The sequence below is a fragment of the Bidens hawaiensis genome, unplaced genomic scaffold (assembly GCF_021521415.1).
Source record: "Bidens hawaiensis isolate Kalapana, Puna unplaced genomic scaffold, B.hawaiensis_p1.1 tig00039064_1, whole genome shotgun sequence".
In the NCBI taxonomy this organism is placed as follows: Eukaryota; Viridiplantae; Streptophyta; class Magnoliopsida; order Asterales; family Asteraceae; genus Bidens; species Bidens hawaiensis.
In genome coordinates, this window is record NW_027496869.1 from 6,906 (window position 1) to 78,994 (window position 72,089).

At 33.1% G+C, this 72,089-nt stretch overlaps 1 protein-coding gene across 1 annotated transcript; it reads right to left on the reverse strand.

Moving 5' to 3' along the window:
- Positions 1–16,537: 16,537 nt before the first annotated feature.
- LOC143590928 (protein VERNALIZATION 1-like) lies at positions 16,538–55,464 on the reverse strand. The gene is made up of 5 exons (XM_077071269.1): positions 55,251–55,464; positions 32,016–32,088; positions 16,853–16,914; positions 16,662–16,761; positions 16,538–16,582 (listed from the first exon to the last, which is right to left on the reverse strand). The coding sequence occupies exons 1-5, from the start codon at positions 55,433–55,435 to the stop codon at positions 16,538–16,540; spliced, it is 465 nt and encodes a 154-aa protein (XP_076927384.1). The 5' UTR covers positions 55,436–55,464.
- Between the last annotated feature and the right edge of the window lie 16,625 nt (positions 55,465–72,089).

The following is a 72,089-nucleotide window of genomic DNA, read 5'->3' on the forward strand; positions in this document are numbered from 1 at the left end:
TTAATGGTTGTTTTATGGTTTAAAATTGGCTTTGTTGGTGATTTTGACTTATGCTTGGACATATTTGCCCTTGGAACAGATTTGAATTATTTTGTGCATATTGCCCTTGGAACTGATTTTACTTATTTAGGACATATTTGCCCTTGATGGATGTGAAGATGTGCAAATGTGCATACTGTTTGTGCAGATTGTGCATAATGTGTCAACACATTGAACACACTTATTCAACACACTTGGATATACTTTGGATCATACTTTGTCAACACATTATTCAACACACTTGAACACATTATTCAACACCCTATTTAGCATTAACATATTAAATCCATTACATCATAATACTGATGATACATTGCTTAAAAGGATCCAAAATTACATCCAAAATAAAGTCAAAATACATAATAGTCAACAATACATAATAGTCGAAATACATAATAGTCAAAATACATAAAGTCCAAAATAAACTAATAAAGTCAAAATACAAATAGTCAGCAACTTCAAATATAGTCAAATAGCTACATTTGCAATGAAAATGAAACAACTAATAACCAATCTCTTTTTCATCCTCCTTGCTTGTTCTTTATAATTATCTAAACTTTGTTCAACTTTGCTTTTCGACTTCAACAAGCCTGAGATAATCTCCATTGCCCGTTCACACATTGGTGGGTCACGTCATCCAAGAAAGGGGCAATCCGGTGTCTGGAAAAGAGGAGAAAGATGAAGGATAAACGATTCACTGGAACTCAAATCGAATTACAAACTTACCATGTCCGGACAAGAGAAAAGGCGACGACCAGGATATCTATCAGTCCATGAAGTTCGAACAACAACTACCTTGCCACAAACACAGTAAGTCATCCTCAATTGAGCCCTAGTATTTGAATTTCTCATCCGGCCCTAATTGATTGAAGCCTAATCGGGGTGGGTTAAAAAGAGAGGGAAACCACTGATAAAGGGTTTTGTTTGCTGGTATAGACGAAACGGAAAATATGCCCTCTCATGCGCCTCACGTGAGATTATTTAACTGAGTTTTTCTAACCCAGTTAGCGTAATGGACACAACGTGTAGAAAATAAATGTTTAAGGTACACCGCCTACAAAGAAACTAAATAAAGGATAAAATTTGTAATTTTGTCTAACAAATATTAATATAAAATTATGCTCTAAGCAATAAGTGTGCTCGAGAAACAAAGTTTGCTCAAAAACACTTGAAATTCGCAAGTATACTTGAAGGACACTTGAGATATTAATTTTAATATACAAGTGTGCTTGAAGCATGAAGTTTGCTCGATAAACAAAGTTTACTCGAAAACACTTGCAATTTCAGACACAAAGTATTCTAGAGAGAAAATTGAAGCATTATCTGAAAGTAATCATGACCTTAAAGCTGAATTGTCTGTCAAAATGACAATCAATGATCAAAAATTTCAAGAAATATTGAAACATCGTTCTAAGATAACTGAACTTGAAAATGAGGTTCTTGAGTTGAAAAATAAATTTGGCAAATTCAGAAATTCCTCATTTTTTCTAAATGAAATTATTGAAGTATCAAGTAAGCAAAAAGATTCAAAAAAGGGTGTGGGATTTGTTGAAGTACCTCCACCATTTCAAAATGATTACACAGCAAATCCTTTTGCTGTAAATGTTGAAAATGTTGTTAATGAACCAGTTGTTGACACAAATATTAAAAACTTTAAAAATGACAATGTGAATGCTCAAGTTTCATCGCAAAAACCTCATATTCAAAGCAAAAAGGTCTTTGTTGAAGTTAATGTTGAAAAAGTACTTGTTGAGGATGTATTTGAACCAGAAGTGATACACAAAAACAAGAACATTCCAAGTTCAAATCACATTTTATGTAAACCTCATGAATTTGAAGAGGTTGTGTATGGTTCACATACATCTCATGTGAAAAGAGAGGAGCAAGTTAAGGTTAAACTGGTGAAGGCCAAGAAATCAGAAAAACCTAAAATTTCTTATGAGGATTTGACGTGTTTTATCAATCCTACTGTTTCTAAGCCATCAACTGGTCGTGTGTTTAAGCTCAAAGGTATGAGCACAATGTTCACTGAGAAAGACATTCCACTCGATATTATCAAACCTGAATTGATAGAAAGTGACTTTCACAATAAAACTTCTAAGGTACAAGACCTTGAAGACAAGTTTGTGAAATCTAAGACATCAAAAGTGGTAGATCCATTGATAAAAGCGAAAAGTTTGTTGAAATCTGCTAAAAATGTTCAGTTTGTAAAGTCAAATGGAACCGATTCTTTACAAAGCTTTTCAAATTGTTCGAGTTTAAATTTTTATTTGAAACGAAAATCTGTGACTTTTGATGACTTGGATAAGGGCCCAATTGCTGGAGTTTATCATCAACCTTCAATTGCACATGTTTCTGCTAAACACTCACATGAACGTGTTGACATGAGAACATGTTTTCTGTGTGGTGAACATGGTCACTTTGTGAGGAACTGTGGATTGAAGAAATCCCAAAATCTTCATTCATTCATCAAGGAACAATCAAAACCCGTTCCTTTGATTAAGGAGATTTTGAGACGACCAACGTCGTTTGATGATGAAACTCACATTATGTTTTCTGATGTGAATCCGCGAAAGTTGATTCATGTTAATGAGAATGTAAGTTATGCTAAGCCCAAGTTTTTTCCAACAGAACCAATTTGTAAGAACGTGAACTCAAATGTCGTTCAAGCTGTCTATTTAAGATGAAAGTCTAAAAGGCCTGTAACTTATTCTCAAGTTGCTGAACAACAATTAAATTCTATTAAATTTGATTCATCTCATGAAAGTTAAAAAGTGCCTAAGACTGAGGCCTGGGCTACCTTTTTGAACTAATCACTTTCAATTTGTGTGTAGGGTACATCCAAGAACATGTCTGGTGAAAACTGGATAATGGACAGTGGATGTTCTCGTTATATTACAGGAACTCTTGATCTCTTAACAAATGTTAGAAATATTCAAGGAGGGTATGTTGCCTTTGCTTGGAATTCTGGGGGTATGATAACACAAGAAGGGGAAATTTCGAATGGGCATATCACGTTTGAAAAAGTCAAGTATTGTGATAAGGTTGATCATAATTTATTAAGTGTGTCACAAGTTTGTGATAAGAAGTACACTACTGTATTTAATGATAAAGAATGTCTGATTCTAAAACCGGGATACGACATTCCCGAGGACATGGTTTTCATGCGATCCCCTTGATCGAATGATATTTATGTGTTAAACATGTCTTCTAAAGCATCAACTTCTGTGGAAACGTGTTTTGTTTTGAAGGCAACTGAAAAGGACACGATTCTCTGGCACAGAATGATGGGTCATATTCATGTTAGGAAGATGAATAATTTAATGGCTAATGACTTGGTCGAAGGTGTTTCCATAAAACATTTTAAATTATCTGACCACTGTGTTGCTTGCAAGAAGGGAAAACAAAAAAAGAAGTCACACCCATCTAAGTTAATCAATACCATTAACACTCCATTGGAACGACTTCATATGGATCTGTTCGGTCCTGTGAATCGTACGAGTATCGCTGGTGATTGGTATTGTTTGGTCGTCACTGATGACTATTCAAGATATTCATGGGTTTTATTTATGAGTTCAAAAGATCAAACACCCGTTCTGGTTCAAAACTTAATCACTAAGATCGAATCACTATATAAACCGAAAGTGGGACGTATTAAAAGTGATAATGGTACGGAGTTTAGAAACAATGTGTTGGATTTCTTTTGTGTTCAAAAGGGAATTCATCGAGAATATAGTGCTCCTTATGTACCACAATAGAATGGGGTGGCTGAAAGGAAAAACAGAACATTGATTGAAGCAGCAAGAACTATGCTTGTAGATTTTAAGCTTCCTGTTCAATTCTGGAATGAGGCTGTGAATACTGCTTGCTATACGCTCAATCGTGTTTTGACTTTGAAGAAGCTTCAAAAGACGAGTTATGAACTTCTAAACAAGAGAAAACCTAATTTAAAGTACTTGGAACCATTTGGTTGTCCTTGTACTATGCTGAAGAAAGATGCAGGAAAATTTGAAGAAAAAGCTATTGAAGGTTATTTCTTGGGTTACGCATCACCTAAGAAGAGAGTATTTAACTTTACCTCGAGTTGTGTAAAGGAATGGTACCATGTTGATTGTCAAAGGTACACCACACCTTCCCAAGGAAAAGGTCCTGATTGGATGTTTGATTATGAGAGTTTATTTAATTCTTTTACTCAAATGGAAGATCATCCTGATGAAGATTTGGTTCGTGCATATTTAGAATATCAATTCTTACTTCCAATATCTTCTAGGTCTGTTTATGTTGATGCTTCACAAGATGATCTTCCTGATACATCTGATGTAATTTCAATTTCATTTGATTATGGTCATTTTGTTGATTCTTCCTTTGCTCCATTCCCTGAAACACATGAGATCGGTGAATCGTCTCATGATGCTGAGGAGAATCTCACTAATTTAACACACAATGTTGTTGTTCCTAAGAATCCCACTCTAAGGATTCATAATTATCATCCAAAGAAAAACATCATTGCAGAACTTGATGTAGGTGTGCAAACACATCATCAAGTTGCTTCCTCAGGTGAAAATAATGTATTGTGTGCTTATGCGGATCTACATTCCTCTGGAATTGTAAATCTTGCCAAATACACTTGATTCCTATCCCAAGTAGAGCCAACGAAGACTCGTATAGCACTTGAAGATCCTTCTTGGGTGGAGGCAATGCAAGAAGAATTGCAACAGTTTAACCGACTGGGTGTATGGGATATCATCGATAAACCAGCTAGAGTCAAAAAGCATATTCCGACTAAGTGGGAATTTAAATGTAAAAAGGACGATCATGGAATGATCGTGAGAAACAAAGCACGGCTAGTGGTGCAAGGTTTCCATCAGCAAGAGGGTATAGACTACACTGAGATATATGCTCCGGTTGCAAGATTGGAAGCTATACGAAACTTTCTGGCTTATGCGGCTTACAAGAATATTAAAGTCTATCAAATGGATGTGAAAAGTGCTTTTCTCAATGGTAAATTACACGAGGAAGTGTTTGTTTTACAGCCTCCTTGCTTTGAAGACCCTGATTATCTGGATGGAGTTTACTGATTAAACAAGGCCATGTATAGTCTACATCAAGCCCCGAGAGCTTGGTATGGCACGCTTGCCGACCATCTGACTGATAACGGCTTCAAGCGAGGGACTGTTGACTTCACATTATGTTATAATAATTATGGTGTGATCTTCTCCTCGTTCAGATATATGTCGACGACATTATCTTTAGGTCAACAAACGACAAGTTATGTAAGGAATTCGAGAAATCAATGCAAACAAAGTTCGAAATGAGCTCGATGGGAGAGATGAACTTCTTTTTAAGGTTGCAGGTTCATCAGTCTACGAAAGCAATCTTTATTCACCAGACTAAGTATTTGAACGATGTCTTGAGCCGATTCAAGATATCTTTATGAGCTAGGTACCAAGCTAGTCCCCGAGTGACTCACCTAGCAGTAGTCAAGCGTGTTCTACAATATCTGAGGGGAAATCCTGACATCGGGTTATGGTACCCGAAGGACGATAATTTTGAACTCACCGTATTTTCTGACTCAGACTATGGAGGGTGATCTATTGAGAAAGTACATACCGATTTTCAAAAAGCTGATCTATTTACCAAAGCATTTGACAAAACTCGATTTAATTTTTTGCTTGGTTTAAATGGATTAGAAACCCTTGCTGATGTCCTGAAACAAGGATAATTATCTTTATTTTCGGTTTATTTTTCTTTTATTTTACTTTGAATTTGGATTTTGGGGGTGAAATAGAAAGTACAAGAAAAAAATATTGTGATTTTAGTTTGTATAGATAAAATCGAAAAACACTAAAAAAGTTGAAAAAGTCAAAAAAATATTGTGTTTTCTTGTTTAAATCTTTTGAAAATCCAAAAAAATTAAAAATTTTGAAAAACCAAAAATATTGTGTTTTTATATGTATAGAAAAATCCGAAAAACCAAAAAGATTGTGAATTTTTGTTTTATTTTGAAAAAGACAAAAAGATTGTGTTTTTTGTATGTAAATAAAAAATCCAAAAAGATTTTTGCATACATTCGCTAAAAAATATGTCAATTACTTACATTTGAAGAACATATACGTGTATATATTTGGTCCTGATGTTTACTTGTAAACGTTTGGGATAGCCATTTACCTGAAAACGGAAAGTCGTTGGGGCGATTGTTATGCGTTTTACTTTATTCTCTCGCTGAAGATGTATTTCTTCGTAAATATTTTACATCAAAAATTTCAAAATACCAAAAATATTTTACTTTTTCTTTTACATATTATTTAATATTTTTAAGTTATGTGTTTTTGAGTGTAAAACACGTTAAGGAATTACAATTTACCACATTGGGTAAAGGTCGTTAAGGTATTTGATCATCGAGATACGAGATTTCGTTGATTTATTTATTAGTTTAAATATTGCTTTATTTAATTAATTTAAATTTTCTTTTATTTAATTAATTTAGTTATTCAAATTAAAATTAAATAAATCTAATTCGTTATTTATGAATAACAAATTGAGGTCATTTCTAACGAATTACCATTCAATTCGTTAACCTAATTCGCTTCGCCACTCTATAACGAATGACTTATAATTCGTTAAACATAATGTAATGAATCAAGCACGAATCAGGCACGAATTGATTCTAATTCGTTATTTTGTTTTATTGATTCGTGTGACATGCGTATTTAATTATAATAACGAATCACTTGATTCGTTATTTCAAATTTTAAACGAATCAGATGATTCGTTGCATTGGAGAATGTGCCACGTCATTGTATATAGGGAAATGTGAAAACCCATTTGTCTTCACTATTCATTTTCTTCCCTCTTAAGTAAATTTACTCTGGCCGATTTTTCCAGAAAGTTCAACCTTCACGAAAATCAAGTTTGATTATCAATTCTGATTTGTAAGGTAAAGGGGATTCTATCGTAATGGTTTTCGTCAATTTTGACGGAGATCTTAAGGGTTAATTAATCGATTATGTTATCGGTTTTAAGTTATATCTAAAACCTTTAATTTACATAATGTATACAACGATTTGATGCAAACGGACACTGCAACTCATGTCGCGATGTGTTTCCGAGATCCTTGTGGTCATTTGTTTGGCTTTACATCGTTAATTATGTATGAATAGCATTCAGATTGCAATTTTAACTTTTGGTGTTCTTGCCAATTTTGACTTGGACTTTAATTAGTCAAAGGTTAAGCCTAAGGGCCATTCGTTATGTTGTGACGAATTGGAACTAATTCGTGTCCAATTCGTTACACAGATTAAACGAATCGGGATATTGATAATTATTTATAACGAATCAAACTTTTATTTGTTATCCTTTCACTCCTGATTCGTTAGATCTAATTCGCTTTATTTACTTGATAACGAAGTAGCCAATTCGTCATAACGAATCACCAGTTCATTACAACGAATCAGCTTATTTAACGAATGACATTTGAAATTATTATAAAATTAATAGTTTATAAATTAGTATAATTTTTATCTTTTAATTATATTTAATTTTATTTACTATTCTTTTTACTAAATCTCGGGGTTATTTATAGTTATGGCTGAAAATATGGATTAAGATCCTCCTGCTACTGAGCCACAACAACAACAACAACAACAACAACAACAGGATCTTCCATTACTCCCGTACGACAAAAAGCATAACATTTGTGCTTTTATTGATACAGGCTTTGCTGATGAGGATATTTTAGGGGAATACTGGCTTTCATAAGTCGCTCACGTATCAACTATGCTGTCACAGTTGATCCTGAGGTTCGGTTCAGCATTATCCGTCAATTTTGGAATACTGCTCATTTTTTGGAGACGGAAATTCACATTGCTGCTGAGGTGAATGAAAGACCAGTTATGATATCAACTGGGACTTTTCAATGGGTGTTGAGGTTCAATGACACTATGGATGATCCGAGTGAGTATCATAAAGAGCTGATTAAAGGGCTATTTAATCGTTTGTTCTACGCTGGTAATCTGGATAGTTCCATGTATAACAAGGCATACTTGTGTCCCACATACAAGTACTTACTTCATGTTCTTATACATTTCCTTGGTGGACGGAAAGGTGGTTTCGATTAATGACGTATCATGCTTCAATCGGCATTTGTCGCGTTAATTCTGAACAAACCTTTCAACTTTTCTGAGATGATCTTCTATCATCTCAAAAAGAAATATCTTGTAGAGAAATGACGCAATAAATACTTAATGTATCCACGATTTATCCAAATGTTTGTTCAAGATGCGATTCGTGATTTGGTGATCGATCCAACACTGCTCGAGGATATATTAAAATTGGAGCACATGAAAGCGGATACAATGAGAAGGATGAAGCGGTATCGTCAAGATTCTCCACCAAGATTCAAGCGTTTGATTGGTCATGTATCCAATCCTAATTATGAATGTCCTCCTAATGATCGCTGGATCCACGATGACTCGGATTCTGGGCGTGAAGAAAGACCCGGTGGGAACAATGATAATGATGGTGACGATGGTGATGAAGGTGGAGATGATCACCAACGTCGTGTTGAGGTTGAGGCAGCTGCTGTTGAAGCTGCTCAACGTAAAAGAAAAGGGAAAGCGTAGGCTGGTGAAGGGTCATCGAAGCGTCGAGTGACTACTAGAGCTGGTATTTCTTTTGGAGTTCTGCCTCCAAGGTCGTATGTTATTCCACGACCGGTGGTGCCGCTTACTACTAGCACCCCGGAACTCACGTTGACAACCACACTCACATCTGACCCTAGGCTTGGCATGATTCCACAATCAGTTTTATCTACATTGCCAAGGCCTACGACTGCTACATCGGTGGTTTCACCAACACTGACGATGATGCCACCACCTCCTATGGATATTTCTTTGAGGCTTAATCGTCCTTAAGGTCCTGTTCAGCCAATCCTTCCCTCGTTTCATGCCATGACACAAGATCAACAGATGAATATGCTTTTAAGCTTACTTCATCTTTATGAAAATCAAATGTCTGCTGATCGTCTTAATCAAGAGCGTATGATGGATAATCAGAAAAAGCTGTTGAGCTATGTCTCTTTCTGCCAAAAAGAGACCAAAGCCCTTCGTGAGATTGTTACGTCTCAGGGGGTGAAAATTAAAGAACAAGAGGACATGATTCTGCAGCTTACTTGCAAAGATTATGAACTAAAGAAGCTCAGAAATGATGATGAAGATCCTGATGAGTCAGGTGCTTGGGGAAGTGAGACGAAATAAACTCACGGCTCATCCTCCGGTGCAGGTACGAGCGGAATAGCTGGTACCGTTGACAGTCAGTTGGTCGTTTATCAGGACTCGACGAATGTTAAGCCAATTGAGTCGATAAAGGTTAACACTGTTATATTTATTGATGGTGAGGGGGTGATCAGAAGCATTGTAAATGCTGATGAGATTGAAGTAGGATAGTTTGTGGAATGGTCCTTAACACGAGAGCAGATTTCTATACTGTTGGGTTTGAATGAAGATGAGCTGAACGTGTTAGAGACAAAGGAGGATGTGGAAGTTGAGAATGACGAGGAGATCTTAAATGATCCAATGATTCAGATTAACACGTCATTTATTTATGAAGACGAGGAGGTCGAGATTGAGGACGTGACGGCTGAGGAATACCTTGATCTATTTCAACGATCATACGTTGATCAGGGTGCTCCAGTATTCACTGAAGAAAATGTCAAAGCAGCCGAAAATCAATTTAAGAAAATCTCAAAGGGCAAGAGTGTTGATACAAGGTTTGATTCGAAGCCCGGTCCATTTTTTGATGATATTCAAGGATGGTTTGCTTATAAATACAAGAGAGCACGTAAGATTATTAATGCATACAGGTATGTTGACAAAGAACTGAAAGTAGAAGCTGTTGCTCGTGCTCAAGCCAATCAGATGACTTCCTTTAAAGCTGTGTCTAAAGTAAGAGGTGACATTATTTCATGGCTTTATGATTCTGATTTAAAGGTCTGTATTGTTAAATGGGAGAATGGGGTCCATTACTATGAAAAGATTGCTGACGTTCTCACATTATCGCGTTGGGATGTTAGTACCCTCGCATGTCGACCTTTCATAAACCATGGTGGCAATCACCAAGCAAATTGGTTCCACCAACATTTGTTGTTCGAGGTGAACCACGAGTTTAAAATCTTTAAGCCGCAGATACCAACCCGTAAACGTATTGACGAGATTGATCCAAGGACGGGTTGGAGGAAGCTCGTGCTTAAAGTAAAGCCGCCAAATACGATGAAGCGTGTTCCAGTCAAGACGCTGAATCAACATATGTATTTATCTTTCAACCGCTGGTATTACGACAATCGTACTGGCGAGGCCATTATTATTTTGGGAAAGGGCTTAAAGACCGAGCTGATTAAGATTATTGATCCGATGTGGCTCGTGAACTTGACTGAGACCGACAATGATGTGCTGTTCAAGAATAAAATATATATCGAATGCCGTGAAGACTATGACTGAGCAATGTAGTTTTAACGTGTTGTTCATGTGTGTCATGTACATGGAATTCACAGCTTCAGAGACTGATAGTCGAAGCGTTTCAAATAATTTAAAGACAAAGAGCTCAAGACGAGGGGTGTCTGTTAATGCACGGTTTTGCGTATAGATTCTTTGTATTTATTGTTTTCTATTTTTTAATGAAAAGAAATATTATTATATTAAGTTAGTTCGTTAAGTCAGTCTAGTTCGTTAAGGATGTTTAACGAACTAGATTGTTAAGTTAATGTTTCGCCCAATTCTTTAAGGATGTTTAACGAATGGGAAATTTAGTTCGTTATGTTTAATTATCTGTAATATAATGTAACGAAGTGGAGACTAGTTCATTACAGAATGTGTAACGAACTAGAATCCATCTTCTATATATAGAGGTGAACACCTCTGTTAATTTAAGTTTTGAGAATTAAAAGTATTGAACCTCTGTCCAGTTCTCTCTCGATTCAGAACTTCGTTAAAGTTATTACCTAATGCAACTAATACTAATAATATAACCTATATAAACATATAATCTATAACTAATACCTGTTAAGAGTATTCAATATGAACTAGATCCGTTCATCGTATTTAGATCTTAGATCTCATATCTGAGGCGTTGTCAAACCCTAAACCAAAACCTTACCACTTTATCCCTCTCACCGGTAAAATACAACACTGGTCTTTTTCCGGCAGACCCTAAAGAACTGGAAATTCATTCTTTCGATTTCAATTTCCTTTGCTGCATAGATTTCGCAAAACCTAGGTTGCCTCCAGAACTTAGGGAGAGAATTTTTCTCTTTAGCAATGAGGTGAGAAAAAAGTGGCGCCAAAACGAACAAAGCCCACCATTTTGTGGAGTTTCCAAAAGCGCAATTAAAAGAAGAGCAAAAAGATATGAACGATGCTTATGATGCGGAAACTGGTCCCACGAAGGAAGATGTAGGAAAGTCAAACTCAGTCTCAACATAAATATACTAAACTAATGAGAGTGGGGGGGCTATTAGGCTCAAAGCCGAACGATCCATTAGAGTTGGGAGTTATGTTCAGAGTAAGATTGAGGAAGAACAGATTCACATCCTCGACAAAACTGGTCTTGACGATCTGACCTTAAAAGAGTCACTAAGTTTGTTTTAAAAAGAATCACACAAATGGGAGAATAGAAGTTAACCATAGAAGACATCTTAAGATTCCCAACAATCAGCAAAAGTTGTATTTACCATCCTCATTAACCTAAAACCCTGAACCGACAAATACCAACCCCTATTTAGACAAAACCAACCCATACTACCTTCTGATCTATGCAACCCTTCACAAAGGTGGAGATTTGAACTTGCTACAAGCTTATTTTTCACAAGTCACATTCTGGCTAAGAGTGTTCACATACATACATCACAGGTATGATCAGATATATAAACCAAGTGTGAGTGAACATTATGAGAACGTGACGTTTTGCATAAACAGAAGCTCATAAAAACAAATCACCTTTTTATATATCACTACATATATTCCTATGATTTATGATTGGTTATTTTGTTCTCATTTTCATAGAATTCTTTTGGGGATATTTAAAGCTATGGTCCTAACTTGCTATTTTTAGAGAGAATTTATAAATAGCTTGCTTGAGGACAAACAAGGTTCAAGTGTGGGGATGTTTGATGTACATAAAATTATACATCTTTTTAGCATTCCCTAAAAACTGCAACTTCTATCGAATAATACAGCTCAGAAAGCTACTTATCAAATTAAAATACGATTTCAGGTAAACCCAAGCTTTAAACAAAGAAACAAGTGAAAAGACGAAGAAAAACGAAAGAAAAAACAAGAAAAACCTCAACCATGCCCCCATGCTTCAAGAACAACGCCCCCATGCTTCTGAACACAAGAAAAGACAAAAATCTACAAGAAAAGACAAACACTGGACAAAGAAGCGCGGGGCCGTGCTTAATCCACCATGGGGCCGTGATCACATTTCAGATAAGACAAAAAGAATTAGCACATGTCACTAAAAAGCACGGAGCCGTGCCTCAAAAAACACGTCCCCATGGTGAGTCATCATGTACGATCTGACAGCATTTAATGCAACTGGACACCTGGACACGGGATCGTGCCTCCAGAGACACGGGGATGTGCCTACTTCCTCAAACTGCCTAAAAATAGAGGAGAATGTTGCATTAATCGAGTGTGCTTGAAGAAAATCTCTATACGGGTTTCTTTTATAAAAACACTCACATTACACTCATATTGAAGATCTTGTGAAGAGTTTGAAGGCTTGGAGGTTACCATTATCATCCACTATCATCAACATCATCATTATCCATCATCATCATTAAGAAGGGAGGTTCATCTATATTTGGTTAGATTCTTATAGTTTAATCATGTGTTTGTTATGGTTATCACTTTTAATGTTCATAACAATGCTCATTATGAGCTAAACTCCATTTACCATTTAAAATCTATGAAGAAACTTTGTTTTACTTGATGATTATGTGAAACATGTGGTTTAGTTTGGTAAAGTACATGGTTATTTTGAAATTTTTCATTGATGAATAAATGTTTTATCACTTTAACTCAATACATCAAGGTTGATGACTAAAAATCATTCATGATCATTCAGGTTCTTGGAAACTAGAAATGGTAATAAAAGAATACTTTGATAACTTATTTAAGATAAACACGGATCCTTATGTTGTACTTAGAAATATTGAGATATAGGTAATGATCTATTTCTATAGTTTTGATAATTCTAAAATAACATTGTTAACACGATTGCTTAGGTTATCATGCTAGTTAAAGAAATCATATGTTAAGGGAATGTGTAACTATAGCCTAATCTAATCAACCAAGGGGAGGTTGTGTGAGTAACTACAACCACTCGAAGTTGTTAGGGTTGGTATTTGAGAAATCGAAGTCAATCCTAATTGTTCTATTTTACCAAACTACTTGTCTATTTAAATTGACATTCTCGTGGTAACATGATATTAAGCATAGGATGGACTTGAAAATACGCATGCTACTTTCTTTTATTTTATAGAATGTGTTCACTTAGAAATGAGGGACTATTCCATCATATATTATTAGGACAAGTTTATCACATGTTTATTTAATAATCATCAAGTAAGAACGGAGTGGATTCTTGATTCTAGATGGTAACCTTCATATAATTGAAATACTCGTTTAGAATTTATCTTCTTGCACCAATATATTATATATAAGTATTTATATTTTATAAGAAGTTCAAAAATCAACCCAAAATGATTAAAGCTCTCCGATTACATTAAAACAAAAATTCGCTATTGGAAACATTTGTGTCCACGGATCGATACTTGGTTCTTACCAATACTATTCTACATATACGATAGGTATACTTGCCTATTTTGTGTGTGTTTAGTTTTAGTAGAAATCACTTTTATAAATTTAAAACACGATCTTGTGTAAAGCTAAATCTCCAATACATAATATATTTTAGCGCAACGCACACAAACATCACGCATATTGATAGAAGAAGAAACTAAGAAATGACATATAAGAAGGAAAGCTCACAATGATGTATTCTTGTATGACAAGACACATTCAGTGTGACAAGATACATTCAGTGGCTTGTCATATGTTCAGTGGCATGAGAAAGGGTACGAAGCACCCGACGTGTACGCTAGAGATCAAGAGAACAGACTCGGGGATGGGCGCTTTGATGGCGCACTTTGCACTGCGCACGCTCGCATCTCCGTGAACCACTTAAGTTTATCCTTAGTATTTTTGTGTGGTTGGACCGGGTACTATGACAAGTATCATCACTCTGAATGATGAGTTACAAGTGTCGACGTGGGTAATGGGCTTATGACAAGTCCCGATAGATCTGCTGAGTCACCACGCCACGTGCCAGTGCAATATCTCAACAGTCTTGCATGTATGAAAACTCGTTGCCATGTGTCATCACCTCACTAGCACATGCGACAAGTGTTAGTTGGGTGATGCATGTGCGACACGTGTCCTATGAGTCGTCAATTGATCGAAACTCTATAAATAGAAAGTGTGTGGAGAGAGCTGAGACACACCGACACCGACATAACTCACAACACACGTAAAATACCACACCACACACCACAAAAATAGTTCAGGTCGTTCATTTCCAAATTGCACGCTCTAGCTCCATGTAAAGTTTGGTTGCTAGGTTAATCCTAACAGTACACACTACTCCAGCTATTGTACCCTGGGAGACAGACAGGTTCACTTGAATGACCCGATATATGTTTTAAGGGACGTCTGTTTAACAGAAATCCTCATCCAACACCCGTTTTATATTGCCTTCGTTTATTTATGTATTACAATTTTCTTAATTCAATTATGTAACTTTATTTTTATGTAACGTTGTTTTCGTTTCCTCCGCATTTGTATTGCAATTAATTTTAATGAAAATTTAAAGTTCATTGTTATGCTTTAATTTTGTGAACGTTGGTACTACAGGCCATTAAGATCAATGAAATTTGTGGCAGATAACGTAAGAGATCATCTCACAACACAAATAGGGCCATGAGTTGGGAGCAGGTAGATGAAAGTGACTACAAGATCCCCCGTCCTATGATATGTTAGAGCAAACCCTAGTTTCAAAGACAATGTTTTCACTAAATCCACACATGCATAAGCGGTCCCAAATTTCGAAGCATAATTGCGACCATCATAAAAATATGAACTTTAAAGCAAAAATAAGTCATGATACTCATTCCCCCTAAGGATGATATCACTAAGAAAGGAATGAAATATACTCTATATTAATGAAGTAAGAAAGAAATACTAATACGAGTAAATTAATCAGAACTAAAATGAATAGATACAACCTATTTTTAAAGAGCAAAGAACGTGAAACCATATGATTATATGAAGCTCAAATCTTTATCTTTGAAATTTCTTCGAATGGAAAAATGGAATAGATATGCTGCAAAGTGATTCTTGATATTCCAGTTTGTATTTATAGCGTGCCAGAACAACTACAGTTCATGTGTTTCTACTTGCTTCGTTTAAAATTATTTTGGATTTGTAGGTGATTTAGAGATTGGTAATTATTTCTAGGCAATTTTTGAAAGTTGTTTTTACAAGTAGGCAGTTCATTAAAAATATGAGCTAAGTCAAAGTTTATAACTTAGTTGGAGCAGCAAGTAAACATAGATTCAGTTTTTTATCAAGCGAGGGAAATTCATTCTGACTTCTTTTCTATGATGATATTCCCATATAAAGTTATGATAGTTATTGTTGACTCGAGTTTATTGGTTAAAAAAGTGAACTCCATGGTTTGTCTTTAACCAAGTTCGCTTGCCATACGAGTGAAATAAATAAAACATTATTGGATTTTTCTTATAATTCGCTCATAGGTGTAGTGAGTCTATTTGTACAACTTTCAAAAAAGACCTAAAAGTACTTTTGCATCTCTTAAACAAGTACAATTCCTAAAAATTCACTTCGGTTAGAGGAAATTGTAATATGAGTGTAACAAAAAGGGCAAATAATCCATTAGAAAAGACATTACATGACATAAGATCAAGCATATCTTGGAGATTTACAACATTATTATACATAGAACAACATAGTTGAAAATCAACATTCTTGCCTTACTGGTACGATGAAAAAAAAAGATGCTAGAAAACAGAGAAATATTACAAAATAGAGGATGCTTTAACCATCAACATTGCCTTTTATTCAAACTTCTTGTTGTCATAGTATGCGACCATATCACGAGAGCTCTAGAAATGCATCATATAAAGATATATAGCAACACTCTTAAAACCAGCGTCTAGTTTTTATGTTCTAAAATCAGCAACTCATTTGCTGCCTCTCCTACCATCAACTGCTTCTCGTCTCAGTAGCCTTTGCTATTCAAACATACAATTTACGAAGTCATTAGGTGCGCTAGTATTTTCAAACAAAAATCTTAAACTTGCGGAAACCGACAGTACATTAAACATCCGTATTAGGATGACATGGAAATTAAAATGTGTGTATAACTACCTCCTCTTGCAGGTTTTGACCACTCCTAACATCAACTGTGACTGCCAAAATATAGAAGTTATTACTAAATAAACTTATAATACCTTCATTGACCAACTTCTTAAAATGGCATAAGATCACCTTTATGGTTCTGACTTGTTGGAGAATGCTTTCAGTCTGTTTCTCTAATTGGCAGAGCTCCGTTACATCTGACTGTTGAACCTTTTGATCATTGAGATACCTACAAGATATACATGCAAAACCAAGATCATTAAGAAACCAGTTTATCAATCAAACTGTTTAAACTAAATATGTTGATCAAGTGTGATTACCGTTGGATGATTTGTGTTAACTCATCAACTGTCCGTACATCCCTACACTGTAGTATGAGTTCCTGTCACAATTTCCCATTAGAGTTTTTGTTCATAAGAAGTTATTTAAGTATATACCATAGTGACAAGGGTAAATCCCCTATAATGTACAGATAGTGTTCATTATTCCTTTCGTGAGAAGAGAGATGCGGTAGTCGACCCGGCAATATAACATAAGAAAAAAAGTTCCAGCGGTCGGTCTGTAAAGCAAGATGGCAGGGCCGGTAGCGTTCTCTACTTAACTAAAAAGAAGTGGAGTATACGAAGCGAAAGGGGAAGGTGGGAGGGGGTAAGGTAAAGTTGAGATAGGATCATAAGAAAGGTATAGGCTCACCCTTTTTGGTTAGGGATAGCTCGCGCGTAAGGAAGACTACCCTTTGGAGCTAAATATTCCTTAATTCTTATAGAAGTCTTCTCAATTGACCATGGGGGCTCCACTTTTCCTTACTGAATTCATTCTATGCGAAAGAGTCTCGCGGCAAGAGCGCTGCTGTAACCAGTTCTGATCTCAAACACCTAACCTTTGTTGCGAGGACTTATTCGCCATCAGCCGGTAATACCCAATTCGTGAGATGGCGGTGACCTTTAACTGGTCATGACCATAATGTGTTGTTTTCCCCGGAAAAAGTAGAACCTTCTTTGGAAGAAGAACAAGGCTTTGATCCTATGCTTTTTATCTATTCAGTGACAGGGCAGCTGCTTTGTCCAATCTAGTTTTTTAGTCTATCTCTACCTAATGTTAAGTAGATCCAATCTATCCGCCAACATTTGTTACAAATAAAGCATATATACTAAGTTATGTTGTTGATTTTTACAAGTCGGCAGCGATCACGTTGGCTGTGATTACGTGCATATGCATATATATATATATGTATATATATATATATGTATATATATATATATAGGGTAAGGATCCTAAGAGAACCCTTTGCAAATTGAGAACCATTTTGGACCACTAAAAACACATTTGAAAAAAATATTTAAATAAATCATAAAACAAAAAATAACAAAAATTTTAAAAAAGTAAAAAAAACCAAAATTCTTATATTTAATTCCGGTTTCATTTAAAAAATAAAAAATAAAATAAAAAAATAAAAAAACGTCGTATTATACACATATGTATAATTTTATTTAATTTTTATTTACGTAATATACACATATGTACGGTGTCATTTATCTTAAATTATACGCATGTGTATAAAAAAATCATGTAAATGTACATATATGTATATATTATACATATGTGTATATAATTTGGCAAAACCGAGTTTTTTTTTTATGAAACCGGGATGTTAAAATAAAAATTTTGGTTTTTTTACTTTTTTCATTTTTGTGTTTTTTTCTATTTTATGATTTTTTTTTATTTTTGGGTTTTTTGTGCTCTAAAATGGTTCTCATAGTTCTCAATTTCATAAAAGTTCTCTCATGATCCTGTATATATATAAACGAAGATCCAAAAATCCTAGGTGTCGCGATGTGGTCGCCCCCCCCCCCCTTTTTGGAGTCACCAGATTTGCTTGATTTTTAAATGAAAGCTTCTCATGCATTTGACCCGAATTCATGGGTATGGATCTTACCAAACCCAGATATTCCATAAACGGGTTATAACATCTAATTAAATAAAAAATTATTCTCACCAAATTAATTATGTAAAAATCCTATAAAATAGGATATACTAAAAATTAATATCTTATTTATTTTAAAAAAGATATTTTTTTGAACGATTTAAAAAAAAGATATATATTATTTAAATTAAAAAACCAATTTTATAGTAAAAAAAATAAACGGGTCTTGGGTCTCATCAAACCATAGGTATATTATTAACTTTCATAAATATTATTTATAATTAAAAAAACCAATTTTATAGTAAAAAAATAACCGCGTCTTGGGTCTCATCAAAAGCATATAGATTTTAAACCGGGTTATAACATCTCATGTGAAACAATTTATCATCAAACCATAAGTATATTATTAACTTTGATACAATAAAAATATATAAATTCAAAAAATAAATAAATATTAAAACAAACAATATAAAACAACCCCCGTAATACAGGGGATAAAAACTAGTATATCTATAATATATATAAACGAAAACATAAAAATCATACGTGTCATGATGTGGTCGCTCCCTCTTTTTTTGGAGTCATCTGATTTGCTTGATTTTTAAATGGAGACTTCTCATGCATTTTACTCAAATTCATGGGTATGGGTCTTACCAAACCCAAATATTCCTTAAACGGGTTATAACATCTCATTAAATTAAAAATTATTCTCGCCAAATTATTGATGTGAAAATCCTATAAAATAGGATATACTAAAAATTATTAGATGATTTTTTTAAATATTATTTATAATTAAGAAACAATTTTTTAGTAAAATAAATAAACGGGTCTTGAGTCTTACCAAACCTAGATAACTTTTAAAACGTGTTATCGCATCTTAGTTATTTGTGAAATCTTTTTATCATCATACTCTAAGTATTTATAAATTTCAATACAATAAATAAAATTAAACCCAAAAAAGTATATAAATATTAAAAACGAGTAATATAAAATAGTCCTCGTAATACGGGGGATATAAACGAAAGCTCCCTAAATTCTATAAAACCACCAGATTGTTTTATTTATAAATGAATGTTTCTCATTCATTTGACCCGAATTCACAAGTAAAGTTCTCATCAAATCCAGATAACCCTTAAACGAGTTATAATATCTCATTAAATTAAAAATTAATCCCGTCAAATATTTGATATGAAAATCCTATAAAATAAGGATATACTAAAAATTAGTATCCTATTTTTTTTAAAAAAAAAATATTATTTTTAATTAAGAAACAATTTTATATCAATTTTTTAGTAAAAAAAATAAACATGTCTTGGGTCTTACCAAACCTAGATAACTTTTAAACCGTGTTATCGCATCTTAGTTATTTGTGAAATCTTTTTATCATCATACTCTAAGTATATTATAAATTCATTACAATAAATAAAATTAAACCCAAAAAAGTATATAAATATTAAAAACGAGTAATATAAAATAGTCCCCGTAATACGGGGGATATAAACGAAAGCTCCCTAAATTCTATAAAGCCACCAGATTGTTTTATTTATAAATGAATATTTCTCATTCATTTGACCCGAATTCACAAGTAAAGTTCTCACCAAATCCAGATAACCCTTAAACGAGTTATAATATCTCATTAAATTAAAAATTAATCTCGTCAAATATTTGATATGAAAATCCTATAAAATAAGGATATACTAAAAATTAGTATCCTATTTTTTTAAAAAAATATTATTTTTAATTAAGAAACAATTTTATATTTAAAAAATATACGGGCCATGGGTCTCAGCAAACCCAAAAAGATTTTAAACCGAGTTACAACATCTCATTTATCTGTGAAACTCTTTCATCATCAAATATTATTAACGTTCTTATAATAAATAAAATTAATATTAAAAAAATATATAAATATTTCATGGATAATAACTTACTTGAACTAATAATCTTAAATCGTTCATATTTTTCTGCTGGTACCTCTGAAATTAGTATCAGAGCCACGCAAATTTCTTTCGCGGGGGCTCTAGCCGATGAATTTAATATACATGAATACGATTTTAATAACTTAATATACTTAGATTTTAATTTTATAAATAATAATTTTATAATGCAAACAGAAGAAATTAGTCAAACTTTTAATTCAGATTATGATACATGAATACGATTTTAATAACTTAATATAATTAGATTTTAATTTTATAAATAATACTTTTATAATGCAAACAGAAAAAATTAGTCAAACTTTTAATTCAGATTATGATTTTGATGAAGATTATATTTCAGATGAAGACTTTAATTTTAGTGGATATGAATTCACTAATTCCGAATACTATTATGATGATACTGATTGGCAATACCCTTCACCGTAATGGAAAATAATAGTTTTAATAAACTAAAAGAAACAGAAAACTCTTTAAAAATAGATAGAGATATGATAGAATTACAAAAAACAATTATATTTTATGGAGATAAAATAATTTTTAAATTAGATACGATTATAGATTTATTAGAAGCAGCGTTCCCAAATAGAAAAAACAAAATAACCCCAAATAGATTTCAGGAACCTTTAGTTCAACTTTTACAAAATATGAAAATTCCTAAAGAATATAAAAGAAATTAGAAATGAGCTCAGACGACTCTGAAAGCGAAGTTTACGTATCTCCTGAAATAGAAAATTTAATAACAAAGATAGGGGATATGGAATTAAATGATAATTTTATAAATATAAAGGCTAATGAGGAAAACTTTAATATTAATGATACTGAACAAACAAGCTCAAGTACAAATCATAAAATTCCAATAAGAGATGAAACCCGTAGGTCAGCACAAGGATATGCTGCTGTAAAATCAACAATAAAAAATGAAGATAATTATAAACCATACCAGAATATGAAAAATGAACCGATTAATCCCTTTGGAATATATTTAGACGTAGATTGTATAAAAAATACGGAAGAAGCAATAGATAAATGGGAAACAGCTTTAAGAATAGCAGTTTCTGTTAATAGAATGGATATTGAAACACTTCAAGGATTCTTAGAAAGAACTTTAATAAATAGTGCTTTAAGATATTGGCAAAATTTACCTTTAGATATAAAGAGAACAATATTTGAACAAGATGAAATAATAGCAAACATAATAACATGAGCAGTGGAAGCCTTTAGGTTAGAATTTTGTGGAGAAGGAAATATTATAAAAGACCCAGCAACTATCGAAAAATACTCAACAGCCTTAATAAGATTACAATTATGTGACATATGTGAAATAGATAGATATATTTGTGTATTTCAAGATTATTATTACCATATATATAATCAAGTACCGGATATGAATAGTTATTTAGCATTATTTTTTGCAAAAATACCAGACCCTTGGGGACAAAGATTAATAAAAACTTATAATACAGGAACAGCTGATACGTTAGGAAAAAGAATAACTCATGTTAGAGATAAATTAAGTGAATGGTGCGGAGATGCTATATTAGCTAAATTAAGCAAGGGATTAAAAAGAAAAATATCTTTATGTTGTAGTAGTCCAAAAATGCCTTTAATGATTGGATGTGATAGTTCATATTATTATGGAAAGATAAAAAGAAAATATAAGAAAAGAACTTATTTTAGAAAAAGATATTTTAAAAAGCGTAAAACAAAATACTATAAGAGAAAGGGATATAAGAAGACGTTTAAGCCTACTTATAAAAGAAAACGAGTAACTAAGGAATGTAAATGTTATTTCTGTCATGAAAAAGGTCATTATGCAAATGAATGTCCAAAAAAGTTTAAAAGAATCTTAAAATATTTGAAATAGACGAGGATATAGGAAAAATGATCGAAGAAGGAGATTTTATACCAATAAATGATTTTCAAGAAATAGACTCTGATGAAAGTATATTTATTTTAACTGAAACAGAATATACGTCATCTGAAGATGAATAGATTGGATACAGCCTCTAGTAGTAAAATAAATAATAACATAATCGATTGTCAAAATGAACAATTAGGAGAATATAAACAAGAAATTTTAATAGATAAGAAAAAGCTTAAGCAAATACAACATGAAAATTTTTCGTTATCAAACTATTCAGGATTTAAATTGAATACTTTACAAAGATTAGGAATAAGACCTAGAGATCATCATTTATATTATGGATTAAACATTCAAGAAAGGGCTCTAGATATTAATATAACATCCAATAAAGTTATGATACCTTTATTATCTAAAAAGGATATTCAAGAAAAAATACAAAAGGTAAGACCAGAAATAAGAAATACTTTAGGATGGGTTCACGTTGGAGCCATCCAAATAATAATAAAATCCACATTTAAAGAAGGTATAGATACTCCTATAGAATTAGCAATCATGGACAATAGGATCCAAAATAGAGAAGAAGCGTGTCTTGGAATATTAAGAGGAAATTTACAATATGGAAAACTTAAATTTAATATTTATCCAAGAATTTCCTATCATATTCAAGACAAGGATTTTGATAAAACGTTAAGTTTATTACAAGATTTTAAAAGAAAAGATTTATTTAAACAACAAAACAGGCCATATTCTATTACATATGCTATCTCTTATGCAATATCGAATACTCATCATTCCGATTGTTTTAGTATAAAAGACACAATAGATTTTCCTTTTTTATTTAATGATGTGTGTCAGATACAAACGCCTACCTTACCTAAAATAGAAGAAATAGATTCAAGACCATTAAGTCTTGATTTACAAGATAAACCGTTATTATTATCTAATAATGTTTCTTCTAGATTATCATTTTCTAATAAAAGTGTAATTAGTCACCCTTTAATAAGAGATACAAATTCTAATAGATTCTCTGACATAATTAAAGCAAAAGAAGATACTATAAAAAATTACAAAATACAAGGAGAATACTTTAATGGAAATAAATATTCTTATGTAAACATTTTAATAGATACAGGTGCAAATGGAAACTATATAAATTTCAAACTTTGTAAGAATTTACAAAAATATCCATTAGACGAACCTCACCAGTATACTAATTTTAATGGTGAACTACATGAGATTAATGAAGCTGTGGAAACTATGATAAAATTTGGAGATGAAAAAATTTCATTAAGATTACTAATAAGTAATGAGGATGAAAACGACACACTAGAAATTATGTTAGGATTGACATTTTTAGAAAATGTTAAACCATATCAGATAACCTCCTACGGGTTAAAAATAACACGATATGATAAACTAATATATATACCAAAATGACAAGCCCTAGAAGTATTTATATTCCAATAGGAATCACTTATAAAGATTATAAAGCCGAGTATTTTGCAGCTTACATAGATAGTGGTTCAGGATTAAGTATTTGTAAACCAGAATGCTTTCCAGAAGAATACCATGAGGATTTAACACCTTGTAATGGTATTAGTTTTTCTAAGGATATAGTCTCTTTAAGAAGAGGAATAAGAAATCCAATAATATTGTTAGGATCATATCTAGTTAAATGTCCTTCATTCTACTTTTATGATTCAGGATCAGACGTATTATTAGGAAGTGATTTTTTAGAAAGATTTAATAAGATAACTTTTGATATAATAGCATATCAAATAATATTAAAAACACCATGCCACCACTTAATAGTTGTTAAAAGAATAAAAAATGCATACGGAAGAAAATTTCCAATTAATTTTACAAAACGCGTCAGCAAGCGTGGTGATATAGGCTACAAATCAAACCCAAAACTTGAAAAAGGAATCCCGATTTTACAATGTTACCCAGAAAAACCATTAGACTATCAAGTAAATCTAAAAAATTTAGATATCCATATTAAAAATATAAAGCATAAGCTTAAACAATGTTATACAGATAATCCATTACAATTTTGGAATAAAAATCATATAACAGCAAAATTAGAAATGAAAGATAAAGATAAGGAAATAAGAATAAAGCCCATGAGATATAATCCAGAAGACCAAAAAGAATTTAGCACCCAATTAAAAGAACTTTTAGATTTGAGATTAATTAGAGCTAGCCACAGCCCACATAGTTCTCCTGCATTCCTGGTAAGAAAACATGCAGAAATAATAAGGGGAAAACCTAGAATGGTAATAAACTATAAAAAATTAAATGATAATACTGTTTTTGATGGATATTTCTTACCTCATAAAGAAAGTTTAATAAACTGGACTAGAAATAAAAAGATATTTTCTAAGTTTGATTGTAAAAGTGGATTTTGGCAAATAAAAATGCATCCTGATAGTATTAGTTATACTGCATTCTCCACCCCTCAATGTCAGTATGAATGGCTTGTGATGCATTTTGGATTAAAAAATGCACCACAGATTTTTCAAAGAAAAATGGATACTATATTCAAAAATTACGATTTTATTTTTGTTTATATTGATGACATTTTAATATTATCTGATAATATCAATAATTATTTAAAACATCTTGATATATTTATAGATTTATGTATAAAACACGGTTTAGCCCTATCTGAACGAAAAACTAGCTTACTAAAAGATAATATTGATTTTTTAGGAATGAAAATAGATGGTAAAGGAATAGAACTCCAGAGCAATATTCTTGAAAAAATTATATCATTTCCTAATAAATTAATAGATAAAAAGCAAGTACAAAGTTTTCTTGGTATATTGAATTATGCTTCAGATTTTATTAAAAATCTCGCAGATATAAGAAATCCTTTTCAAAACCTATTAAAGAAAGATAAGATATTTAGTTTTGATAAAAGCTTAGAAGACCAAGTGAAAAATATAAAAGAATATTGTAGGAACTTACCAAAATTACAATTACCTAAAGAAAACGATGATTTGATATTATAAACAGATGCTTCAGAATATTATTGGAGTGGGATACTTAAAAAATAGACTATGACTCCGAAAATAAAAAAAGTTTGTGAAAGCATTTGTAGATACTGTTCAGGCACTTTTAGTGACACTGAAACAAGATATCATATTAATGAAAAAAGCTTTTAGCAGTTGTAAAAAGTTGTCAAAAGCTTTATTATTTTCTATTACCAGTTAGATTTTTACTAAGAACTGATAATACACAAGTAAAAGCTTTTATAAAAAACAATTTGCCCTCTAAACCTGAGTATAAAAGGTTAATTAGATGGCAAACTTTACTATCCGAATATAATTTTGATATGGAAACAATTAAATCTGATAAAAATGTATTAGCAGATTTTTTAACCAGAGATGGAAGATCATGAGATAGCCCAAAAAATGGATAAGCATATTGAAGACATGGATAGGCAGGTGGTGTCTATAAAAGAAATAATGAAAGATATGAAAGAGATGCTAAGTTATTTTAGCACTCTCCCTGAACAGGTCTCAGACCTAAAAGATTTGATCACAAGAAATTGTCTTCTTATAGACTCAAAAATAGTCTTTTATGAATATGATAGCATGATTTTGAAATCTTTGGTAAAGCACCAAATAAAAGAAAGAGTGGATTTATCTCCTATATATAAGGAGGTGAAAATAGAAAAAAAAGATATCCCGTCATCTTCAAAGGGAGTTCAAACAACAGATCTTACTTCTTATCAAGATGAACCTAAAGAAAAACATTTTAATTTTAAACCACATTCTGGGCAGACTTCAAATTTTGATAATACTTTCCAAAGGATACCAACTCAACAAGATCTTGTTGAGCAACAGTGGTTTAAAATGAGAGATTTATATAACCTTAAAAATACAGATATAAGATATGTTGATTGTACTGGGGTTTACCCCAGAATTAATTACTTATAAGGTAATTCCCCTGAAGAAATAAGATACTGGTATGATTTTGGATCAATAAATTCAATATATCTTACATCACTAAATTTCCCAGAAATTTCCTTTTTACCAAAATGGGTTAGGGACGAAGTAAGGGACAGTTATCTATATAACTCTACTATTACTCCAAGTGATGTTATGGTGTTAAAACTATTTTCTGCAGGGCCTGATTTTTATAAAAACAATAATTACCCTGCATATTATCTGATTATAATAGAAAAGGTTCATGCATCTCTTTCTTACAATATAGAGACAAAAAGATTAAAAACTTTTCAAAGTTTTAATGAAAATGATATTCATAACAGAAGAGCACTTGGTATGAAGATAGTTCTTTGTACTTTAGAAAATATTTTTAAAAGAGAATTTAGAACTTATGGAGGAAGTAAGATGCATTCCTCTGTTATGATAGCTCCAGCAAGGAGAACTCCTCCAGCAGCTAAAAAATATATAGAGGATAAAATCAGATTTTTGGATACTGGTGTTATAGCATCAAGTCCTCAAGCTCAATATAAACTGTGATTAACCAGAAAACATCAACACAATGTTTGTCCAGCTTGTTCTAAGAAAAAGGACAATATGATTATTGATTCTCCCAAAGAGAGTCAAACATCATCTGAAGATTAAGATTTTAATTAATCTTATAAAAATAAGATTTCATAAATTAATGATTTAATAAATAATGGATAAACTCTCATGAGATACATACAAAAGTTGGAATGCATGGATCATATAAATCCAAATGTTTCCCATAGGGAACATGGATGCAAGAGAAAAGAAAAGCCAAAGTTCAAGTTTCCATGAGGAATCTCAACACCAAATTCAATGATCTGACAATGGAGAATTTCAAGAAAAAGAATATCACATGGAAACAAGATATAGATGACAAAGTGGTGAAGTCTATCTAAAGGGATAAGGGGCCTATATAAGAAGAAAAAGAAGGAAGAAGAAGATCATCGGGCCTGGAACAAAATTTCAAAAAAGAGTGTTTAAGCTTTCATGTATTAAAAATAAGAGTGTTTGTATTTACTTATGTACTTTCTTTCACATCTTCATTGTAAAATACCCATCATGAAATAAAAACTTTCACTTTCCTTATAATACCTTTGAGTGTTCTTCCTATTTAGAAGTATTTCTCTTTTAAAAAGAGGAAATCTCCAACTACGAACTGTTCCTTTTTACCATACACCGGAAGTAGGAAACGAAACCTGGTTGAGCTGAATATTGATGAAGGAGCCAGAGAGGAGTTACCTAAGGCTACTTAGGTTTGGTTTGGAATAACCTAGTAAAAAGACTCCTGGTGTAACCCGGCGATATCTTGGTCAAAACGGGAAAAAGGTACGGAAGCATGTTGGACCCTTGTTCTTTTTAATTTTAAAATACTTTTAAATATTTGAATCTCTTGGGTCTTATAAGAAAAATTCTCATAATTAATTTGAAACAGAGATATAAATACTTGCCTTAATAATTTTAAATTACACTTAAAAATAATCCTTATGTGTTTAAATTTTGCATACTTATTAAATATTTGTTATAATATGTGGTTTATAAAATTCATAAGTTTCTTAAACTTAGATATAATCTTAAATTTCATGGATTATAGATTTTAATAACTTAATATACTTAGATTTTAATTATTTATTCAGATTATAAAAGTAAGTTATTAGTTTAAGTTTCTTAAACTAATAAATTAAAGTTTTCATCAAATCCAGATAACCCTTAAACGAGTTATAATATCTCATTAAATTAAAAATTAATCCCGTCAAATATTTGATATGAAAATCCTATAAAATAAGGATATACTAAAAATTAGTATCCTATTTTTTTTAAAAAAAATATTATTTTTAATTAAGAAACAATTTTATATCAATTTTTTAGTAAAAAAAATAAACAGGTCTTGGGTCTTACCAAACCTAGATAACTTTTAAACTGTGTTATCGCATCTTAGTTATTTGTGAAATCTTTTTATCATCATACTCTAAGTATATTATAAATTTCATTACAATAAATAAAATTAAACCCAAAAAAGTATATAAATATTAAAAACGAGTAATATAAAATAGTCCCCGTAATACGGGGGATATAAACGAAAGCTCCCTAAATTCTATAAAGCCACCAGATTGTTTTATTTATAAATGAATGTTTCTCTTCATTTGACCCGAATTCACAAGTAAAGTTCTCACCAAATCCAGATAACCCTTAAACGAGTTATAATATCTCATTAAATTAAAAATTAATCTCGTCAAATATTTGATATGAAAATCCTATAAAATAAGGATATACTAAAAATTAGTATCCTATTTTTTTTTTAAAATATTATTTTTTATTAAGAAACAATTTTATATTTAAAAAATATACGGGCCATGGGTCTCAGCAAACCCAAAAAGATTTTAAATCGAGTTATAACATCTCATTTATCTGTGAAACTCTTTCATCATCAAATATTATTAACGTTCTTATAATAAATAAAATTAAAATTAAAAAAATATATAAATATTAGAAACGAATAATGTAAAACAACCATTATTATTAATAATACAAGTAATAATAGTTATAGGATAAAAGCCTTGGTATTAATTTAATTGTTGGTAAAAATAATAATAATAATAATAATAAATAATATTGATAATAAATAATGATACTATTCTCGATGTCGGTTCGAGTTCTAAACGAGTTCACAAAATAAATATAATAATATTATTGTTAATAATAAATGATAAGAAATATATTTTTTAATAAATAATAATAATATGATCTTTAATAATAATATTACAACTTTAATATTTATAATAATAATAATAATAATGATAATAATAAAAAATAATTATAATAGTAAGTTATATGTAATAATACTAATAATAATCTTTATGTATTAATGTTAATACTAATAGTAACAATAAATTTGTTAAGTATAAATTGGACCGTTTAAGTTTATAGATCGTGTGGGTGAAGTGACTTATAAGCTGGATTTGCTCGAGGAATTAGAAGGAATTCATTCAACCTTCATGTCTCTCACCTGAGAAAGTGTCTTGCTGATTACACGTCGCACGTGTCATTAATGGACATTGAGGTTGATGAACAGTTGAACTATATTGAGCAACCAATCGAGATAGTCGACCGCAAGTAAAAGCAGTTTCGTCGTAAATTTATTCCATTAGTGAATGTGATATGGAAGCATCGCAAGGGTTCAGATGCCACTTGGGAAGTTGAGGAGGAGATGCGCAAGTTTTACCCGAATTTGTTTATGTAATAGTTAGCGAAACCTCTTTAAGGATGGGAAGACTTGTAACATCCTACATTTGGTTATATTAACAAAATAAATTTCGTCTAATTTATAGTGGGTCGTTATCGGTTTAGATAATATATATATATATATATATATATATATATATGAACTGTCGTTACTAGTTCATTTTCTGTATAACCAACCCATCTGGTACCTTGTTTATTTTTGTCAATTAGGCAAAACAAGGTGGTAAATTGTAAAACTAGCAAACGCACCCACATGTTGCAGCAAATAGAAGTCATTAGTAACCTTAGACGTTAACATTAATTTATGTAAAAAGGATCCTGTAAGATTCGAAGTTCAAACCACTAAGTTTGTTTAAAAAGATGTTTACAAGGTTAAAATTACCACAAATAATTTGTCCCATGTAACCCATAAATAAAGTAGTTATATGTCGAAAAGCATACCGATACTTGTTTTACATCAATCAAAAATCATAAAGTTAGATACGCATCGTTTCGATAATACCGACACCAGTACCTAGGTTGGTCAACTGATATCGGTTTTGTTCGTCACAGAAACATTACGGTTACAACACTTGATATAGTTTACCATGCTAAAAATGTTTTATTTCGAATACGACCATGCATTTATTTTTTATTTATTTTTTATAAGTTAACAAATGCAAACTTTATAAAGAAATTACTAAAAATATTAAATGGATTAGAGACGTATATTGCTTAGAGTATAAGGGTTAAAAATCATTAAAATAATACATGTACCAATCCTTTTAAATACTAACACTGGTACCTTTGTTATTTAGTCGGTATTGATTCAGTTTATTATGGTACCACCACATTAAAGGCACTTAGTTTAGTTTAGGATACTAGAAAATAACACTTTTATCAAAACACTAAAACAAATCAAAACCACACATTTAATTTTTATAAAAAACCTAATGAACACAGGTTATTAAAAAAAAGTAAAAGTTACTTTTTGAAAGTTAGACGAGGAACTTATATTATATATAAAGAGTAAACACTAAAACTGAAACTAAATAAAAATAAACATAACTTGCGTAAGCCATCTCCAATGCAAGGAAAAAAAAGAGCCCTTAGTTGCCCTTAATGATGTGGCTAATGACTTGGATGAGAGAGAGTGGAAAATGCCCTTTGCTAAGGGCTTAAAAAGGAGAAGAGAATGATGTTTTGTGAGGGAAGATGTGGAACCCACAAGATAATGGTCTTTTGCAAATGAAAAGTTTTGATGTTAGTTAGCTTATGTGGTATTGATAGATTAGAAGAACACACTTACATTATGGATGGTCTTAGTCGATAAACAATATCATATAGTGACAAAATATGCTCTTTTAACTTGTAAGTGAAAGTGACTACTTAATAAAGAGTCAATCTCGGTTATGGTTTCAAACTATTTCTTAGATACTAGTATTGCATAAGTGTATATATATATATGGAAGGGATATTTTGAGAACCTTGATGAGTTGTAAGAACTTTAAGAACTCAATTTTAGACCACACGTTTAATTAAATGAGTTAGAATATGTGGTTGAGATTATATTTGATTAAAAAATGAATCAGAGGAGAGAATAAGTATGTTTGTTGATTACACAAGTTTAAACTTTAGTTACATATGTGTAAAAAGTCGATTCGATGTGTAATTTACGGTAATTTTTTGTGCATAACTTACACTTACGTATTACACATATGTAAAAAAATTCAAAAAAATATTTGTTACGTTGAGTTCTTTCGAGTTCTTAAAGCTCAAAGCGGTTCTCAAAAGAAATCAATCATATATATATATATATATATATATATATATATATATATATATATATAAGGGTTAAAAATAAAAATACTTAGTTTTATAGAAAGAGTAGAAAGACATAAAATTTAGAATTATAAAACTATGTGAGCTTATTTAGGAAACTATGTAGCCTAAATCATAGATCCTAGGAAACTATATGATATTTTGAAAACTAACAATCTTAACCACTAGATCTTAGATCCAATGACCTAGATTTATTCTTACTTTTCATAGAACACTATTTCTTTTTACTATAACCCATCGTACATATATGTTTGCACTTTGCACACACTGGATCAGTAAAAATTCTTGAAAACCCAGTTTAACAATCATTTTTTTTTCACTTTTTAAGACAATGTAATATAAGCTATTAGCATCACGTAAAACAAAAAATAGTTTATCTACTAGTTTTGTTTTGTGCAACATATTGATTGTTCATATGTTATTTAAACAATTAAAATGTTGCGTGTAGTATAACTCTTAGGTAAACAAAACACTTTTATGTGATTATACTTTTACGTGATTATAATAACATATATTAAATTGTGTTAAAAAAAATCATAAGCATGCTACTACACTGGGTTTTCAAGAGTTTTCTCTACTCAAGTAGGTTTTCGAGTTACATATCCTCTCCCGCCCTCCCTCCCTCCCTCTCTCTCTCTCTCTATATATATATATATACACACACACACTTAGGGACGCTTAATTACTATTTTTGAGAACGTATAATTTACATACCTTCTGTACAATTTTGCGGACTTCTTCATCTGCGTGCTTGTAGTCTTGGTAGCGGTTAAGTATCTCGGGCATACTGATAAAAGCAAGCGTTAGTGGCTATATTATGTAACATGACACTAAGGTGCTGTTTGTTTTTGCAGACATAAACTGTCTGCAAGCTGATTTCATCTGTTTTCATGTCTGCAACTGAAGATGTGGTCTGAAGATCTACAAGCTGAAAATATAAGACTGTTTGTTTTTATAAGCTGATACTGTCTGCATAACTGTCAAACTTATCTCACAAGATAGAAGTCATTTATTCAAGTTACATAGAAAATATAATAATAAAACCAAGTTTAAAAACACAAATAGTGAAATAAACTCAAAGTACATTATTTTGCATTAATTCTTGTGCTATCTGATCTCGAAGTTGACTCATGAATTCACGGTCCGCTGCACTTCCATGTCGATCTACTTCTTCTTCACCACCATCTTGTGCATGTTCATCTCCATCTTGAAGGCGTACATTTGGGTGATCATATTCATCAAAAAGTTCATCACTTAAGACCATTTCTACCTATCCTCCCTATTTCTTCAAGACATGTTTCTAATAAGCATTTAACAGCCTCATCCGTCCATTGTTGTCGACCATCATTAGTTTCCATCTAGAATTAAATCACACATAACATACAAGACAAACTGCTCTAATAAACAACACAAAACAGCTCAAAAAACTGCACAAAACATGCAGCAAAACTGCTCTAATAAACAGCACAAAATAGCTCAAAAAACTGCACAAAACAGCAGCAAAATAGCTCTAAAAACTGAATAAAAACTGCAGCAAAACTACTCTAATAAACAGCAGCAAAACACCTCAAAAAACTACACAAAACATGCAGCAAAACTGCTCTAATAAACAGCACAAAATAGCTCAAAAAACTGCACAAAACAGCAGCAAAATAGCTCTAAAAACTGAATAAAGCTAAACAAAATATCATCGCATATATAAAATAGCAAATTGCAACAAATAATAACCCACTTTCACTTCATTTATAACTTAGCAACTGGACAACAAAAACCATTACTAAAAAACCATCCAAACCGTTATACACGCAAACCACCGAATTTCAAAAAACCTTTGTAAAAACCCATCATACCAGGTCAGCAGAGGAACCAATCCACTATTATCTATTAGAGATACTTTTCATTAAAATTCATTAAAAAAAATCAAAACTTTAAATTCAAAAATTTCAAATACATGATTCTTGCCAACAAACATTAGATATCTCACTGCATCTAACACATCCATGTGTAATTAACTCATGGAATGGTATAAAATCAGTTTATAGCATGGATAATGGTATAATCAGTTTATAACATTAGATAGATGATGACCTGAAATTCATCTCAAACAATCAGTTTATATAAAGTTTGTTATTGTTGATATTATATAGCATGGATAATGGTATAAAGTTTAGGGTTTTGTTTTTCAATCAACGTCATGGGAGGGGCTGGTCGGAGGAGAAGAGGGAGGTACCTGGTCGGAGGAGAAGAGGGAGGTCACCGGAAAAATGATCGGAGGAGGAGGAGGAGGAGGAGCGCCGTCTGATGTTGTGTGCGTATATGAGGGAGTAGGGTTTTGTGAAGATGTTATAAGAATGAGATCATGTCTTATTTTTTAAGAGGAAATAAGATATGTTCAGATCTTTTTAAAAAAAAAAAACAAACAGTCTTCAAGGATGACGTCTGCGCGCCTGCAGACATAAGCTCCCTTGAAGATGTTTGAAGAAAAAACAAACACCCCCTAACAAACATTGGGTAGTAATTTGAAGGTCCAAGTTGTTTGGTGAAGAAATATAGCATTCAAGTAATAGTTACATACGAACAAACAATTGAAGAAGTCCATAGGACATCTATGTACTCTGTAGTCCAATATAGATTTGGGTTGTTTTTTAATAAATTATATCATGTTTTAATAAAACACACTTGAATGATCATGATCATGCGTTTAGAGCACCTACAACATGACCCAGGCGGCATCGTTCGTGGATTCAACCAACTCAAGTCCCAAACTTTGCATTGTAGAGGTAGGTTTGTGGTGTTCTGAAAAGGTCGGGTCTGAAAATAAGGACCTACAAACGGACATAGGTTTGTGTTATAAACGGGGGGTGTGTGGGTTTGTGTGTGTGTGTGTGTGTGTGTGTGTGTGGGTGTGGGTGTTTTATAGTGTTGTAGAAGAAATTGATATCTTCTAAAAAAGTTTGGAATATGATATGACAGTTTGTGCAAATTTGACGTTGTGATTCTCTTAGTTAGGACTTGTCCTCAATGTGCTAATTATTTAATATGGAACACACTCCTATGTTAGCTTGTGACGGGAGACCGGGGACTAAACCTATGTGTGTTGTTAGTCTTATCTTGCTTGCAAATCGGGAAACTTTCCTCCCTTGCTAATCACTTAACATTCTAGCCTTGAATGCTATAAAACTAGAATGTTGTTAGTAGCCAGACAAGAGGAAAGCTGGAAAGATGACAGGAAATGCTCAAACTTGAACTAGTTAGACAAGACAAAAGTTTCGGGGGACACAAAAACTTCAACCAAGCATAACTTCAGCTATACTTGACGTTACGAGGCCCACAACCAGCTAACAAAAATTTCTCGACTAGTTGGATCAAGTCGTGTAGATGGTTCTGACCCAACTGTCGTAACTTATCAAAGTCCTTGAGTTAAAGCCTTGGTTTTGTCAAACAAGACTTTTTCCCAATTTTGTATTTATCACCTATTTTCTAGCATAAAACAAGTATAACATCATAATTTACCCAATATATAATTTCGAAAAGTTGAAAAGATACGTACCCGAAGAGAAAATCGGCTCCTGTAACAATCGACGTTAACTCATGTGTATTAAAAGTGTTGAATGGAAACATATTGTATTCACCCTTTTGTGCGTATATATACAAACAAGAAGAATTAATATTACATCTTCATTTCTAAATATGTGTATTCATTTCTAAATATTGTATCAATCACATCATTTCATTCATGTAAATATTAATTCATCTTGTTTTCATCCGAAAGAGTGTAAGTATGACAAAAACATAATACAGAAACAAACCTGGTTGCATTCATGTAAGAGCGAACATGTCTCATCACCTCATGTATAAGATGATACTGTAGGTTGTTAGGATATCTACGTGGCTTATAATACTAGGTTCTTAACATTGTCAATAGCTCTTTTTCTTCCACACTTTTGTTTTATATTTTTTTACATATTTTCACCTAAATAGTAAAAAGAGTACGACACAAGTTTGATACCCATAATTTTAATTGTGTCAGTTTTGCAGAGTACGTAGCGTTTGGGAGGCAAATGGCTGCCTTCAAGTGTGTGTCAATACGAATATATCAACATAGATAATTTTTGTTTTGCTTGATGTACTTCTATACGTAAAAGAGAAATGGCTTGATATATAAACAATTCAGCATTTTGGATTTTTGGTAATTCTGTGTATCACAGTTTGATGGTTAAACGGGTTGCCAACGCCTGTAATGATAATGATAATAATAACAACAATAGCAACTACTATACTATTATTACCTAAATATTATTTATTTTGATTATTAAGCAAAACTAGTTTATGTTTGATCTAATTATTTACAAAATTAAGCATACATAGACAAATTCTTCATTTACGTTTAAATTTAAGAGATCTAAAAATCAATCCCATTCCATACTTGAGTTACTTCAAAGTTTTCGCCTATGAGAGGGTTTTTGGGTCAGAACTAAAGCGTCAAATAAGTGATATCGTTGAAATCTCGTCATAGCTAGGTAGACTTAGAAAAAAACGTCGTTAAATAAACGCTACACTTCAATCAATATAATTATTTTATTTATAAGGACATCACAATTTTATTTTTAAATACGTGAGTGCATGCTTCTCAAGAGGCCACTCATTATGAAATTACTTTCATCTAAACATGTTTAATTATAGACATTTTATCTCATCTATAATCTATACACTCAGAACGTGTTAGTGGTATCTGAGACAAGACATTTCTTATGAACCCATTTCTCTCTTCCCTTTACGATTGATGTTATTTGTCTAGGGTGCTATAGTCACCACCATTATTACTCATCATTGTCGATCAGGTTTGCCCTGACAATTCTTACGGAGGGATGTGGATTTGCCTAAGGTGGCTCAAACGTACCCTTAGATGATTAATTATCGTCATACTTGATCAGGTTTTCCTCACTACTCTAATATAGGAGCACAATACGTATTTCAGCCCTCATTACAGCCAATATTGTTTGTTTGCCAACTTGAGCTCACAAATTTATTATCCAAAACTTAACCCAACCCACTTGCCATTGTGCTTAACTATGATGCTTTCCTATTATCTATAGATAATGCGTTCAAATCACGTTTTCGGTATTCTAGACGGATCACCATTTGTTATGAACCCAACATATTTCATGTTCACAACCAATAGGGTGATACATGTAATGTAAAATCTTTTAGTAAGTTAGCATTTTTATCATCTCATTAACCCAAAACCTTTCATGATGGCCACATAAATTGATACAAGAATGACAAACTTTATAATCTCATAATTAATAAACCATGTGAAAACGTTATCCTAAACTTCAATAAAGAAGTAGCTATTATTCGTTTTTGTGTATTACGCTTCTATGAGAAAATGGAAGTAAAACGAGGAAGCCACAAAGTTTTCTAGAAGGCATCGATCCATCTTCTCTCTCATGTTCGATTGGTATCATTAAGTGGAAATGTTTAACCCTGCTAAGAGCTAGGGGTGTTCTTCGAGTTATTTATTCGGGTTTCAGATTGTTTGAATTGGATAGTTTGGGTTTGAGCTCAAAAAATAATTCACCCAAAAACCGACCCAAATAAGTTCGGTTTGTTCGGGTTAAACGGTTGGGGTATATTCGGGTTTAACAAATTAAAAAAAATTATCCACCTCTAACAATATCATAAATAAAAAAACATATTCCAAGCCGTTGTAAAACCATAATATATAGTCATATTCGACAATAACATATATTATTTAGCAATTCATAAAATTTATCATAAAAGCATGCATTATACGAGATGAAGTTTTGTAGCATGTTGATCAATACATGTGTACATTGAAGAAACATGCTCAATACATATTGGTTTATATAACTAAACTATTTAAGTTTTTGAATTGGAAATATATTCTCAACATACTTTTATGGTAATTAATACAGTGGGATCCAGTGTGATAGATCCAATATTAATTGGAGTCTTAAGAACAATCGAACAAGAATACATATGATCATTCTGTTACTTCACCACTAACTACCCTATAAAAATAAGGGATACATGCATGTATTATACTTTAGGTTATTCGGGTCAACCCGAATTTGGGTATTTCAACCCAAGTACCGACCCGAATATTATATCTCGGGTTCGGGTTAGGATTTTAATCGGGTCGGGTTATTCGGGTCTTGGGTCACTTCGATTCGGGTTCATTATTCGAGTACTGTTAAAAAAACACACCCTTACTAAGAGCATTCTCAACTAATTCATCAAATTTTGTGAGAGAAGTTTTTGTAATATATGGAGTGGATTAGAGTGTTGTGAATGAATAAGAGAGAAAATGTTGTGATTTTTCTCTATATTTGAAAAGTTTCTTTAATACCCTATAATTTTTTAATATTTTTTTAAAGTGGTTGTGAGCAAAGGATAGAGAAAATATAATGATAAAGTTATAGAAAATTATTATTTAGTTGAACATTAGAAAGAAAATAAAATGATTGTTATTGTAATTTTTGAATTTTTAAACATAAGAGATTGATACGAATGCTCTAATTTATACGTACGATGACTTCTAGTGTCTCCAAGATAGAACTTCTAGTTTCTAATTTTGTACATCTTCATATTGATTGCAATCAATACGAATGCTATATCTGAACTCCAATATAGCAATCAATATAAGATGTACAAAGCGTACTTTCTAAGTCCCAATGTCAATTTAACAAATATATATATATATATATATATATATATATATATATATATATATATATATATATATATATATATATCAGGATGAGAGAACCTTTTTGAAATTAAGAACTATGAGAACCATTTTAAACCATAAAAAACCCAAAAATAAAAAAATACACAAAAATCAAAAAAATATAAAAACCAAAATTCTTATTTTATCATTCCGGTTTCATAAAAAAAACTCGGTTTAGCTAAATTATATACACATATGTATAATATATACATATATTTACATGTTTTTTTTGTACACATGTGTATAATTTAAGATAAATGACACTGTACATATGTGTATATTACGTAACCAAAGATTATATAAAATTATACATATGTGTATAATACGACATTTTTTTTATTTTTTTTTTGCATTTTTTTAATTTTTTTTAATGAAACCGGAATGAAATATAAGAATTTTGGTTTTCTTACTTTTTTAAAATTTTTATTATTTTTTATTATATGATTTTTTTAAATATTTTTTTAAAGGTGTTTTTAGTGGTTCAAAATGGTTCTCAAAGTTCTCAATTTGCAAAGGGTTCTCTTAGGATCCTTACCCTATATATATATATATGTATATATATACTAGTTTTTATTCTTGTATTACGGGGTTTATTTTATATTATTTGTTTTTTGAATTTTTATTTTTTTTATTATATGAACGTTAATAATATATTTATGGTTTGGTGATAAATTGTTTCACAAATAAATAAAATTTTATAACCCGGTTTAAAAGCTATATGAGTTTGATGAGACTCAAGACCCGTTTATTTTTTAATATAAAATTGGTTTTTAATTATAGATTATATATATCTTTTTTAAATTAATCATATATTAATTTTCAGTATCTCCCTATTTTATAGGATTTTTATATCAAATATTTGGTGAGATTAGTTTTTAATTTAATAAGACCTTATAACCCGTTTAAGAAATATCTGGGTTTGATAAAACCCATACCCGTGAATTCGGGTCAAATAAATGAGAAGCCTCCATTTAAAAATAAACAAATCTGGTGACTTTAAAAAAATGGGGAGTGGTCATATCGTGACATGTATGATTTTTATATTTTTATTTATATTATATATATATATATATATATATATATAGAAAATGGTTAAAATAAAAATAAAAAGTTTCCTAAGAATGATAAGAATGACGTAAAATTTGAATTTAGGAAACTATGTAGCTTAAATCCTTAATCCTAAAAAACTATTTGATATTTTGAAAACTAACAATCTCAACCACTAAATCTTAAATCCAATGGCCTAAATATATTTTTACTCTTTCTATAAAACTATATCTTTTTATTTTAAAACACACACGCGCGCACGCGCATATATATATATATATATATATATTATATTTGGTTTCTTTTAAGAATCACACTCAAATTTTAAGAACTTAACCAAACATATGGTCCAGATTTACCCATATCTTTCATACATTAGAATAATCAAAGGACAACATGGTCATTTAACCATTTTTTTTTACTTTTTCTAATATATAATTATTACTTTGTCAAATCTATTCTTTCTCTCATCTATAATTGTCACTTTTATTTTATTCATTGATTTTTTTTAGTTTACTATTTTACAAAAATGTTGACATAAAATTGTCAAATTAGAAAAAAAATAAAATAAAAATTGTTTACTGGGATTTTACAAAGATTTCATTTGATTTTTAATTGGATAGATATGATTACATTCGGTTGGATTTTATTTAATTTTTACAAAGATGTTGATTTTGCAAAATTTTTTAAAGAAACAAAACAATGAAAATAAAAATGAGAAATGAAAATTATTTTTTTGACAATCGATATCTATATTTTAAGGAAAAAAAATTCTATATGGTTTTAGTATATACAAATTTCAGTTTCTTCATGAAAAACCTAATTGTTCAAGCCCGTTTTAATTTATTAAATTAGCTAACTATAAGAGAAAAAGAAGGTTTGATTTGCTGACTAGTTTGTGTTAATTACATATATTTTATGAACATAATTATATTTACGTGCATGCAATAAGGTATTTACACAAATCAAGTTTGGTTGCCACTCTCTTATGTGCTTGAAAGCGATAATATGTGTATTGTATGTAACTTATATATTTATGTAGTTTGAAATATATTTAATTTCTATAATTTGTGTAAGATATATAATTATATAAATTTTTTAATGTGGGTAATTCGAGTAATTTGTGAACTTTATGTAATATATTTATTTTGTATTACTAATTTATGTACCTTGTGCAGGATAGTAATTGATAATTTTAAGTAATTTTGTATATTTCGTGATTGAGTAACCAATGTAATTTGATTAATTTGGGTAAATATTGTACATGTAGTTCGAGTAATTTGTGTAATTGTTGTATGTAATATGTGTAATACGTGTAATTGTTGAAGATGTAATTGGGATAATTTGTGTAATTAGTGTAGATGTACCTTGAATAATTAGTATAGATGTTAAATTTGGGTTAGTTTTAGTCTTTAAAAAGAGTATTTGTTAGATATATATGTATTAAAAACTTAATTTTGGAATTTGGTTAGAAAATAAATTAAATAAAAAAAGAAAGACATCATGGTTTGGTTTATTGTTATTTGTGCAAATACTTATATACTAACACCATTTCATATGATAATAATATTGTTTCTCTCCCCTCAATAAGTTTTTTTATTATGATTTAATCTCAACTACAAATTCGGTTAAATTTGGGTTAGTTTTAGTCTTTAAAAAGACTATTTGTTAGATATATATGTATTAAAAGCTTAATTTTGGAATTTGGTTAGAAAATAAATTAAATAAAAAAAGAAAGACATCATGGTTTGGTTTATTGTTATTTGTGCAAATACTTATATATTAACACCATTTCATATGATAATAATATTGTTTCTCACTCCTCAATAAGTTTTTTGTTATGATTTAATCTCAACTACAAATTCTAACACAATTAATTAAAGAGAAAATTATCTAAATAGCCCTTTTAAAGAGAAAGAAAAGTAAAAATAGCTTGTGAGATTTAGTTTTTTAAAAACAGTCCTCGATATCCAACTTCCACATGACATTGAGATTTTCCCCGTGAGTTTTCGTGGACCAATCAAGATCTGCCATGTGTCATGCATTCCCACCTACCACGCAAGTTTTCATCACAAATCTGTTTTAAACGTTGATTTTTACGTCAAATCTATCCTGATGAAAACCAACTTTAACGGATGTTTCAAGCTGTTTCCGTCTCCAACGTAAGTTTTCAAATTTATGGTTTTTAAAGTTCTTTTGAAATTCATCTCCAAAGACGAATTTCTAATGAATTTCAACTTCGGAGACGAATTTTGATTACAATTCAACTGACAAGATGAATTTCATAGAAATGTTCATTATCTTCTTCTATTATCCTTATGTTTTTTCTATGAACATTCATAAGAATCCATACATGAGATAACAAACATTCCTATGAAATCCATCTATGAGATAATGAGCAATTCAACAACAACCATGTTCTTCTTCTCCATTCCCATATGAATCCATCCATGAGTTATTTTTAGATATATAACATTTAATTCATGTTGAAATTGAATAAATAGAATCGGACGGTGGCGGTGACGGTGACCGGAATAATGATGAAGGTGACCGGAATAATGATGAAGGTAACCGCCATTAACTAATGATGGAGGTGATTATTCTGGTCACCTTCATCATTATTCCGGTCACCGCCACCGTCACCACGGACATCCACGATATTGTTGTTAATGGCGGTGGTGGTGGCGGTGGTAGCGTCGGTGGAACATGGTTCGGCTCAAGTTTCATGGTGGTGGTGGTGGTGGTGTCCGGTAGCATTAGGGGGCAGATGAAATGCTTGGAGTTGGATGAAGAAGATGATGAATATGATTTTTTTAAAGACAAAATTCAAATGAAATTCATCTTTGGAGATGAATTTCAAAAAAAACTTTAAAAACCATCTTTTTTGAAAACTCGCGTTGGAGACGGAAACAGCTTGAAACATCACATTAAAGTTGCTTTTGATCAGGTTAGATTTGATGTGAAAAGTAACGTTTCAGACGGATTTGGGATGAATACTTGCGTGGTAGGTGGGAATGCATGACACATGGCAGATCTTGATTGGTCCACGAAAACTCACGGGGGAAATCCCAATGTCACTTGGAAGTTGGATTTCGAGGGCTATTTTTGGAAAACTAAATCTCACGGATTACTTTTGCTTTTCTCTCTCTTCAAAAGGACTATTTAGATAATTTTCTCTCTCTCTCTCTCACTATATATATATATATAGAGAGAGAGAGAGAGTGTGTGTGAGAGAGAGAGAAAATATGCAATACAATAATTGCTTAACGTACAAGAATACAAGAATACTTATATTTCATGAAATCGATTCATGAAATCACATCACATGATCTCGAAATCGTCAATATATATCCAACTAATAATTTGTTCACCAAAATAAACAGTTTCGGATCGTTAATCGATCAATTTTTTACTTTTTTTCACGAAAACCGTTTTATAACGTTTTACTTTTTGGCTGAACGTTTTAGGTTTTTGGTTGAGCATTTTGAGCGTTTTAGTATTCTTGCATTTGTTTTTTCCTTTGAGCATCTCGCGTACCTATCGTATGTTAATGCATTATTGTACAGTTTCTCGACCATATATATATATATATATATATATATATATATATTAGGGTGAGGTTAAAGTAAGAAGTGAAGTGTGTCTAAGAAGTGTAAGAAGTAATCTGGTGCATTAAATATGTTGATCAGATGGTGGATATGAAAAATGTGTTTATTGTGCGGTGTGTTTTATTTTAGTTGTGACATGTTTATTGTGCGATTTGTTTTATTAGATCTAATGGTGAAAACACACTTTCTACACTTCTTAGGAAAAATATACTTTTTATTATAATCTTGTTCTCTCTCTCTATATATACATACATATATATATATATGTATATGTATTTGATTTTTTTAGAACCACTTTGAGTTTTAAGAACTTAACGTAACAAATTTTTTTTTTTTGAATTTTTTTTACACGTATGTAATACGTAAGTGTAAGTAACGTAAAAAAAATTACAATATTTTTTTACATGCCGAATCGACTTATTACACATGTGTAACTAATATTTAAACTTGTGTATTCATCAAAAATCTTTATTCTCTCTTCTAATTTATTTTTAGTCAGATTTATTCTCAGCCACATATTCCATACTCATTTAATTAAATGAGTGCTCTATATTGAGTTCTTAAAGTTCTTACAACTAATCAAGGTTCTCAAAATTTTCCTCCACTATATATATATACATGTGAGAGAGAGAGAGAGAGAGAGAGAGAGAGAGAGAATACAATAATTGCTTAACATACAACAGGTACAAGAATACTTATATTCATAACTTCGATCCATGAAATCACATCAAAAGATCACGAAATCGTCAATACACATCCAATTAATCATTGGTTAACCGAAATAAACAATTTTGGATCGTTAATCGATCAATTTTTTACTTTTTTTCACGAAAACCGTTTTGAGCGTTTTAGTATTTTTGATTGAGCATTTTCGTATTTTGGTCGAGCGTTTTAGATTTTTGGATGAACGTTTTAGTTTTTTTTGCCTTTGAGTGTTTTGTTTTTTCCTTTAAGTGTGATTCACGTACCTATTATACGTTAAGCAATTATTATACAGTAACCTCAACCTATATATATTGTACTAAATGTGTAATTCGGTATCATACAAGATGCCCGGGTTAACATTTTAAATTATACAATTTATGACTCACATTCTAATTGGTATGCGTGCGTAAAGTTTCATTAAAAAATATATTATATTATATTATATTATTACTGATATATCTCTTATATAAAGAGATATATTACTAATATATCTCTTTAGTAAAGATTACTAATATATCTCTTTAGTAATATATCTCTTTACATAAGAGATATATTTTTAGTTTCTTCACAGAGCTTTTATAGTAAACTTTTCTTTTCATAAAAATGTAAAGAACGAACACAAAACTTCTGTTATCTAAAGTTTAGCCACTTTTTGGTATTTGAACATTTAGTTAAATGGTTTTTGGTTTTCAATTTTCATATTTTATAAAATAGCTAAGCGTGCATGTCTTTTTAAATTTCTTCTCGGTTCTAGTATAAATTTGGTGGCGAGCCGTACCGATACTTACATCGGTACTAGTATTTGGTTTTATGTTTTTAATGCTGGTACTCTATTGTTACTGCAATGAATTGAATCAATATTAACTGGATTTCCAAGTGTTCCCACCGCAGCTCGTGTGTTCAAACCCACTAGTTTATTTGAAAAGAAAATTCATGAAATAGTAAGAAAGTTTTATTAGTGTTAATTGCTATGAGACTTTTAATATTAGTTGAACAAGAGAGAAGTAAATCAGCTATGACACTTTAGTAGCTTTAAAAATCCCCATTCTTCATAAATGTTTTGAGTATTAATCATTTACAAGTAAACATACAACAATAAAACCATATTAAAACTTAGCAAACTTTTTAACTTTAGAAAAAAATTTTTAAGTAGCTTATATGGAAAGTAACATAGCTTATATATCTTTCATGTTAAGTCATATTTCTTAAATACTTTACCCTAAGTTAAGTGGCAAAAAAGGCTAATAAAGTGGTATCAAAGTGAGACAGTATAAAAAAATAACAGTTTTGTAAAAATTTTATCCATAGAGATGTCATGTGAGAGAGACCACCATGCTAGTCTCAACATTTTTAGATAAGGTTCGTCTTCATAACATCAGACGCGTTGAGGTATATGTAGCACGATGACGATAGTTGATATGTTTCACAGTTTTATAATATATATATACATGAATTAGCATGCATGCATATTGACTACCGTTGCATCGATGAGCCATGATCAGTTATGTGGATTCTGAGACACCTTCTTAATTAGAAACTAGAATATTGGTGGATAAGAAGATATATCTTGTACATCAAACATCTGACCAGATTAATATGTAGATCGGGCTACCAGTCCATAGATCCCGTTCTGATATATATATATATATATATATATATTTGTAAGATATTTGGTAGTTAAGCTAAGTTAACATGAGAAGGATAAAAGAAGCATCAGTTGGTAGTTTTGATTAATCTTCCGGGCGGAGCATGTAAGTATGTACCTGTCATCGGTAGAAAACTCATAGAGCACGTTTCTCCCCGAAAAGACGAAAACCGCCACATCAACGTCACATGAGCTTTCTTCATCAGTCCATTCTGGCGCTTGGTGAAGGACACCTGACGGCTCCCCTTATCCTGGATCCGCTTCGGTTCAACCTTACCTCTACCCATCGAAGATAGCAAGCAATAGCTAGGTGGTGTTTTTTAACTTAAATTAAAAGTTTAATTTAGGTCAAGGTGGAGTCGAAATGGCGGCATCTTCACAGCATTAAATAACACGGGGTTGGGTGTTTTGTTACTCGCCACGTGTCACTCCATCCGGAGGGCTGTGAACCAAGAGTTTTGTAACCTTGGTGTGAGGGCGCTTTATGAGGTGGCACGTGTCAATCCATCGGGTGCTCTGAGCCATGCGTTTCAACAAAGTGCAAAGTATTTATTCCACAACTAGTGGCTCTGCTCTGCACTCGTCACTTAAATATCTCTTCGAGCTTTTATTATTATTATTATTATTATTATTATTATTTTCACTTTTACTAGACGATTACACGTCACCCGCTATCCCGTTTTGACTTATTATGGTCTGCCAAACCAACTCAACCTATTATAAAACCAAGGGTGTCAATACGAACATAGATTTCAGTCTTTCACGTCAGGGGCGGCTCTGCGTGTTATCCAGTTGTCCGAGTAATCCCTCAACTTTCATGACAAAGTGTAAAATTGGTACAATTTTATATGTGATATGATACCCGTGAACAAAATATTAGGATACCCTTGAGGAAAATTTGTATAAAGAGAGGAAGTAAAGAAGGTTTCATAGGATTTTTTTTGCAATGTAGTCGCCGCCGGAACTTCATTGCTCTTTGATTGTGTCGATCTAGCGTGACTCGTATACTCTCGGTGTCTTCCCGGTTCTCGTAACCGAGGTATATCGACAAACCTCCTATGGTTGATTATTATTTATCGTTTATTGTACTCGTACGCGTTTGTAATCGGATCCGGGTTCGGGTTTCGGTTCATGGTTCGTTTTAAATATTTTATTCCGCTGCGTTTCTTTATTGTTTCGTTTATGGATTAATTATTATCAAAACCGAAATATTAAATAAAACGGGTCAAATAGTTTATCCGTTTTTGTCTCGGACCACCGTTGAAACCCAACATTCCTCACTACTCTAATATAGGAGCACAATACGTATTTCAGCCCTCATTACAGCCAATATTGTTTGTTTGCCAACTTGACCCAACCCACTTGCCATTGTGCTTAACTATGATGCTTTCCTATTATCTATAGATAATGCGTTCAAATCACGTTTTCGGTATTCTAGACGGATCACTATTTGTTATGAACCCAACATATTTCATGTTCACAACCAATAGGGTGATACATGTAATGTAAAATCTTTTAGTAAGTTAGCATTTTTATCATCTCATTAACCCAAAACCTTTCATGATGGCCACATAAATTGATACAAGAATGACAAACTTTATAATCTCATAATTAATAAACCATGTGAAAACGTTATCCTAAACTTCAATAAAGAAGTAGCTATTATTCGTTTTTGTGTATTACGCTTCTATGAGAAAATGGGAGTAAAACGAGGAAGCCACAAAGTTTTCTAGAAGGCATCGATCCATCTTCTCTCTCATGTTCGATTGGTATCATTAAGTGGAAATGTTTAACCCTGCTAAGAGCTAGGGGTGTTCTTCGAGTTATTTATTCGGGTTTCAGATTGTTCGAATTGGATAGTTTGGGTTTGAGCTCAAAAAATAATTCACCCAAAAACCGACCCAGATAAGTTCGGTTTGTTCGGGTTAAACGGTTGGGGTATATTCGGGTTTAACAAATTAAAAAAAATTATCCATCTCTAACAATATCATAAATAAAAAAAACATATTCCAAGCCGTTGTAAAACCATAATATATAGTCATATTCGACAATAACATATATTATTTAGCAATTCATAAAATTTATCATAAAAGCATGCATTATACGAGATGAAGTTTTGTAGCATGTGGATCAATACATGTGTACATTGAAGAAACATGCTCAATACATATTGGTTTATATAACTAAACTATTTAAGTTTTTGAATTGGAAATATATTCTCAACATACTTTTATGGTAATTAATACAGTGGGATCCAGTGTGATAGATCCAATATTAATTGGAGTCTTAAGAACAATCGAACAAGAATACATATGATCATTCTGTTACTTCACCACTAACTACCCTATAAAAATAAGGGATACATGCATGTATTATACTTTAGGTTATTCGGGTCAACCCGAATTTGGGTATTTCAACCCAAGTACCGACCCGAATATTATATCTCGGGTTCGGTTTAGGATTTTAATCGGGTCGGGTTATTCGGGTCTCGGGTCACTTCGATTCGGGTTCATTATTCGGGTACTGTTAAAAAAACATACCCTTACTAAGAGCATTCTCAACTAATTCATCAAATTTTGTGAGAGAAGTTTTTGTAATATATGGAGTGGTTTAGAGTGTTGTGAACGAATAAGAGAGAAAATGTTGTGATTTTTCTCTATATTTGAAAAGTTTCTTTAATACCCTATAATTTTTTAATATTTTTTTAAAGTGGTTGTGAGTAGAGGATAGAGAAAATATAATGATAAAGTTATAGAAAATTATTATTTAGTTGAACATTAGAAAGAAAATAAAATGATTGTTATTGTAATTTTTCAATTTTTAAATATAAGAGATTGATACGAATGCTCTAAGTTTATACGTACGATGACTTCTAGTGTCTCCAAGATAGAACTTCTAGTGACTTCTAATTTTGTACACTTCGTATTGATTGCAATCAATATGAATGCTATATCTGAACTCCAATATAGCAATCAATATAAGATGTACAAAGCGTACTTTCTAAGTCCCAATGTCAATTTAACAAAAATATATATATATATATATATATATATATATCAGGATGAGAGCACTTTTTGAAATTAAGAACTATGAGAACCATTTTAAACCATAAAAAACCCAAAAATAAAAAAATACACAAAAATCAAAAAAATATAAAAACCAAAATTCTTATTTTATCATCCCGGTTTCATAAAAAAAACTCGGTTTAGCTAAATTATATACACATATGTATAATATATACATATATTTACATGTGTATAATTTAAGATAAATGACACTGTACATATGTGTATATTACGTAACCAAAGATTATATAAAATTATACATATGTGTATAATACGACATTTTTTTATTATTTTTTTTTTGCATTTTTTTACTTTTTTTTAATGAAACCGGAATGAAATATAAGAATTTTGGTTTTTTTACTTTTTTAAAATTTTTATTATTTTTTGTTTTATGATTTTTAAATATTTTTTTAAAGGTGTTTTTAGTGGTTCAAAATGGTTCTCAAAGTTCTCAATTTGCAAAGGGTTCTCTTAGGATCCTTACCCTATATATATATATATATATATATATATATATATGTATATATATATACTAGTTTTTATTCTTGTATTACGGGGTTTATTTTATATTATTTGTTTTTTGAATTTTTATTTTTTTTATTATATGAACGTTAATAATATATTTATGGTTTGACGATAAATTGTTTCACAAATAAATAAAATTTTATAACCCGGTTTAAAAGCTATATGAGTTTGATGAGACTCAAGACCCGTTTATTTTTTAATATAAAATTGGTTTTTAATTATAGATTATATATATCTTTTTTTAATTAATCATATATTAATTTTCAGTATCTCCCTATTTTATAGGATTTTTATATCAAATATTTGGTGAGATTAGTTTTTAATTTAATAAGACCTTATAACCCGTTTAAGAAATATCTGGGTTTGATAAAACCCATACCCATGAATTCGGGTCAAATAAATGAGAAGCCTCCATTTAAAAATAAACAAATCTGGTGACTTTAAAAAAATGGGGAGTGGTCATATCGTGACATGTATGATTTTTATATTTTTATTTATATTATATATAAATATATATATAGAAAATGGTTAAAATAAAAATAAAAAGTTTCCTAAGAATGATAAGAATGACGTAAAATTTGAATTTAGGAAACTATGTAGCCTAAATCCTTAATCCTAAGAAACTATTTGATATTTTGAAAACTAACAATCTCAACCACTAAATCTTAAATCCAATGGCCTAAATCTATTTTTACTCTTTCTATAAAACTATATCATTTTATTTTAAAACACACACGCGCGCGCACATATATATATATATATATATATATATATATATATATATATATATATATATATATATATATATATATATTATATTTGGTTTCTTTTAAGAATCACACTCAAATTTTAAGAACTTAACCAAACATATGGTCCAGATTTACCCATATCATTCATACATTAGAATAATCAAAGGACAACATGGCCATTTAACCATTTTTTTTTTATTTTTTCTAATATATAATTATTACTTTGTCAAATCTATTCTTTCTCTCATCTATAATTGTCACTTTTATTTTATTCATTGATTTTTTTTAGTTTACTATTTTACAAAAATGTTGACATAAAATTGTCAAATTAAAAAAAAAATAAAATAAAAATTGTTTACTGGGATTTTACAAAGATTTCATTTGATTTTTAATTGGATAGATATGATTACATTCGGTTGGATTTTATTTAATTTTTACAAAGATGTTGATTTTGCAAAATTTTTTAAAGAAACGAAACAATGAAAATAAAAATGAGAAATGAAAATTATTTTTTTGACAATCGATATCTATATTTTAAGGAAAAAAAATTCTATATGGTTTTAGTATATACAAATTTCAGTTTCTTCATGAAAAACCTAATTGTTCAAGCCCGTTTTAATTTATTAAATTAGCTAACTATAAGAGAAACAGAAGGTTTGATTTGCTGACTAGTTTGTGTTAATTACATATATTTTATGAACATAATTATATTTACGTGCATGCAATAAGGTATTTACACAAATCATGTTTGGTTGCCACTCTCTTATGTGCTTGAAAGCGATAATATGTGTATTGTATGTAACTTATATATTTATGTAGTTTGAAATATATTTAATTTCTATAATTTGTGTAAGATATATAATTATATAAATTTTTTAATTTGGGTAATTCGAGTAATTTGTGAACTTTATGTAATATATTTATTTTGTATTACTAATTTATGTACCTTGTGCAGGATAGTAATTGATAATTTTAAGTAATTTTGTATATTCCGTGATTGAGTAACCAATGTAATTTGATTAATTTGGGTAAATATTGTACATGTAGTTCGAGTAATTTGTGTAATTGTTGTATGTAATATGTGTAATACGTGTAATTGTTGAAGATGTAATTGGGATAATTTGTGTAATTAGTGTAGATGTACCTTGAATAATTAGTATAGATGTTAAATTTGGGTTAGTTTTAGTCTTTAAAAAGAGTATTTGTTAGATATATATGTATTAAAACTTAATTTTGGAATTTGGTTAGAAAATAAATTAAATAAAAAAAGAAAGACATCATGGTTTGGTTTATTGTTATTTGTGCAATTACTTATATATTAACACCATTGATAATAATATTGTTTCTCTCCCCTCAATAAGTTTTTTTATTATGATTTAATCTCAACTACAAATTCTGTTAAATTTGGGTTAGTTTTAGTCTTTAAAAAGACTATTTGTTAGATATATATGTATTAAAAGCTTAATTTTGGAATTTGGTTAGAAAATAAATTAAATAAAAAAAGAAAGACATCAAGGTTTGGTTTATTGTTATTTGTGCAAATACTTATATATTAACACCATTTCATATGATAATAATATTGTTTCTCACTCCTCAATAAGTTTTTTTGTTATGATTTAATCTCAACTACAAATTCTAACACAATTAATTAAAGAGAAAATTATCTAAATAGCCCTTTTAAAGAGAAAGAAAAGTAAAAATAGCTTGTGAGATTTAGCTTTTTAAAAACAGTCCTCGATATCCAATTTCCACATGACATTGAGATTTTCCCCGTGAGTTTTCGTGGACCAATCAAGATCTGCCATGTGCCATGCATTCCCACCTACCACGCAAGTTTTCATCACAAATTTGTTTTAAACGTTGATTTTTACGTCAAATCTATCCTGATGAAAACCAACTTTAACGGATGTTTCAAGCTGTTTCCGTCTCCAACGTAAGTTTTCAAATTTATGGTTTTTAAAGTTCTTTTGAAATTCATCTCCAAAGACGAATTTTAAATGAACTTCAACTTCGGAGATGAATTTTGATTACAATTCAACTGACAAGATGAATTTCATAGGAATGTTCATTATCTTCTTCTATTGTCCTTATGTTTTTTCTATGAACATTCATAAGAATCCATCCATGAGATAACAAACATTCCTATGAAATCCATCTATGAGATAATGAGCAATTCAACAACAACAATGTTCTTCTTCTTCACTCCCATATGAATCCATCCATGAGTTATTTTTAGATATATAACATTTAATTCATGTTGAAATTGAATAAATAGAATCGGACGGTGGCTGTTACGGTGACCGGAATAATGATGAAGGTGACCGGAATAATGATGAAGGTAACCGCCATTAACTAATGATGGAGGTGATTATTCTGGTCACCTTCATCATTATTCCGGTCACCGCCACCGTCACCACGGACATCCACGATATTGTTGTTAATGGCGGTGGTGGTGGCGGTGGTAGCGTCGGTGGAACATGGTTCGGCTCAAGTTTCATGGTGGTGGTGGTGGTGTCCGGTAGCATTAGGGGGCAGATGAAATGCTTGGAGTTGGATGAAGAAGATGATGAATATGATTTTTTTAAAGACAAAATTCAAATGAAATTCATCTTTGGAGATGAATTTCAAAAAAAACTTTAAAAACCATCTTTTTTGAAAACTCGCGTTGGAGACGGAAACAGCTTGAAACATCACATTAAAGTTGCTTTTGATCAGGTTAGATTTGATGTGAAAAGTAACATTTCAGACGGATTTGGGATGAATACTTGCGTGGTAGGTGGGAATGCATGACACATGGCAGATCTTGATTGGTCCACGAAAACTCACGGGGGAAATCCCAATGTCACTTGGAAGTTGGATTTCGAGGGCTATTTTTGGAAAACTAAATCTCACGGATTACTTTTGCTTTTCTCTCTCTTCAAAAAGACTATTTAGATAATTTTCTCTCTCTCTCTCACTATATATATATATAGAGAGAGAGAGAGAGAGAGTGAGAGAGAGAGAAAATATGCAATACAATAATTGCTTAACGTACAAGAATACAAGAATACTTATATTTCATGAAATCACATCACATGATCTCGAAATCGTCAATATATATCCAACTAATAATTTGTTCACCAAAATAAACAGTTTCGGATCGTTAATCGATCAATTTTTTCCTTTTTTTCACGAAAACCGTTTTATAACGTTTTACTTTTTGACTGAACGTTTTAGGTTTTTGGTTGAGCATTTTGAGCGTTTTAGTATTCTTGCATTTGTTTTTTCCTTTGAGCATCTCGCGTACCTATCGTATGTTAATGCATTATTGTACAGTTTCTCGACCATATATATATATATATATATATATATATATTTAGGGTGAGGTTAAAGTAAGAAGTGAAGTGTGTCTAAGAAGTGTAATAAGTAATCTGGTGCATTGATCAGATGGTGGATATGCAAAATGTGTTTATTGTGCGGTGTGTTTTATTTTAGTTGTGATGTGTTTATTGTGCGATTTGTTTTATTAGATCTATATAGAGCACTCATTTAATTAAATGAGTATCAAAACACACTTTCTACACTTCTTAGGAAAAATATACTTTTTATTATAATCTTGTTCTCTCTCTCTATATATACATACATATATATATATATATATATTTATTTATATGTATTTGATTTTTTTAGGACCACTTTGAGTTTTAAGAACTTAACGTAACAAATTTTTTTTTTGAATATTTTTTACACGTATGTAATACGTAAGTGTAAGTAACGTAAAAAAAATTACAATATTTTTTTACATGCCGAATCGACTTATTACACATGTGTAACTAATATTTAAACTTGTGTATTCATCAAAAATCTTTATTCTCTCTTCTAATTTATTTTTAGTCAGATTTATTCTTAGCCACATATTCCATACTCATTTAATTAAATGAGTGCTCTATATTGAGTTCTTAAAGTTCTTACAACTAATCAAGGTTCTCAAAATTTTCCTCCACTATATATATATATATACTGAGAGAGAGAGAGAGAGAATACAATAATTGCTTAACATACAACAGGTACAAGAATACTTATATTCATAACTTCGATCCATGAAATCACATTAAAAGATCACGAAATCGTCAATACACATCCAATTAATCATTGGTTCACCGAAATAAACAATTTTGGATCGTTAATCGATCAATTTTTTACTTTTTTTCACGAAAACCGTTTTGAGCATTTTAGTATTTTTGATTGAGCATTTTCGTATTTTGGTCGAGCGTTTTAGTTTTTTGGATGAACCTTTTTTTTTTTTTTGCCTTTGAGTGTTTTGTTTTTTCTTTTGAGTGTGATTCACGTACCTATTATACGTTAAGCAATTATTATACAGTAACCTCAACCTATATATATTGTACTAAATGTGTAATTCGGTATCATACAAGATGCCCGGGTTAACATTTTAAATTATACAATTTATGACTCACATTCAAATGGGTATGCGCGCGTAAAGTTTCATTAAAAAATATATTATATTATTACTAATATATCTCTTATATAAAGAGATATATTACTAATATATCTCTTTAGTAAAGATTACTAGTATATCTCTTTAGTAATATATCTCTTTACATAAGAGATATATTACTAATATATCTCTTTACACAAGAGATATATTTTTAGTTTCATCACAGAGCTTTTATAGTAAACTTTTCTTTTCATAAAAATGTAAAGAACGAACACAAAACTTCTGTTATCTAAAGTTTAGCCACTTTTTGGTATTTGAACATTTAGTTAAATGGTTTTTGGTTTTCAATTTTCATATTTTATAAAATAGCTAAGCGTGCATGTCTTTTTAAATTTCTTCTCGGTTCTAGTATAAATTTGGTGGCGAGCCGTACCGATACTTACATCGGTACTAGTATTTGGTTTTATGTTTTTAATGCTGGTACTCTATTGTTACTGCAATGAATTGAATCAATATTAACTGGATTTCCAAGTGTTCCCACCGCAGCTCGTGTGTTCAAACCCACTAGTTTATTTGAAAAGAAAATTCATGAAATAGTAAGAAAGTTTTATTAGTGTTAATTGCTATGAGACTTTTAATATTAGTTGAACAAGAGAGAAGTAAATCAGCTATGACACTTTAGTAGCTTTAAAAATCCCCATTCTTCATAAATGTTTTGAGTATTAATCATTTACAAGTAAACATACAACAATAAAACCATATTAAAACTTAGCAAACTTTTTAACTTTAGAAAAAAATTTTTAAGTAGCTTATATGGAAAGTAACATAGCTTATATATCTTTCATGTTAAGTCATATTTCTTAAATACTTTACCCTAAGTTAAGTGGCAAAAAAGGCTAATAAAGTGGTATCAAAGTGAGACAGTATAAAAAAATAACAGTTTTGTAAAAATTTTATCCATAGAGATGTCATGTGAGAGAGACCACCATGCTAGTCTCAACATTTTTAGATAAGGTTCGTCTTCATAACATCAGACGCGTTGAGGTATATGTAGCACGATGACGATAGTTGATATGTTTCACAGTTTTATAATATATATATACATGAATTAGCATGCATGCATATTGACTACCGTTGCATCGATGAGCCATGATCAGTTATGTGGATTCTGAGACACCTTCTTAATTAGAAACTAGAATATTGGTGGATAAGAAGATATATCTTGTACATCAAACATCTGACCAGATTAATATGTAGATCGGGCTACCAGTCCATAGATCCCGTTCTGATATATATATATATATTATATATATTTGTAAGATATTTGGTAGTTAAGCTAAGTTAACATGAGAAGATAAAAGAAGCATCAGTTGGTAGTTTTGATTAATCTTCCGGGCGGAGCATGTAAGTATGTACCTGTCATCGGTAGAAAACTCATAGAGCACGTTTCTCCCCGAAAAGACGAAAACCGCCACATCAACGTCACGTAGCATAAAAAGCTCATGAGCTTTCTTCATCAGTCCATTCTGGCGCTTGGTGAAGGACACCTGACGGCTCACCTTATCCTGGATCCGCTTCAGTTCAACCTTACCTCTACCCATCGAAGATAGCAAGCAATAGCTAGGTGGTGTTTTTTAACTTAAATTAAAAGTTTAATTTAGGTCAAGGTGGAGTCGAAATGGCGGCATCTTCACAGCATTAAATAACACGGGGTTGGGTGTTTTGTTACTCGCCACGTGTCACTCCATCCGGAGGGCTGTGAACCAAGAGTTTTGTAACCTTGGTGTGAGGGCGCTTTATGAGGTGCCACGTGTCAATCCATCGGGTGCTCTGAGCCATGCGTTTCAACAAAGTGCAAAGTATTTATTCCACAACTAGTGGCTCTGCTCTGCACTCGTCACTTAAATATCTCTTCGAGCTTTTATTATTATTATTATTATTATTATTATTATTATTATTATTATTATTTTTTTGTTTCACTTTTACTAGACGATTACACGTCACCCGCTATCCCGTTTTGACTTATTATGGTCTACCAAACCAACTCAACCTATTATAAAACCAAGGGTGTCAATACGAACATAGATTTCAGTCTTTCACGTCAGGGGCGGCTCTGCGTGTTATCCAGTTGTCCGAGTAATCCCTCAATTTTCATGACAAAGTGTCAAATTGGTACAATTTTATATGTGATATGATACCCGTGAACAAAATATTAGGATACCCTTAAGGAAAATTTGTATAAAGAGAGGAAGTAAAGAAGGTTTCATAGGATTTTTTTTGCAATGTAGTTGCAGATTTGCATGAGGAGGAAGATGATAAGATAGAAAAGGGGTTTTGTTTTGCAATTAACTCGGTTTTTTAGTCTTTCTAACTCACAACTCACAAGGTTAAAAGTTAAAAAAAAAAAACAATCATATTTTTCCTTTGTCCTTTAGTGCCCTTTCTTTTGACTTTCTATTAAATTAAAAATGTAAATTTTTAATGTTGTTTTTTACTGCACATATTTTTAATATTGTTAAATTGAATTTTTTTTGAAATTTTTTGAAAGAGAAACAGCAAAATAGAAATTCATCTATGGATTTATAAATATTATTTATTTATCATATTGTTGGTATAGTTTATTTAGTTGAACTTATTTTATTTAAAATTTTTTACTTTACTGTTTTATGTATATATTCTTAATTCACAAGTAACAAATAAAAAAAATATATATTAACGTAATTTTGTTAAAAATTTTGATTTACACAATTTGATGTATTTATTTTTGTTATTCTCTACTTCAAAATATAGTGTTTTCTACACTTTGAAATGCATTACAATAAACTTATTTTTTGTCACCGTTTTAATATAAATTTTGTTAAAAGAAATCATTTCTACTTTTTGACGTAACTTTTATTCAAAACCAAGTCGGGTCAAATATGATGTAAAAAACAAATAGAATCAAAAGTAAACCCAATTAAAATTACAAAAATTAGGGGCCCTCTTTTCGACTCGTAATGACTCTCAAATACTCAGAGACGGCCTTGTACGATATAATTTTTTTTTTGGGTTACTGCTAAAAGTTTTTTTAGATCCACCATTATTTCACGTAGCAGTCTCCCACAACCGAAACCGAAGCAAAGATACTAGAAATGATCAAACATTGCATATCACATGTCCTACATCATGTTTCGTATATTGTTTACCACGTACGTACGTATAGTAAGAAGAGTCTGTTTAACTGTTTTTGTGTATGTACAAGGGAAATGCATAGTTTTTCTTAAATAACTGAAATTTTCATTTATATTATTATATTTATAAATTCAATTCACTTATCATAGTTTGAGATAGGTTAAAATTATAAATTTAATTGTTTTCTTTTCTGATTTATGTCATGATATTAGAGTAGCAGTTCTTTACCAGAATTAAAAAAGATTTGTGTACATTTTTTATTTTTTTCTTGTTGTTTCTTGGCCTAGCTTCTTGCTAGTCTGTCGTGATTAATGAAAGTTGTTATTAAAATCAATTTTAGACCTATCGGGATGATTCGGCCAGAAACAGTCGCACCCCCGGCCCTCTGATCTGCCTAAGCCGACAATCATATTAACTTTACCAATGTATCCCCAATAAATCCCCTCAAGTGGAATGTTGGAAGACCAAGACGGAGCATTGTACGAAAGTATTCAAATTGAGGCCACGGAAGAATTTTGGTGAAGATATTGGTCACTCAAAGCTTGGGTGTTATGAATATGGTGGATAGTTTCCCAAACGCAACAAGTTCCCAAATAAAATGAGTCAAGATCAATATGTTTGCCCTTTTTGAGAGACCGGATTTAACAAGGCACTTCGATTGTCACAGATAAGGGTAGGTTTGTTAATTAGGCTTCGATTGTCACAAAAATTTGGGAACTTGTTTTTTCGACAAATTGGTATCATGGAAGAACACCGGGATATGGATTATGTATCAGGAGAAAGAACCGATATAAACACCAAATACCGGGTGGGCTTGCAAACCTCATTGAAAAGGCGTTGGAAGAGTATCAAAGTACCCGAGGGGCCTTCCAGTACATGAAGTGTTGGAAGCATCTTCGTGGTCACCCAAAGTTGGGCATCGTAACCCCCCATGTCACGTCCGAACGTAGGTGGCTACCAAAAAGCTCCAAAACCTCATCTTCATTTGCTCCAGAAAAGCCGAGTTCCGATGTTCTCCCTCGACCACCTGGTAGAAGAGGTGGTGTAAAAGGGAAACAGACGGGGTTGGCGAAGGCGGCGCGGGTGTTGAGCTGAAACACGAATTCTACGAAATAAACCGTCGACTCCAAGATACACACAACCTTGGATAGGAATGTTTGGACCAAGCCCAACGAAGAAATAAAATAAATGATGAGGTCCCGGAGATAAAGAAAGAGAGGCAAACGGCGAAATATATGGAGTGTTTTAAGGAACTGTTCGACCACTTGGATGGACTTGCATGGACTCTAGCTCGAAGGAAAACTGATAATTTTATTTTCTTTGTTTTTGTTTTTTTTAATTTTATTTTCTATGTTTTCTTTTTGCTTTATATTTTTTTTAATTTGTTTTATAAAAAAGAAACTTTTTATTAACTTTCTTTATAAATAATCGGTCCGATGTTAAAATTCTAACGAAACAATATAAACAAAACGACACACATGCGCGTGTGCGCGCACCACACACACAACCATTACAACAAGCACATACAAATAGCAAAATATAAAAATCTATCCAAAGGGAAGCATCATTGTCATCGTCGTCATCGTCAAGTGTGAGTTGGCACTCGATCTATCACCATTGTCGTTGTCCTTGCGGTTGCGTCTAACGCCCGATGTGCTCACCTCGTGGTCAAAACCTGGTGGTGGTACTTTGTACACCTCACCACGCTGGTCGACGGCCAAAATATCAAAAATCCATGTCATCTGACACTACAGTTGTGACATCCCTCCTCTAATCTTCACAATCGGGCGTCATTAGCGGTATCCAAACGCACGGTGCGATAAGTACCCCGGACTGTGTTGCGGCCCTGGTGGCTAATATCAACACGATAAGTAAACATTAATATTTAGACCAAACAAAGAAATTTAAATGACAATGAAACGTACCTCAACTGGCTGGTCTTGATGCTCTTCCTCCGCATCCGCCCCTGCATCTGCGCCAACGTGGTTCTCGTCGATCTGCACCTCCGGCGCGGGTAATGGCGGAGGCTTGACAAGTGGCACTTGGACATACGCGCCAGCCTCCAACTTCATCACGAGACGATCATACGACCCATGGAGGCCCTCAAACCGCAAGACAATATGCATGCCCGAGGCGCAACTATAGTCCAACATGCGAGGGGAAATTGATGGGATCTCTAGATCAGCTAGCCGTGCACCATGGCCCAAATTGATTGCAATTTGCGTCACGAATAGGCCACCAAGCAATGATCTCTATGCTTGCATGTGTGCATTAGTGGGAAAGTAGTTAGCGAATGCATGAGTGAGGTTGCAGAGTATGCCCGTCAGCATGCACCTCTAAAAATGCAAGTCTCAAATGTTGCAGTAGTCAGCGCCATGCCAATGGCCCCTGTACTGACAAGACTATTAGCCTGTGCAGTTACCTGCACAACGGAATATAATATAATACAATTATAGGTGAAGACATTAAACCTTTACAAGCAGTCAAAATTTATTACTCGATAAGATGAACGTGCAGTTTATCTTAAAGATTCAATCAAATGCTTATATGAGATTACTTGATCTCTATCATACGAGATAGCTAATAAAAGCAATTATGACCAATTACACATGTGTCTGGATCCAAACATAACTGACCAAACATGCATGCTAAATGTCAAGCAGACATGCTAAAATGTCAGTCATGACCCGTTGTCCAAAGGGCTATGTGTCTCGGAGAACCTTCGAATTGTGTGTGTATGGCAAGTGGTACAAATCCCGGGGTGGAAAGATTGTTCAAGAAAACTATCTCTCTCATTTAGAGATTTGTTAAATGTTTTTAGAGTCAACGATTCACCAGTATATCGATTAAGTATTTTTCCCAACATTTCAGTGAATCAAGTTTAGCACAAGTAGCAAGGATATAGAGTGTAACGATTCCGGCAAAATCAGGTATACCCTAACCGGTATATACTATTTATGTGTTATTTAATAATGAATATGTGAATTATGATGCGTTTATACGAGTATGTATGATTCATAGTACGAATTATACTCGATTATACAGTTAATCGTATTGGAAATACGATTAACCGATTAACGGTTATTGAAGCCCGAACGATCGGGGATTGCATTATAGACGAAATATATAATATTTAGTGATGTTTACGAAGTATTAAAGCTTCGGGATAAGTGAATTAAAGCACAGAAAAAGGATTTCGATTTAATGATACGTCGGTACGTTAAACGAAACCTTTAATACCAAACCAAGCAAGAGACAATCGATCAAGCCGAAAAAGATGCACAATTATTAATACTATGATGTTTTAAGTTAATAAATGTCATGGTTTAAGTTTTTAAATCGGTTTTATATAAATTTCATTTTTAAGCCGAAAAACGACCGTTTTAGCCTCGTTTTAAGCCGAATTAAACGTTTAACCGAAAAACTAACTGAACCAGATTATCCAAAACATTATCCAGATTACGAGAATCTGAATATGTGGCTTAAAATGGAGATGTGGGTCCCACCCCACCCTCCAAATGGTCCGATCGGACTACCTATCCCCAAACCACATTTCATTTCCTTTTTTCACAAACACAATCCATCAATCCTTCAACTCTCTCAAGTTCTTGACCTAAAAACCGAGACATTTAGCAAGAAAAACAAGGTAATGATCGTGTTATGTACGTGATTATGTTCGTTTCTTGAGTGTTCTTGCAAGAAAATGAGGTTTCCAAGTGAAAAAAGGGTGAAAACCCGAGATGGAACCGATTCTTGCATGATCAAGTGATGTATACGGGTTATACAAGGGATCTTGGTCCAAGAAAGGAGTTAAACGAACCAAAAACGAATTTTTACGGTTAAATCTTTGTTTTCAAAGCATAACCGAAACCATGAAAGAAATGGCTTGATTGTGGGTGTAACTTGCTTGGTGTGGTGTTATTGTGCTTGTAGGTGTTGTATCTAGTTGCTAGCAAAGGCTAGAAAGCGAGATTCTTGCGATTTGAAGCTAGAAACACAAGGTAGTTCGGTTTTTGTATGGTTTATGAATTTTGGACAGATTGTGATACGCGTAGAGTTAGGTCATGAAATTTTACAGAGGTGTTAGATATATGAAAACATGAGTTCTGTGAAGTTTTGGTAATTTTTGGACAAAGGATGAATATTTGGTGAATTTAATGCTCGGTTTTGGCCAAATATGGTGAAAAATAGTTAAATATCATGAAAAATTATGGAAAATTTCAGATAAGCTTTTCATAACATGTATAAGTCGCAAACAAAATTTGAGGTCAGTTGGAGAAGTCTAAGTAGGCTTTTCGGTTAAACGAGTTCTAGGGTTTTCTAGCTCGGTTTTAGTGAAAATGGCATTTAAAAAGGGATTTTGGTTCTGGAAAAATTACAGGGGACTATGGAGATGGCAGGGGTCATCCAGGAAAAATTTGGGATTTTTCTAAGATCGTTTGGTATTTACGACATATTTAGCGTTTAATTGGTGTTTAAAAATAGATAAATAAATTTTAAATATAAAAATTAATTCTGGAAATATTTTTATAAAATTCCTCACTGTCAAAAAGTGATTTGTGCAAAATTTCAAGATCCGAGACTAAACGGATAATTATTTGTGCTAAAACAAACTTTTAAAGCTTAAAACGCGTAAACCCGTAAAGTTCGCATAAGCGAGCTGACTGGTGTATAAAAACCCTAAAAATGAACTATTTTCATATAATTGAGTTAATCAAGTAAAAATAAATCATCCGAAAATAATTCGGATGATTTGAGTAATTTTAACAGTTTCCGGTACGCTAAAAACGGAAACGGGTCCCGCGGCCAATCGGGGCGTCTAAACCGAGCCCTAATTTCACAACTTTAGTTAAATTATCAATTAACCACTATTTTCGGGTCGTGTGTGACCAAACTCATTTTTGAAACATAAAAATGGATAACCGTGCCAGGCACGCAAAACGGGAAAAACGACTAATAGTAAATCTGACTAGTGAACTCTAAACGATATCACAATCTGAGTCCAGAGAAGTGTTTCTGGGTTAACATTGCCCCCAGAACGGATACAGTACTGGGTTAACAGTGTCCCCAGATGTACCGGTTAACACGGTTACAGTTATATTAATAGTGATTATAAAGTAACGAATTTAGAGATCGTATTACAGATCCGGATTAGTAGCTGTGTATTGTGTACTGCTTGCTACGTTAAGGTGAGTTTCACGAGCCCCTTTTTCTGAATTGTTTTTAAATAATTTCCCGGGGCGGAAAGCATGTTTTTATGGAAATGTTTAAATACATACTGAACGCATGGATTTGCGTGGATTTATATATATTTTATTGTACGGGAATCGTACGGAAATGTACTAAGATGGTAATTGTCTGAGTTGCTAACATTCTAAGGCCCCGGAACACGAGTGATTAACTGAAAGCCGGTAGAGTGTGGATAGTACTATTGGTCTGACAAACCCAACTGGTCCGGCATGGATTTGCTGATGTTTCCCAGCCAGTTGCACATGTCTATTTTGTTGTTATTTATTTTGCTATGTAATGTTATACATAGCGGTTTGGGGCAGTTCCGTGGGCGGGGGATATGCTACGGGTCCGTGGGCGGGGGATATGCCACGGGGGTTGTGTGTGATAGTCAGAGGTTTCACTTGTGGGCTCAGCATAATTACATCGCTAATATATGATTATTATAATGATTTGTCACTGTTGTTTAAATTAGTGAAACTCACCAACTATTCGTAGTTGACCCGTTTTCTTTCCATGCTTTCTAGGTACTCCCAAACTGGAATAAGTGCTACCTGCTTGATGATGCGTGTTTTTGTGGAAGCTTAGTGATCATTTTGTATTAATTATGTTAATGTAATATTGGTAAAACTTATGTGCTATCGCCTAGACGGTAACTAAACTCGGAACAATGTAATATGATGCAAATTAATGTAGTGGTGTTTTCTTTATAAGCAATGCTGTTGATATCAGATGTGTCTGTTGCATCCCGTTTACGTTTCCGCTGCGGTTACGGGGTGTTACAGAACTTGGTATCAGAGCCATTGGTTATAAAGAATTAGGATGTCTTTAAAAGATACCTAAAATATAACCAGTAGCTCAAGTATTATAGGATCTGAATATCAACTAATAATATATAGTGACGAGATCTGGATGAACTTGGATGGACAAGTGAGTTATTATGGTCCGGAACATAATAACAGACTTGTCCGCACGAGGGAATTCGTGGGAGGCCACGGGGAACATTAATAGGTAAAATCGGCAACATATGTGTAAGTATATGATAATATTTTTATGTGACAAGGTTGTATAAATGTGTGTATATTAATTTAATTATGATTTACATTATGGAAGGAACTATATGTTTGCTAACTTGTGTACAGGTAAGGATGTCAAGATCACGAAGTTTATCAGTAGAGGAGGACCCGGAGGAGACCAGTTCTGGGGACTCTAGAAGTTTACGCTTAGCTTCCAGCACTGAGCCTACTGAGACTAGCCATAGGAGTGCTAGCTTGTCCTCCCCTGCTAGGGTTGCCAGATCCCCCACCCCACCCGCACCACAGGTCACCCTTACCCCTCCCAGACCCGGTCCCCGCCTCACGGCGCGAATCAGTGCCCCTTATGTCCCACCTACCTTTACCCCACCCAGACCCACTTACCACAGGGGCGAGTCCTCCCGCCCCCAGCCCGAGCCTGTGCCTCCACCCGTGTGGGGTACCCCTAGGCCGGTGAGGGATGAGCGTCCCTCCACCGAGGCTGCATGGCTCCGAGTGCTCACCGAGCAGATGAATGAGCACACCACCGCCTTGACAGTGGGTATTCAGAGGAGGAATCACTTGGCGGACTGCATACTGGACAGCCAGTATGCGATCGCTCAGCTAAGGAGGGAGGACGCATACTCCCAGTGTATGATTGACCGGATGGAAACACGGATCCGGGGTCTGATGGCAGTGTTAGTGGTGATGGTGGCAGTGTTGGTGTGGTTGATATACCACCATGTTTAGTTATGTTAGGGTGGTAGTAGTCAGGGTCCGCTTTTTGATACTCTGTGTAAGCAGTTAGTGGCGATGCTAACATAGAGTGAATCTTGGGTAGTTATAGTACAGCCACTAGCCCATAAGGGGTCGATTTTGGGGATGTCATTGTAGATACTCTTGATGTATCATTCAAGCACTGACCCATAGCGGGTTATGTCGAAATGATGCCGATGTAGGACTGATGTATGAAAACTTAATCTATGTACTGGTGTGTATGTAAAATGTACTAATGTTTATTAATGAATGGAATATGTGTTGTGTATCGAGATTGGAAATTGTATTAGTTATATGTATTTTCTTAATGTTGTGTAGATGGCACCAAAACGGTCAGCTCAAATGTCAGAAGTGGATGTGAGTCGTCTGATTGCCCGGCAGTTAGAGGCGGCGATACCGGATATAGTATCGCGCATCGCCGCCAGTATTAACAATACGACCAATCCAGACCCTGCGAGCAATCAAACGACCACCAATAATGTTGGGGAACAAAATGTTAATCCTCCACCGAACGGTAACTCGATTCCGAGTAATGACGCGCCGCCTAGAGTGGTCGTTACAGACAGTAATGGCCCTATACCCAGTGTAGAAACGAACCGCACTGAACCGACTCCTGCAACAAGGGGATGTTCAATTAAAGATTTTATGTTTTGCAAACCCCTAGAATTTAGCGGGTCTGAGGGACCCAATGGGTTGGTTAAGTGGATTGAGAAAATAGAGTCGGTTGTGAACATCAGTAACTGCCCTGAGGAGTACATTGTTAAGTATGCTACCTGCACGTTCACGGACCATGCCTTGACATGGTGGAACACAATAGTGCAAACTCGCGGTCAGGCAGCGACAAACCGCATGACCTGGGCAGAACTCAAAGCCCTTGTACTGGAACATTTCTGCCCGAAAAACGAACTGCAGAAGTTAGAAAATGAGTTGTGGAACTTGGAGATGCAGGGGGCAGACCACTTGGGTTATGCGAACCGATTTAATGAATTGTCGCGATTGGTGCCGTGGTTGGTCACCCATGAGTCAAAGAGGGTGGAACGTTATATATGGGGACTAACTCCAGTAGTAAGGAGTATAGTCAACGCTGGGGGACACCAGACGTTTGAGGGTGCGGTGACGCAAGCTGGTATTGTCACATACGATTTCGTGAGGAGTGGGTCACTGAAGGTGGCAGGAGAGTCTGCTGGGGGAAAGCGAGGTACGTATGATAATAGGACCCAGGGGAAGCAGCAAGATAAACGTGCTAGGCCCGCTGCCCAGAACTACGCCATGACTAGTTCAGGCGGAAGGCAGGAACCGCAGACAAGGACGTTTCCTAGGTGTGGGAAATGCGGTTACCAGCATGGTGGCGAGTGCAGGGGGGTAGTGTGCCATCGGTGTGGCAGGAATGGGCACTACGCACAGAGTTGTAGGACAAACCTGAACAATCTGACCCGACAACTGCAACCTATCCGTGCGCAGCCATTTAGGACCCAACCAGCCCGACAACAATACCCACAAGGAAACCAAACGATGACCACCAGCCGTGCTTGCTTTGAATGCGGCAGCACAGATCACTTCAAGAGAAACTGTCCGAAACTGAACCAGGGAGGGAATGGGAGGCAAACCATGGGTCAGGCATCGTCGTCCAATCCGGCGAGAGGTCGAGCATTTGTGATGGGGGCGAACAAAGCACGCCAGGACCCCAGCGTAGTGACAGGTACATTCCTCGTCTCTGATCATTACGCTTCTGTATTATTTGATACAGGCGCCGATAGAAGTTTTGTTTCTGTTAAATTCCTATCGATAGCAAACCTTCCGATTAGTGAACCCATAGAACCTTATACCGTAGAAGTCGCTAACGGTAAAACCATGATAGTTAATCAGATAGTTCGGAATTGCCCTTTTATTCTGAACGATCAATCCTTCCTGATTGACTTATTACCGGTAGAATTAGGTAGTTTTGACGTGATAGTGGGAATGGATTGGTTAGCACGTAACAAAGTAGAAATAAACTGTGAAAAGAAAATCGTCAAGATCCGGGTGTCGGATGACGAAGAGGTGTTAGTGCAAGGAGAGAAGTCGGGCACATGATACCATTTATATCCCACCTCAAGGTGTTAAAATATATACGTCAGGGATGCGTGGCGTATCTAGCAAGCTTGATGGCCACAGATTCTGATGAGAAACGGGTGGATAATATCCCGGTGGTACGCGAATTTCCACAAGTTTTCCCAGAAGAACTTCCTGGACTACCGCCAACCCAACAGGTTGAATTCAGAATCGATTTATTACCTCAAGCTGGCCCTGTTGCTAAAGCACCCTACTGACTTGCACCGTCCGAGATGCAAGAATTATCCAATCAGTTGCAAGAATTGTTGGATAAAGGATTCGTACGTCCTAGTCATTCCCCGTGGGGTGCACCTGTATTATTCGTGAAAAAGAAGGACGGGAGCCTTAGAATGTGCATTGATTACAGGGAGTTGAACAAGTTAACAATCAAAAATAGGTACCCTCTTCCTCGAATTGATGACCTGTTTGACCAGCTGCAAGGTGCGAGCTATTTCTCAAAAATCGATCTTAGATCGGGATACCATCAGGTTAGAATTTAGGAAGAGGATATCCCAAAAACCCCATTCCGGACTCGCTACGGCCATTATGAGTTCTTAGTTATGCCTTTCGGGCTAACAAATGCGCCGGCAGTGTTCATGGACCTCATGAATCGAGTCTGTAAACCCTATCTCGACAAATTTGTCATCGTGTTTATTGACGATATTTTGATTTACTCGAAAAGTAAAGAAGAGCACGAGCAACACTTAAGAATAATTTTAAAGCTTCTGGATCAGGAGAAGTTGTATGCAAAATTCTCCAAGTGTAACTTCTGGTTACAGGAAGTGCAGTTCCTCGGTCACGTTGTAAACCATCAAGGAATACACGTTGATCCGAGTAAAATTGAAGCAATTAAGAATTGGCAAGCGCCTAAAACGCCAAAGGAAATCCGCCAATTCTTAGGCTTAGCCGGATATTATCGTCGATTTATAGAAAACTTTTCCAGCATCGCGCAACCTTTAACTCTCCTGACTCAAAAGGATCGAAAGTATGAATGGGGAGAAGAGCAGGAAGCGGCATTTCAAACGTTAAAGCAAAAATTGTGCCAAGCGCCGATTTTAAGTCTCCCCGATGGAGACGATGGCTTTGTCGCGTATTGTGACGCATCTCGTAGAGGGTTAGGATGCGTGTTGATGCAGAATAATAAGGTTATAGCCTATGCTTCCCGACAGTTAAAAGTACATGAGAAGAATTACACTACTCATGACTTAGAACTGAGAGCGGTTATCTTCGCACTTAAAATTTGGAGACATTATCTCTACGGAACGAAGTGCACCGTCTTCACCGATCATAAAAGTTTGCAGCACATATTCGACCAGAAAGAACTGAATATGAGGCAACGAAGATGGGTCGAGTTGTTAAGCGATTATGACTGTGACATCCGTTATCACCCCGGCAAGGTTAATGTCGTAGCTGATGCTTTGAGTAGGAAAGATCGGGTTAAGCCATTGCGAGTGCGAGCACTGGGGATGATAGTCCAGTCGAACCTTTCTGACTTGGTTCGAGTCGCTCAACGTGAGGCGTTGAAAGAGGATCAATTGGAAAAGGAGGGTCTTTACGGCAATGAGAAGAATTTCGAACAGCGCGTGGACGAAATTCTCTATTTCAAAAGTCGGATTTGGATCCCGACCCTCCATGATCTTCGTGAATTAATCATGGACGAAGCACATAGAACAAAATATTCCATACATTCGGGATCGGATAAGATGTACAAGGATGTGAAGGAGTTCTACTGGTGGCCGGGTATGAAAAAGGATATCGCAACGTATGTCGGTAAATGTACGACTTCTGCGAGAGTTAAGGCAAAGCACCAGAAACCCTCGGGAATGTTACAACAACCGGAAATTCCCGAATGGAAGTGGGAGCAAATCACGATGGATTTTGTGACACATCTTCCTAAAACGTCCCGAGGACATGATGCAATTTGGGTAATCGTGGATCGATTAACCAAATCGGCACATTTTATTCCGATTAGAAATAATTATAACACAGAGAGACTTGCGCAGATTTATATAAATGAAATTGTGTCTCGTCATGAGATACCCATCTCGATCATCTCCGATCGGGATAGCCATTTCACCTCCAATCTTTGGCAAGCTGTCCAAGAAGCGATGGGAACGCGCATTGATCTAAGCACAGCTTACCACCCTCAGACCGATGGTCAGTCTGAGAGGACCATCCTAACCCTGGAGGATTTGCTTCGTGCATGCGTACTGGATTTTAAGGGAAATTGGGATCAACACCTCCCACTCGTTGAATTTTCCTATAATAACAGTTACCATAGCAGTATAAAGGCAGCGCCTTACGAAGCATTGTATGGTCGGAAGTGCCGATCACCACTCTGCTGGACTGAAGTGGGCAACACTCAGGTTATTAGATCAGACCTGGTCCAGGAAACGACCAGCAAAATCCTTGAAATTAGGAACAATCTGAAGGCCGCGCGGGATCGGCAGAAGAGTTATGCCGATACCCGTAGAAAACCGTTGTCATTTGAGAAAGGTGATAAAGTGTATTTGAAAGTATCACCTTGGAAGGGTGTAGTCAGATTTGGAAAGGCGAGGAAGTTAGCCCCGAGATATATTGGACCCTTCAATATTACTGCAAAAATCGGTCCCGTAGCGTACCGATTAGAACTACCCGATGAATTGAGTGCAGTTCACAACGTGTTTCACGTATCGAACTTGAAAAGATGTCTGGCGGATGAGACATCGGTGTTACCTTTAGAGGGTGTCCAAATAAATGATAAACTCAATTTCGTAGAGGAACCCGTAGAAATAGTGGACGGAAAAATCAAGCAACTTAGACACAACAAGATTTCGTTGGTCAAAGTTAGATGGAATTCGCGACGAGGCCCAGAATATACCTGGGAGCGAAAGGACGAATTCCCGAAGAAATACCCCCATCTATTTCCACAAAAAGAAGTAGCCGTCGCGTAAAAAATTCGAGGACGAAATTTCTTTTACGGGGGGAAAATGTAACGATTCCGGCAAAATCAGGTATACCCTAACCGGTATATACTATTTATGTGTTATTTAATAATGAATATGTGAATTATGATGCGTTTATACGAGTATGTATGATTCATAGTACGAATTATACTCGATTATACAGTTAATCGTATTGGAAATACGATTAACCGATTAACGGTTATTGAAGCCCGAACGATCGGGGATTGCATTATAGACGAAATATATAATATTTAGTGATGTTTACGAAGTATTAAAGCTTCGGGAAAAGTGAATTAAAGCACAGAAAAAGGATTTCGATTTAATGATACGTCGGTACGTTAAACGAAACCTTTAATACCAAACCAAGCAAGAGACAATCGATCAAGCCGAAAAAGATGCAATTATTAATACTATGATGTTTTAAGTTAATAAATGTCATGGTTTAAGTTTTTAAATCGGTTTTATATAAATTTCATTTTTAAGCCGAAAAACGACCGTTTTAGCCTCGTTTTAAGCCGAATTAAACGTTTAACCGAAAAAACGAACTGAACCAGATTATCCAAAACATTATCCAGATTAAGAGAATCTGAATATGTGGCTTAAAATGGAGATGTGGGTCCCACCCCACCCTCCAAATGGTCCGATCGGACTACCTATCCCCAAACCACATTTCATTTCCTTTTTTCACAAACACAATCCATCAATCCTTCAACTCTCTCAAGTTCTTGACCTAAAAACCGAGGCATTTAGCAAGAAAAACAAGGTAATGATCGTGTTATGTACGTGATTATGTTCGTTTCTTGAGTGTTCTTGCAAGAAAATGAGGTTTCCAAGTGAAAAAAGGGTGAAAACCCGAGATGGAACCGATTCTTGCATGATCAAGTGATGTATACGGGTTATACAAGGGATCTTGGTCCAAGAAAGGAGTTAAACGAACCAAAAACGAATTTTTACGGTTAAATCTTTGTTTTCAAAGCATAACCGAAACCATGAAAGAAATGGCTTGAATGTGGGTGTAACTTGCTTGGTGTGGTGTTATTGTGCTTGTAGGTGTTGTATCTAGTTGCTAGCAAAGGCTAGAAAGCGAGATTCTTGCGATTTGAAGCTAGAAACACAAGGTAGTTCGGTTTTTGTATGGTTTATGAATTTTGGACAGATTGTGATACGCGTAGAGTTAGGTCATGAAATTTTACAGAGGTGTTAGATATATGAAAACATGAGTTCTGTGAAGTTTTGGTAATTTTTGGACAAAGGATGAATATTTGGTGAATTTAATGCTCGGTTTTGGCCAAAAATGGTGAAAAATAGTTAAATATCATGAAAAATTTTGGAAAATTTCAGATAAGCTTTTCATAACATGTATAAGTCGCACACAAAATTTTAGGTCAGTTGGAGAAGTCTAAGTAGGCTTTTCGGTTAAACGAGTTCTAGGGTTTTCTAGCTCGGTTTTAGTGAAAATGGCATTTAAAAAGGGATTTTGGTTCTTGAAAAATTACAGGGGACTATGGAGATGGCAGGGGTCATCCAGGAAAAATTTGGGATTTTTCTAAGATCGTTTGGTATTTACGACATATTTAGCGTTTAAATGGTGTTTAAAAATAGATAAATAAATTTTAAATATAAAAATTAATTCTGGAAATATTTTTATAAAATTCCTCACTGTCAAAAAGTGATTTGTGCAAAATTTCAAGATCCGAGACTAAACGGATAATTATTTGTGCTAAAACAAACTTTTAAAGCTTAAAACGCGTAAACCCGTAAAGTTCGCATAAGCGAGCTGACTGGTGTATAAAAACCCTAAAAATGAACTATTTTCATATAATTGAGTTAATCAAGTAAAAATAAATCATCCGAAAATAATTCGGATGATTTGAGTAATTTTAACAGTTTCCGGTACGCTAAAAACGGAAACGGGTCCCGCGGCCAATCGGGGCGTCTAAACCGAGCCATATTTTCACAACTTTAGTTAAATTATCAATTAACCACTATTTTCGGGTCGTGTGTGACCAAACTTATTTTTGAAACAAAAAAATGGATAACCGTGCTAGGCACGCAAAACGGGAAAAACGACTAATAGTAAATCTGACTAGTGAACTCTAAACGATATCACAATCTGAGTCCTGGGTTAACAGTGTCCCCAGATGTACCGGTTAACACGGTTACAGTTATATTTATAGTGATTATAAAGTAACGAATTTAGAGATCGTATTACAGATCCGGATTAGTAGCTGTGTATTGTGTACTGCTTGCTACGTTAAGGTGAGTTTCACGAGCCCCTTATTCTGAATTGTTTTTAAATAATTTCCCGGGGCGGAAAGCATGTTGTTATGGAAATGTTTAAATACATACTGAACGTATGGATTTGCGTGGATTTATATATATTTTATTGTACGGGGAATCGTTCGGAAATGTACTAAGATGGTAATTGTCTGAGTTGCTAACATTCTAAGGCCCCGGAACACGAGTGATTAACTGAAAGCCGGTAGAGTGTGGATAGTACTATTGGTCCTGACAAACCCAACTGGTCCGGCATGGATTTGCTGATGTTTCCCAGCCAGTTGCACATGTCTATTTTGTTGTTATTTATTTTGCTATGTAATGTTAGACATAGCGGTTTGGAGCAGTTCCGTGGGCGGGGGATATGCCACGGGTCCGTGGGCGGGGGATATGCCACGGGGGTTGTGTGTGATAGTCAGAGGTTTTACTTGTGGGCTCAGCATAATTACATCGCTAATATATGATTATTATAATGATTTGTCACTGTTGTTTAAATTAGTGAAACTCCACCAACTATTCGCAGTTGACCCCGTTTTCTTTCCATGCTTTCTAGGTACTCCAAACTGGAATATGTGCTACCTGCTTGATGATGCGTGTTTTTGTGGAAGCTTAGTGATCATTTTGTATTAATTATGTTAATGTAATATTGGTAAAACTTATGTGCTATCGCCTAGACGGTAACTAAACTCGGAACAATGTAATATGATGCAAATTAATGTAGTGGTGTTTTCTTTATAAGCAATGCTGTTGAT

What these genes read in the sequence shown, in the direction of transcription:
- LOC143590928 (XM_077071269.1), bottom strand. Translation starts at nt 55,435, where the DNA reads ATGGGTAGAGGTAAGGTTGAACTGAAGCGGATCCAGGATAAGGTGAGC. An exon ending in TCCGCAAAATTGTACAGAAG is followed by an intron (nt 16,915 to 32,015) that starts GTATGTAAATTA and finishes AAATTGTGACAG; the next exon opens with GAACTCATACTACAGTGTAG. An exon ending in TTAACACAAATCATCCAACG is followed by an intron (nt 16,762 to 16,852) that starts GTAATCACACTT and finishes TATATCTTGTAG; the next exon opens with GTATCTCAATGATCAAAAGG.